The sequence below is a fragment of the Sphaeramia orbicularis genome, chromosome 10 (assembly GCF_902148855.1).
Source record: "Sphaeramia orbicularis chromosome 10, fSphaOr1.1, whole genome shotgun sequence".
Classification (NCBI taxonomy): Eukaryota; Metazoa; Chordata; class Actinopteri; order Kurtiformes; family Apogonidae; genus Sphaeramia; species Sphaeramia orbicularis.
The window spans coordinates 43702842-43774930 of record NC_043966.1 but is presented as its reverse complement, the minus strand read 5'-3'; the positions used below and the strand labels follow the sequence as shown (position 1 = coordinate 43774930).

The following is a 72089-nucleotide window of genomic DNA, read 5'->3' as shown; positions in this document are numbered from 1 at the left end:
AGACCATAAAAAAAGCAGATTACAGATAAATACTTAAAATAAAAGGATACCTAAAAAAAAAAAAAAAAAAAAAAAAAAAGTTTAAGGACTCTATCCCTAAAAATAAAAACAGTAGATGTGATTAGAAGACATAAAAAAATACCATATGTAAACATTTGCATGGATAGAGCCTGTTCTCTTCCATTTTCAACTATTATCGTGACAATGTTGAGTCAACAGACATTTTTGACCAGCACTGGTTTCAGATGAGCATATGAAGATAAGATAAGATAAGATAAGATAAGATAAGATACGACAAGATAAAACAAGATAAGATAAAACAAGATAAGATGTGACAAGATAAAATAAGATATAAGATCAAATAAAATAAGATAAGACATGATAAAATAAGATGAGATAAAATAAGATAAGATAAAATAAGATAATATATGATAAAATAAAATAAAATAAAAAATGATACGATAAAATAAAATAAGACATGATAAAATAAGATAAGATAAAATAAGGTCAAATAAAAAAAAAGATATGGTAAGATAAGGTAAAATAAAATAAGATAAGATAAGATAAAATAAAATAAGATAAGATAAAATAAGATATGGTAAGATAATATAAAACAAGATATGGTAAGATAAGATAAAATAAGATAAGAAATGATAAGATAAGATAAAATAAGATAAGATACGATACTATAAGCTAAAATAAGATAACATATGACAAGATAAGATAAAATAAGATAAGATAAAATAAGATATCAGATAAAATAAAATAAGATAAGACATGATAAGATAAGATAAAATAAAATATATGACAGAATAAAATAAGATAAGACCTGATAAAATAAGACAAGATAAAATAAGGTCAAATAAAAAAGATATGGTAAGATAAGATAAAATAAGACAAGATAAGGTAAGATAAAATAAAACAAGATAATGTAAGCAAGACTAAGATAACATACAATAAGATGAGATGTGGTAAGATAAGATAAAATAAAATAAGATAAAAATGTTATTGATCCCACTGCGGGTAAATTGCAGTGTTTACAGCTGTAAAATACTGAAAACCATTGCAGAAAACTGTTTTGTACATACAAACATATTATTTATTTACATATTTGCGATAATTTGGGGGTTACTGTGAGCTCTTATAGTCTGATGGCTGTGTGTGCTGTGACATCTACAGCTTGTTCAGAACTATGGGAAACAATGTGTTCCTCTGCTTGTTTGTGTGTGTAGTTAGGGTTTCCGTTGTGTGAGGTTTCCTGCAAGATGTTTTAGCCCATATCCAAGGACTGGTCAAGTGGATGCCACTCAGGCTTTTTTTTTTTTTTTTTTTGGGTGGGGGGGGGCTGTCTGAGAATCCTATCAGCCGTCTTCACAAGGAGCTGCAGGAATTCCTTGTCTGCCGTGCAGCTGGAGCACCACACCGCGCAGCAGTAGGAGGTGATCAGCAGCGCCTGGGGAGGCCTGTTGCATCTCAGCATCTTTAGGAAGAAGAGTCTCTGCTGGACTTTCCTGTTGATGCAGGAGGTGTTCAGGTCATCAGTGATGTGCACTTCCAGAAACTTAAAACTCAACACATTCTCCACCACAGACTATCATCCTGTTTTCTTTTTTCCTCTAGTAAAGCATGACTTCTCTCTCTTTCTTTGTGTTAAGGTTGAGGTTGTTGTTGCACCAGGAAGTCAGCGTGTGGACCTCCTCTTTGTAGGTAAGGTTAGCATGGCTGATTATGAGTCCTACTCTGGTTGTGTCATCTGAGAAGTTCAAAAGTGTGTTGGAGATGTGGGAGAGACTAAATTATTGGAGGGTTGAGTTAACCCTCCGGTATCCCGTCCAGCTAGGCCCTTTCTACGCACCAAGTGTGCCATTTTGACACACTTGTGGAATAATGTCAAAAAAAAAATTTCATACAGTTTGTTTTAAATTCTTTTACACTTTTTTTCTATTTCATCAACTTGAGCCGTAAATAAAAATACCAAATACTAAATAATTGTCACATTTTTTAACTCTTTAACTGCCGTGTTTGTAATGTAAACAAACCATTTTTTTGGATGCAAAAAACACAAAAAAAATATAATTTTTTTCAATATACTACATAAAAAGTGGATCATATATTATTTGATTTTTGCAGCCTGGCATATGTCAATGATTAACTCCAATATCGCTTAATTTGCATTATTATTTTTGGCGCTAGGTCAAATGTTCAAAAATACTAGCATCTATCACCAAGTGTGCGTAAAATGCACACCTATAAATCAAACTATTAAATATTATATATTAATTTATTTTTCTGCTCTAATTTGATTTTATTCATCATACATATCAAATAATCATTCTTTTTAGATTTTTTTAACCCTTTAAATTATCTCTTTTCATCATGATGTCACTACATTTTTTGATGCAAAAAACACAAAATATGTTTTGTTTTGTTTTTTTCAACATACTACATAAAAAACTGGACTAAATATTATTAGATTTTTGTAGTCTGGCATATGTCAATAATTAACTCCAACATTAACAATGTAAATAAATTAATTTAGACCATCACCTCTCAAATGAAGCCTAGATATCAGTAAAAGCAGGATTTATGCCTTAATGGCTTACGGATCAAAAACAGTGGTTATAATGGAAGAAATAGTGCGTTTTTGGCACATTTGAGAGACAGATGCTAGTCTTGTAATTTTCTTTTGTTTATAATGTGCAAATTTTAGTTGGTGGCCAGAATTTTAAAGATCATGCACAAATGAACATCTTTTGAATTCTAACCTTATTGAAATTGTGAAAAATAATATGATGTTTTTTAACACAAAGTGCAAAGTGTGCCTAAAAAGCGCACCCGGATAGGGTTAATGGAGTTAAGTACCAAGATATAATCAATCAATCAATCAAATTTTATTTATTTAACACCAAATCATAACAAAAGTTATCTCATGACACTTTACATTCAGACCCGGTCTAAACCAGACTCTTAACCTTTAGGGGTCCATGGTCATGGCTCCATGACTGAATCATATGACATTTTCAACACGTTGTAGCATCAGAAGTTGGTCACATAGACCAGTGGTTCTCAAATGGGGGTACGCGTACCCCTGGGGGTACGTGAAGGCACTCCAGGGGGTACGAGACATTTTAAAATATATTTAAAAAGTAGCATCCATGAAAAAATCCTTAAAAAATAATTATTAAATCATGAAGGAGCAGAGGGGAGGTCAGATAAGAGGAGGAGCAGAGAGGAGGCCAGAACCGGCCCACCAAAAGGTCCAATCCAGCTCATGGGATGAATTTGTAAATGCAAAAAATTTTACTTCAAATATTAACAATCATTTTCGTTCAGCAGCCAAATTTAGCCAAATTCAAAATACAACTCCCAATTTTTCTCTTTGTTTTAATGTAAAAAGGTAAAATGACATGAAAATGTTTACATTTACAAACTATCTTTTCACAAAAATGTGAATTACCTGAACAAATATGAACATTCTGAAATGTCTCAAGAGAAGTAAGTGCAATTTTACCAATATTTTTGGCTGTTATTAAATGTTTTGGGTATTCGTAGATCCACCGTGATCTGTAAGTTATGATGTACACGTGTAAATGATAAACTGAGGCAAAATTATGTTTAAAATGTACTTGTTTTTCCTTTTCTTTTTTCTTTTGTTGTTAGCTACATTTTTTTTTTTTTAGGATAGTCTGTAGATGTAAACATTCTCATAATATCATCCAACTTTTTTTCACTCTAAAACAAACAAGTTAGACATAAAAAGTTTGGAGTTAACATTATTTATATATTATTATGTTATTATTACACCAATCTGGCCTATTTCAGATCATATTGGGCTACGTCCCTGCTCTAGATAGAGTGTACAGAACTAAAAGCTCTTTCAGATAAGTAGATGCCTGACCATGAAGGGCTTTGTAAGTGAGGAGGAGTATTTTAAAGTCTATCCTTGTTTTTACAGGAAGCCAGTGTAGAGAAGCCAACAATCCACAAAGAACATTCTGACATAACTATTGGAGTTCACCAACTGTGTCAAAGCTTTGTGCAACATGATAGAGATACCATCATCTGTGGATGTGATGGTCCAGAATACAAACAGGTGTTAGTCAAAGTCAGGAGGAAGACGTGTTAAAGGTGGGGTAGGAGATGTTTTCCAAGACCTTTTTTTTTTTTTTTTTAACTATATTGCTTAAAATCCCCTTCACACCCCGATTGCAACACAAAAATACAAAAATTTAGTTACCTGTGGAACGGACAGGACTGAAAAACCACCATCCGATCATTTTAACCGGCCCATCAAAAATGATTGAATGGTGATATTGTCGTGTAAAATTTACGACCGTAAGTGGCAGAAATCTCTGGTCTCTTTGACGCTCCTCTCCAGTTGTATTTATGCCTGTACTCCCATCTATGTAGTGGAACTTTGTTGAGTAACAGTCACACAGAGACAAACACAAACTCAGAGATCGAGCAGAATACGAGCCGCATGAAGTGTTTATTCGTACACAAAATAAACACTGAGTTGACATCTGCAGAAACAACTGACTTTTTCACTCTGGGAGACCATTTTTATACCATCAAAAGTAGGTTGGGTTTAGCTACAAACCATACCCATTTTATCATATTTTGAACATTAATCTAGTCACGTCGGAAACCCCCCTCTCAGCTTGTCCCCGACAGGGTGAGGTTTCTTTGGTGTCAGTCAGGATTGGTCAAACATATATAAATATGTAACTTTTTCCCGGAAAATGTAAGGTACTTCCCAGAATGTTCAAAAATTTTCTACTCACGTGTACTTCTTTTGCGCACCACGCTTTCCGGAACTTTCCATGAGGTCACATGTTCATTCTGCCCGCCCCATTTTGTAACTTTGCATGAATTCATGTGTTCCTTCAATGGCTGCACGTTTTCGTTCTTTTTGTGGGTCTCCCAGGAAAAAAGTCAACCACTCTGTTACAACCGTCACATTGTACTGAAATTTAACTTATGGCATGCAAATGAATTTTTGATTATAAAATGAATACTTTTGAATATAAAATGAATACTTTGATTAAAATGCTGTTTTTTTGACACCACAATATGTTTATCAAACTCAACTGTCATTTGCCCCCCCTCCACCTCCGGGCATACCCCTCTTCGTGCACAAATCACGTGTTCTCAGAGGCTTGGAGAACTTGTACAGGAAACGAAGAAAGAGCCAGAGCTTAGCTAGCGATATTAGCTATATTAGGATGTAAAATTCACCGGCAAACTGTTTTGTCACTAACATAAATCCCTAGGGAATGTAACGTTAGCCAGATAGGTATGAATTGGGGCTGTTCTGCCGACAACCATAATTGTGACGTGCACGAATTATAGCATTCAAAGCAAACTTTAGTGGGCTGCTAGCCTGATATCAGCTGTTCTTACTAGCCTGAGATTATTTAGAAGACGTATCAAACCAACAAGGGAAAAATTCCAACTTCTTATCGAATATACTGATCAACGGACCTGAATTCAGAGGTACGCATGGATCCACGGACCAAAGGAGAGATATGAATCGTAAGGGGTGAACAAGGTACATATCTGCAGACGGGGGGGGGGGGAGCATTGCATGTTCTGGTACTCTGGAGCCGTGGCTTTGGGGCGAAGTCTGAAGAAAGGGGTTTGGACTTTTGAATTTTGTATTTTCAAAAGAACTAGTGACATGCCCAGGGTGTCATAAGTAGCTGGGATAGGCTAAAGATAGGATAAAGCGGGTTCAGAAAATGAATGAATGAAAATTTTTAAAATGTAGCTTACCCGAAATGTTTTTCCAGGATGTCCCACCCTACCTTTAATGTGGACAGTACTAGTCTCTCAAAGCATGTCATGATTACTGAAGTAAACACAATTTAATCATTCATACTAGTGATGGTGGAGGCTTTGGGTACGGAGATTATAGTTACACTTTTAAGACCAATAGGAACAGTGTGAGGGTGAAGATACATATGAATACTAGAACATGCCTTCTGTGCCCATCCTGACACACCATCGGGTCAAGTTCCTCTGCTGAATTCGATGGTGAGTGGTGCTTTATTTACCTGACAGGACTGGAAAATGAATGAGTCATCGTTCTGTGGAAAAGCTGTGTACCTCTGGGTCTAGTACCCAGATGGAGCTGGAGCTGTGTTGAATGGCAAGGTCAGATATGCTGAGGTAACATCCGTTTTGGTGTTCATGGCCGTCGGTGACATGTATCATTTGTGATGAGAGATGCAGTCCATTAAACCATTTCACACAATACTAAATGCTACTTGACTCCCTTTACTACAGACTGCAACTTTCTTGACTTTTCAAATTTTCACAACATTTTCAACATGTCGTAGAGTTGGAAGTCGGTCACGTAGACCACTGGGGACAATTGCTTTGAAAAGTGCGGACTTGAAACACTCTCCCACTTTGTATTTGATGTTGATAGAGTAAATACAACCAGAGATTTGATGCTTTGAAACCGGAGCAAACAAACATGAGTAAAAGTAAGAAAACGAGGTGTGCGGGGGTTATATTTCTGACCATATCTTTGTCATTTTTTGTCCTTTTTCAAAATGGAAAAAAAAACTGGCCAAATCTGCAGATTCTAATCCACAGATTGTGTTAGCATTACAGGTAAGGGTGAGAATGACCCCACCTAAACTGGATGCGGAAACCGGGAGGACCAGGGGGGGGGGGGGGGGGGTGAGAAAATGCCTATGTAAATATACGCTTTTATGTCAAATATTTGAGTATAGGTTTAATTTATTACAATATTGATTTTATATACCTAGTATTTGGAACCAATATTCACTTTTAAAGTCTTTGAAAAGGTTCGTTAAGCATCTTTGTGTTATTTATGCAATAAATTATATAAATTTTCCAAATTGGATTTTATATTTTTTGTGTGTTTTTTGGCCTTTTGTGTTGATATAGTGCAGGGGTGTCAAACTCATTTTAGTTCAGGGTCCCACATTAAGCCAAATTTGATCTGCAGTGGGCAAAACCAGTGAAAAAAAAAACAACATGATAACATATAAAGAATGTCAACTCCAAACTTTCCTCGATGTTTCAGAGCAAAAAAAGTAACGAAATGCAATGAAAATGTTTACATTTACCTACTATCCTTTAAAACAATGTGGATAACATGACCAAACGGAAATTTCTTAAGAAAACTAAGTGCAATTTTAACAATATTTTGTCTCAGTTTATCATTTACAAATATAAATTACAATGTACAGATCACAGTGGATCTGCAAATACACAAAACATCTAATAACAGGCAGAATATTGTTAAAATTACACTTCAGACATTTCAAAATGTTTATATTTATTGAAGTTTTTAGTGTTTTTGCGAAAAGTTAGTTTGTTTTAGTGTAAATACAGTAAAATGACCTGAAAATGTTTACATTTACAACGGCAAAAATTTGGAATTGTGAGTATTTATAGATTATTATGATAGTATTTGACTGATCCGACCTACTGGAGATTAAATTGGTCTTCTTGTGGAACCTGAACTAAAATGATTAATATCTTCAGTGTAATTTTTGTATTTCACAAATTCATCCGAGGGGCCAGACTGGACCCTTCGGCGGGCCGGATTTGGCCCCCGGGCCGCATGTTTGACGCCTGTGATATAGTAGGTCAGGGGTGTCAAACTCATTTTAGTCAGGGGCCACATTCAGCCCAATATGATCTCAAGAGAGCCGGACTAGTAAAATACAAACAGTGAAAAAACTAAAATTAAATTATGATAAGGTTTACATCTACAAAAATCTGAATATTATTAACAACTGGAAACATCTTAAGAAAAACAAGCACAATTTTAGCAATATTATGCCTCAGATTATTAGTTTATGCTTTACATATGCCTTACAACTTACATTACAATTAAAAATGCACAAAACATTTAATAACAGGCAGAATATTGGTAAAATTGCATTTACTTATCTTAAGACATTTCAGATTATTCACATTTTTTGTAAAAGAATAGTTCAATATAAACATTTTCATGTAAATGTACTTTTTTACACTAAAACAAAGAGAAAATTGGCTGTTTTCATTGTTTGTAGGTTTAATATGACAGTGTTTTACTGGTCTGACCCACTTGAGATCTAATTGGACTGTATGTGGAATCTGAATTAAAATCATTTAGACATCCTTGATTGTTAATTTCTTCAGTGTAATTTTTGCATTTCACAGATTCATCCAACGGGCCGGATCGGACCCTTTGGCGGGCCGGATTTGGCCGCCATGCCACATGTTTGATGCTTGTGATATAGTAGGTTAAAGTGACAAAATAATAGGCGGATGAGATAGATGTTGTGCTGAAAACAAAAGATACCAAACATGGGTATAGTAAACATTTCTTTATAAAGTATATAAAGGCAAAAATCAAAAGTACTCAAAAACGGCCAAAATAGGCTCAGACCCCTAAAGGGTTAAACATCATAGTTGGTAACACAGTTCAAAGAGCATCAAAAAACTACAGTCTACTCTCGTTAAACCGCCCGCCGTTATACCGCCATTTTCGCTCACCGCCGACCAAAACCATTGCACAAAAATCTCCAATGCATTATTCCATTAGCTACCGCCATTTCCGCCTATCGCCATCCGCCAGCCCAGTTCCATGCACAAACAACACTTATACCATTGATTTCCCGACCGTTATACCGCCAGCGTGATTGCCATCAAGTACACATAAATTTTAACAACGCACTGAAACAAAAGTGCCAGACGCTGATCGCGACGAGCTACGAGTAGGTCTACGGAATGGCCACCGTTCATTTATCGCAGAACACTCAGTAGGTCAGGATGTCGGGAAGAGGACGTGGGATTAAGCCAAAGCCTCAAGATGATGGGGTGTCATTTCCCGACACGGTATAATAATGCTTAAAATGTTTCCCCACTTTAAATGATCCCTTACAACATAACAGAATCAAGATTTATTTAGAAACGCAATTAGAACGGGTTAACGGAGGCAGCATAGACATCATATAGTAAAGACATGCACATTAGGGACGCAACCCGTTGTAACGCCATTTTCGCTATACTGCCAATTTGGCCGTGAACGGAAGTTGTCGGTATAACGAGAGTAGACTGTATCTGGTCTATTGCCATTGGACGCCTCTTGAGTCTTATAGGACAAACAGGAAAGGCCGGTGACATCGGCTGTTAGCTTCTAGCGTACTGTTTATACTGTTTATATAAAGTCTTCTAGGCCACTGAAATGAATATGTGAAGGTAATTTCAGCTACATGACAGACTAAGCATGTTTCCACACAATCGCAGCTATTTCCATTATTGTGTTTCGTTTCAGGGTATGTTAATAAGAACCCATAAAAGGCTCTTATTAACAAGTCAATTGCGATGTATTATGTGTGACACTGGAGCTGCTGCTGCTTTTCACCTTTCCTCTCCTACGCCTTCGCTTCCCTTCATGTCGTCTCTTATCTTCTTTTCGTTTCTTCTCCTCCTCTGACTCCCCCCCACAGCTCATCCTGGCTTATTACACAGCTGTGTTGCAGGCATGTAGGAGAACATGCCTCAGTGTATGAATAAACCATGAATCATGTGTCCTAGAATCCTCTGCCAGTCTTCCTGCCATTGTTTGCTTGTATTCTGTCCCTACTCATCCTCCTCCCCTTACCCATGATCCTCCCTAAAGTGTCTATCATCACTTTAGTCTCTCTCTCTCAGTCTGTCTATCCACTTTTTTTTTTTTCCTCTTATTCCTTATCTTTCTCCCCTATCTCCCCTTTCCTATCTCTTCCTCCTGACTTCAGATGAGTTCATTGCCTCCCCAAGAGATTTACCACCCACCCACCGCTCTCGCTGATTGAACTCGGGAAACTCAGAACTTTCGGCGTCAAGATTCAATTTGTTCTGACCCGAGCAAGGGGCGTGTACGCCATCATTATATCATTATATTATAGTTACGGGATGACGGCGTCACTACAGAGACAGACAGATCGGATACTCAACGTAATCATCCTAATGCCCCCCAGCAGAGAGTATCAAACAGGATACGGGGGGTTATGGTAATGGAGTGGAAGGCTGATTGAGATTTCAGTAAATTAATTAGGCCCCAGGAGAGGGATGGGCTAAGGAGGTGCACCGCATTGCAAACTGAGAAAGAGAGAGACAGCCGGGTGGGTCGGAAAATGAGGAGGTGAAGACTGGGTTGGCAGAAGACAAAAAGCACAAGAGCAAAAGACGAAGAGTATTGGGTGTAGATGAGGTGGAGAGCAGTCGAGGCGGTCAGGGACGGAGGTAGAAGAAGTTGTACGGTACAGTGATCCCTTGCCAATTCGCGCTTTAAGTTCCGCGGTTTTAGTTATTCGCGGATTTCTCAGAAATATTCATATTGCAGAGGCTCTGCAATATCGCCAGGGAATTGCAGAATAAGGCCAAGGAAATAGACGACAACATGGTGAGGGCTGTTGAATTCGGCAACAGGATAGAGGGTGTCATGGCCCTGTATAAAAGCATCTTTGCCGAAAAGAAGAAGCGATGGCAACAGCTCCCCATCACCATGTTCCTTGTCCCTCGGAAGCCATCAGCCGAACCCTCAGCTCCCCTGCCAGCCTCCCCGTCTGCAGCTGCTTCGCCAACTCCCTCCGAAGAAGCTGCATTACTAGACGATCCAGCGCCTCAAGTAACATCTGACGACGAGGCGCCCCTAGAAGAGCTATAAGGCTCCCTTGACACCTGTGCATTGTGTCATCTTCATCGTCTTCATCGAAGTGCACAGGTGTTTCATCATCATCATCATCATCATCATCATCATCATCATGGGCCTCATCGTCAGTCAAGGAAGGAGCCGCTGTAGTCTAATGTAAGTGTTATTTTATATAAAAATGTTAAAAGAGAGAGAGAGAGTTCTAGGATAGGCTCGGGGGGCTCCGGCTCCAGTTCACGGATTTTCGATTTTCGCAGGGGGCGCCGGTCCCCATTAACCGCGAAAAATAAGGGATCACTGTATATACAAAGAAGTGACTGACAGGAAGAGACGATGACGATCGCGCAAAGGATGCAACTATGACGCAAAACGGGATGACAGAGGAAGGGGAAAGCCGAGTTTGGTGGAAGCATTCGCCTCAAAAGCAAAGGCAGAAAAAAAAGAGACACATAGAAAGAATTTGAGATGACTGTAATTATAAAACTGCTTTCAGAATAAGTCCCCGTGTGTGTTCCAATTCCACAGTCCAAAGCACAACACTTCTCAGACTGCGACTTGAGAAAACGATGTAGAAATGGAAATGCGTCATGGTCGCCTAAGTGAAATGGAAGGGGAGGCAGATTCAGACAGACAAGGCAGCGTTACGGTCTAACCACAGTGTTTGGGAAGGAGAGACAGAGTAGCTGCTGGTCTCTGTGTAAATGTCAAGCTCACACTTCCCCATAATGACCCCTGAATCACCAACAAGTCAGACCAGAGTCGTGAGGAACATCCTGCTGACTCCATTATCCGCGGGCAGGTTAGCCCGGGGCAGTGGCACCGAAAAGACTCAAGAGTCAAAGGTGATGTGGTCAGAGGATTAAAATCCCATCATAATGTCATTCCAGAAAATATGGGATATGGGTCACTGCTGCATCCTGCAGATCTTTCACATTATACAGGGTGTCCCATAAGTCTCCATACATAGGAGACATAACATTCCATACATATATGGTTCTAACATGTATTTCTTTATATTTCAGATAACCCAAAGAATGCATTTGAATAAAGAACAACGAATTGAAATCATCCTGATGGCCGGTTCAGCAAGCAGTTGTATGGTTGCAAGCGCATTTAACAGAAAACATGGGACGAGTATCACACATGACACTGTGGCAAAACTTATTGTCAAGTTCAAAAAAACAGGAAGTGTTTTGGATCAATTTGTTCCCGAAAAAAATGGAAGTCATATAGAGCATATTATATAAACTAGAAAAGCACTCGGAGAGCGCAGACCTCCGCCAAGGCTGATCAGTGGCCCCCCCCCGTGGGCCCCCCCACGCCAAGGAGGTTATGTTTTTGCCAGGGTTTGTTTGTTTGTTTGTCTGTCTGTTTGTCTGTCCGTTAGTGTGCAACATAACTCAAAAAGTTATGGACAGATTTTGATGAAATTTTCTGGTCTGCGCCCCCCCCCCGTGAGCCCCCCCACCCCCGATCAGCACCAAAATTTAATCATTTCTTCCTTATCCCATTTCCAACAAACCCTGAAAATTTCATCATAATCTGTCCATAACTTTTTGAGTTATGTTGCACACTAACGGACAGACAAACAGACAGACAGACAAACAAACAAACAAACTAGAAGCACTCGGAGAGCGCAGACCTCCGCCAAGGCTGATCAGTGGGGCCCCCCCACCCCCGATCACCCCCAAAAGTTAATAATTTCTTCCTTATCCCATTTCCAACAAACCCTGAAAATTTCATCCAAAACTGTCCATAACTTTTTGAGTTATGTTGCACACTAACGGACAGACAAACAAACCCTGGCAAAAACATAACCTTCTTGGCGGAGGTAACTAGAAGCACTCGGCTGATCAGTGGCCCCCCCCGTGGGCCCCCCCACGCCAAGGAGGTTATGTTTTTGCCAGGGTTTGTTTGTCTGTCTATTTGTTTGTTTGTCTGTCCGTTAGTGTGCAACATAACTCAAAAAGTTATGGACAGATTTTGATGAAATTTTCTGCTCTGTGCCCCCCCCCCCCCCCCCCCCCCCGTGGGCCCCCCCACCCCCGATCACCACCAAAATTTAATCATTTCTTCCTTATCCCATTTCCAACAAACCCTGAAAATTTCATCAAAATCTGTCCATAACTTTTTGAGTTATGTTGCACACTAACGGACGGACAAACAAACAGACAAACAGACAAACCCTGGCAAAAACATAACCTCCTTGGCAGAGGTAATAAAAATGGTTTATGTCAAGAAACGTTTATTTTTCCTATGTATGGAGACTTATGGGACACCCTGTACAATGTATAGGACTGAACCTTACTCTCTTGGAACCTCTCAATTAGCAGAGTGTGGTAGTTTGATCCCTGGCAGATCTATATGTACTCTACTCACCAAAGAAAATAGGCTACATTTCTGCATTTTCCCAGACAGTAACCATGACAGGCAGTGGCAATGATGGCTGTTTTCTATGTAACAGAGAGGTCAAAGTACTGTGAGAAAATGTTAAATCACCAAAAACCATCTGGATGATCGGACAGATGGCCGACCAAGAGTCATCCTCCATGACCATGACTGCCCACTCTTAACCAGATACACATCCTGTCAATGTGTTACCAAAAAAAAAAAAAAAAAAAAAAAAACACTTCTTGAAGGATACTTTAGGGGACATATGTTGTTTTATGTTAATTAGAAATACTTATATTAACCCTTTCATGCACGAATTATGAGAACCTTAGTTAATATTTTTTTTCTTTTGTGTTTTTCTTCCTCTTTATGCATGAAAAAAACAATGCAATTGATTTTTTTTTTTTTTTTTTTTTTTTAAATGAACATATTTTTCATGGAGTTACAAAAATGTCCACTCAGCTGGACACCATGCATTTAAGTTTTGAAGCAAAGAAACATTTATTTAAAAATCATCATCAGAAAGTGATATACTGTGTGAAAACTATGGAATAAAAGTATTTTTAATGCCGCTAATTGCTAAATTGCTACTGTTTTCTCACTCTAATATTAGTTATTACTCATTTCAAGGAGAGAATATCCTCCTGAGACCCAGGAAATGGACAGTTTTAGCTTTTTTCATTAAAAAAAATTGTCTTGATTGGAAACTGCATAATGCAACAGTTTTTTCAGATACATTTTTAAAACTATTTTTATTGATTGATTGATTTTTTTTTTTTTATTTATTGGAATGTCCTTTGTAATGGACAGCATTTTTAAAGTAAAACTGTCAAACTTTTGTCCCCTACAGAAGACAAAATGCATTGCTGGGTCTCAGGATGATATGCAAAAAAAAAAAAAAAAAGGTAATTACAGTCTAATAACAATTAGCAATTGATTTACACTAAAACATGTTATTGCAGATCAGGTTTATCAAGAACAGCAAAGTTACAGTAATGGTATAAATTGCAGTGTTTTGGATGATGCACAAGAGTCCTGATACGGAAGTAAAACAACAAAACCCATGAATAAACAATAGAACAGCCGTAGAATAGCTGTCCACTGGAGTGACCAGTATGCATGAAAGGGTTAAACTATACTTGCTTACATCAATTAAATGTAATTATATCCAATCTGGATAGTAGTAAAAAAAAATGCAAGAAGACATCTAAAATGGATAAGAATATTTGCATGAAAACAGGTCTTCTTGGTCGATCATGTAGCTGAAATGACCTTAACAAATCCCTTTCAGTATAACACTTATATGCTGTTTTATGTACTGGTAAGCTTACGGCTAACGGCTTATTACCAACATACTAGGTGCTCCGTGTAAGTCAATCTTCACAGCTTGAAAACTGTGATAAACAGGAAAAAAATCACACCTAAAAGCAAATTAAACTGTTGTGTGATTGCCTGGAGATGTGTGCTTGGATTGTCTCGAGGCTGAAAAGACCTTCACATTTTCATTTCAACATAACACTTAACTGGATCTGTCATTTTAACATACTGGTACACTGACAGCTAATGGTTAAACACTTCCAAGTCAGAATCTACACACAAGTAACTGCTGTTGTGTCTTTGGTCTGTCATACAGGTTGTTATGTACCTGAAATTACCTTCACCGCTTCGTACAAATGTTGTTTTATGTACATGTCAGCCAGTTTCTAACAGTGTAGAAACTAATGTCAGTGTGTCCAGAGCCAAGCACTTTTTTTCTACAGTATATGGGTGCTTCTATGAAACCGGATAGATTTTGGTACCTGACACTTTGCCAGCTTTTTAGACCCAATAATAAAAGAGAAATTTAGACATATTTCCCCCCAGGATGTATCTAATGAGTACCTCAGATAAATGAAAAAAAAAAAACAAAAAATTATACTTTTACTCTGAGCCATCCCATAATTAATGAATTTTTAATAAAATATTTGGGCCAAAAATAGGACCAAAATTGGGACAGGAAAAACTACCTGAAAACATGGCTTGAAATGGTCTTATATACCGCTATAAAGACATTGTGTTAAATTTAATGATCCTAGTGGTTTTTCTAATCCAGACGTGGGTTTTTCATGAATCTCAGTCTCATTCCAGGTTTTGTATGGAACCCATCGTGTCCACTTGCGTTACATGCAGAACCTGCCCAGTTAAACGCAAATAATTGGGATTGATTTTGCAACAGCGGTCATTTTTGCCTTACATAATTAGTGCAATTCCCAAAATGTACCTGTGAGACAATAAAGAGATATATATATTTTTTAAATATTAGCGTATCATTTTTGTGTTCTTTTGACTGTGTTACATACAGATTTTTGTATTAACTATAATGTAAAATTACACACACACACACATACACACACACATATATATATATATATATATATATATATATATATATATATATATATATATATATATATATGTAAGGATAGAGACTGCAATCTGGTAGGATCGGCGATTCTACCAGTAGAGACTCCGATCGGAGTCTCTACTGGTAGAATTGCCGATCCTGCCAGATCGCAGTCTCTACCCTGACATATATATATATATATATACATACATATATATATATATATATATATATATATATATATATATATATATATATAATTGAAAAATATTTTCCCTTGCTTAATTCAAGCAAATAATGCCAATGGAACAAGTGAAAACTGTCTTAAATAAGATCTAAGATTTCTTGAAATAAGGTTTTCAAGATGTATTGTCTAAAAATAAGTTCTTATATTTCACTGAAAAGTTACTCTTTAGGTGATTATGTCTTATTTTATTTGTGATGAGATATTTTGACTAGAAATTAGGAAAAATACTATTGGCAAGATTTGGATTTTTGCAGTGCAGTTAATGATATCTTTACTGAAAAAGTCACTTTTTCTTCAGTTTTCTCTGCTTCTGATATAATAACCATCAACTGTAATCTGAGTTTTTATGAACATCTACATGATCAGTAAATTAAATACCGGAAAATACATGATTTTCACTGGAAAAAAATGCCAAATACAGAGGAAAATATTGTAATAAATGGTAATAAATCAATTAAGAAAGGTTAAATAGAGAGAAAAATTCATTTGGAAACTGCCATGAAAGTAGCACTGGGTCTTTATGGGTTAAATAATAATATAAAGCATTGTCTGTTGCTTTGCACTGCTAATTTCTCATTCCGTGGCATCCTAATGATCTATCTATAAATCTAAAACATACTCACTTGGTAGAAGCCACACAGAACTCATCACTGCTTTATGGACTTAAAATCAACATGAAACGTAGTAGACCTTGGTGAGTGTTTTTTGTAGCATTCACAGTTTGTTTAATGTGGAAACGAGTGCAATCCAGCGTCCAGGCTTCTGCATGCCTGACTATGCATAGCCTATAAATGTCAGGAAATCTAATCTCTGTCCAAATGTCAATGTCTGTGGACCACTGGTTGTTTGGTAAATTGTAAGGATTAGTGTCTTTAGGCTCATACTCATTTGTAACATTCTTGGTTTTGCAGTTTTCCTACTAAATATTGCCCCAACAGTGGAAGTATGCAGTGATGGGAAAGTGAAGTGGTCACATACCCTCTTAACCTCTATATGGGTAATTCTACACTCTAAAAAATGATTAATAGGCTCAGCGTAAAAAAATTGAGGTAACAATTTCCATTAATCTTTTTAAGTTATTTCAACTTGGCAAATTGCTTAAATGCCACAAGACTTCTCTAGTTAAGTAAACTCTATTACTTTAGTACAAACAACATGATTTGCTTTTTACTCTACGAGCTTAATTAAGTCGAACCAACTTAATTTTAATTGTGTAAAAACTACAACTACTACAAAACATTTAGTTATATTGACTTATTGTTTTACTTTTATTCTACTCAAAAATGTTCATACAAGTAGTTTCTTTAATTTTTTGAGTTGGTCTAACTTATTTCTGTACATCAGAAGAAATTTCACATGGAAATTCCAGTTATATGACTGACCTGATAATTCTCTGCGCAACTAACTTACTAAATTTGTCTGCATGTTAATATCTCAAATGTACACAGTACTATTGTTCTCATGTTTTTGCAGATATTAATTTATATTTGTTTAACAGTGAGGAGTTGCATTAAGCAATACAACTGCAATCAACAATAAACATGAAAGGCACTGTTTGGCCTATGGCTCTGACTCATGGTGCAGTTCTATAAAAATAAAAAAAATAAACACAAAAAGGCCAATAAACATTAGCATGCACACATTAACTCAAAATTAACACCAACATCACAACCCTGCTGAACCCCTGCACATAAAAGAACACGTTTTCAACAATATACCCAATACCCACAATGCAATGCAGTAAATACGCGACAGTATATACTTCAATTTTAAATTAGAAAGGAGCAAAATGTGTATTATTCAGTCCTTGAATAATAAAAACTACTGTTGCAGAAACAAAGCTAAATTCTATCAAGTCTTAAAGTTTGGTAAAGTTCTGTGCAAAATCATGTTTCTCCCTTTTTTTTCTGTGCTTCCCTCCTTTTCTTGTGGTGGGCGTGGTCTGTCAGCAAAACATGTCCAGGCTCGTCAGCTTTGTACTCAGCTTTTAGAGGAAGCTTACAAGATTTTTAAGCTGTACTAACTTAATATATTTCTTTGTTAAGTTAAAGGCAGAAATGTCTGTTCAAAATCAATATGTTATTAAGTTAAGAGTGTTTTCCTTATTTTTCATTTAGACCAACTTAATAAAATTACTTATCATCTAATTTAAATGTGTACATGTAACAAACTTTATTTTTTTTAAGCAGAGAAAGCTCTTGATTTTAAGCTTAACTTACTAACCCCATGAATCATTTTTTAGAGTGTATGAAACTGGTCCCTAAAAACAGGACGTGGGGGCTAAAAATTCAAACCAGATGTAGACTGATGTTATGAAGAAAGTTTGGAAGCCCTTTGGGTCTATTTTAAAAATAAATACTTACCGAGATTAAAGAGAAACATTTTTTCAGATTAAACACATTTTTATATTATTTTACATTATATTTAACACAAAAATCTGTATGTAATACGATCAAAAGGACCCGAAAATTACGCACTACTAGTTTTTTTAATATCTCCTTATTCTCTCACAGGTACATCTTGGGAATTGAACTAATTATTCAAGGCAGAGTGTTTCACAAAAATGACTGCTGTTGCAAAATCATTTGGGATTTATATGTGTTTAATTGGGCAGGTTCTGTATGTAACGTAAGTGGACACGGAGGGTTCCATACAAAACCTGGAATGAGACTGAGATTCATGAAAAACCCACATGTCTGGATTAGAAAAATCACTTGGATCATTGAATTTAACACAGTGTCTTTATTTATAGTGGTATATAAGACCATTTACAGCCATTTTTTAAAGATAAAATGCACTGACACCTAGGTAGCTTTTCATGTCCTAATTTGGGTCCTATTTTTGGCCCAAATGTGTGATAAAACATTCATTAATTTTAGTATGGCTCAGAGCAAGAGTATAATTTTTTTTTTTTTACATTTATCTGAGGTTGTCATTAGGTACATCCTGGGGGGAAATATGTCTAAATTTGTCTTTCATTATTGGGTCTAAAAAGCTGACAAAGTGCCAGGTACCAAAATATACCCAGTTTCATAAAAGCACACATATATATTTCAGGGGCATTTCTGATGTGAATTGAATCACATTGCCAGCATTTAATTATAATAATTTGGATCAAAATGTGTTGACAGTTTGTAGTTAAAACACTGTATGGCTGAATTACAATCAAAATTAAGCAAAAGCCAATTGACAAAATCTTCAAGTTGTCAAATTATAGTGAACACTGAGGCCAATCTTAAAGCGAGCCTAAAGCCTGTTCACTGCCAACCCAAGAGAACTGAATAGATTATTCCACATTCACTTTTAATTTAGCTTTTTTATTTTTTCTCCACCATATCTCATTGTGGGTCCTCATCCTTATACATTATTCACATTTCTAGGCATATGCTTAAACCAATGGACTTGGAATTATAGTATTAATGAGATTTGATACATGGATACGTTGCTATTTTTTAAAATGTTGCTAGAAAACACTCATTGGTTTGAAACTCGCATTGCCAGTGAATATATTCCATGTGGAGATTTCATGACTTTCAGCAGAAACACACAGTAGTGAATAGGGATGGGAATCGAGAAACGGTTCTTTTTTGAGAACTGGTTCCCAGTAGCTCGATTCCTTGGAATCGTTTGCCTGCCTGCTTAACGATTCTGCTTATCGATTCCGCCTTTGTTGTACATGCTCGATGACGTCACACATACACTGCATTGTTTTGGTCAGAACGTAGCCAACATGGCGTTGAGGCAGAAACAGTCTAAACAGACGACACCAGGTCCACTTACTTGGAACACTTGCAAAGCTTCCATGTCTTCAAAAGGGTGGAATCCCTCCAGTACCCTCAAACATTTGTCCACAGCATGTGAATCATTTATAGGAATGTCACATATTTGATACTCAGCAGCGCTTGTGAATGTAGCGGCAGAGTGAACGCCGGTTCCAGTGTGGGCAACAAACGTCGTAACTCCTCAAATACAACTTTCCGAAGGTAAGAAGGGAAAGGAAATGAGGTGCAAAACAACGTGAGACAAGCCGAGCCGAGTCAAACTGGTTCCACGAAGTAGAAATGTGGCAATAGAGGAATTAGTAAAGCGTCTTTAGTTTCACTTTCATTGTTCTATTTTCTGTGCAGAGATGGAAATATAAAAGACAGTTAATGCAAACACTCATTTTTACTCTTTTATTCCCTAACCCAATGAGAATCGATAAGCAATATCGATAATGGAATCGGAATTGTTAAACTCTTAACGATTCCCATCCCTACTAGTGATTAGTGTTGCTTTCATCAACGAAAATTATGAGGAAATATCTTCATCAACAAGCCTTTATCACGTGACGAAAATCAGGCGAGACGTAACGAAAATGGTGGTCATGTGACGATAACTATAATTAAATGTGCAATGCAATATTGTTGACTAATAAAAACGAGACTAAATGTAGTTTACAAAACAAAAACTGTGACAAAATGTCTCCATTTTCGTTAACGAGATGAGACAAATCAACGTGATAATCTTTTGTTGAATTACTGCAAGTGTGCTGTGAAACTGTGAGGTCTGCAGGTTACAAGACGTTTCGCACCTGTTTTCGCACCTGAAGTCTGGATGGTTCGACCAAAGACCTGCTCCTAGTCTGGGTCCGCACAGTAGAGCACTGCAACCCGAACTGAGCCAGACGGGACCTGACGGGTCGGGCTGGGTTCGGACGCAACTGTGTCAGGCACGGTTTGGGTTCGGATAGAAATATGCGGTCTGAACTGGGCTTTACCACACGGATCCCCCCCCCCCATTAAGGCATCTCAAGACGCAGGCTATTTGTACAGTACAGTGACCGACCAAAGACTCAGACTTGCTCTCCTGAATATTCATACAGATATGGTAATTGACAGCAAATAATATATTTCTGAGTCCATAAGAATAATAAGATAACCTTGTTTGAACTAAAATGAGCTTAACTAAAAAAAAATGTTGGTTTTGTCTGACTGAGTGGCAAAAACAAAAATGCTCAACATGACTGAGTATAGCAGTAAACGCAACGAGACCAGGAAAATGTGAAATATGAAATTAAATGAAGGACAACTGGACTGGACATGGATCTGTACGAGCTACCAAAGAACAAGTGGTCCATGAACACTGATGTGGACAGATATTGAATTGTACCCGTAAGGGAAGTTTTATATAAATTGCTTTTCCAAACAAACAAACAAACAAACAAACAAATAAATAAATAAAACAGGCTGACAAAAACAACACTAGTAGTGATGAGATGTTAACCGAGTGTTTTTCAACCTTGGGGTCCGGACCATCTGGAATTCAAATGGGGTCGCCTGAAATTTCTAATAATTGACAAAAAAAAAACCAAAAACAAATTAATAAAAAATATATGGTGAACTGACAGAGACAATCACAATAAATAAATGACATGACAAACTGTGAAGCTGAAAATGAAGCACTGTGGTTCTGTTTATCTGTCAAATGTTCATTGTGGTCGGTTTCAGATGCTGCAGCTCTTTTGTAATTCATAGTTTGAGTTCTTGTTTGTTCAGTATTAATTGTCAGCCTTGTAAATCCAAGCTGGATCCTGATCAAGTAAAATAAAATTGTCACTTTGTGCAGTAATCTACACCTGGCTTTTCTGCCTTCATCCATAATAATATACATTATATAGACTAAATGTTGTCTAAAATTAACATTTATTTGCAACATAGTATAGCAAACTATTACATGATCAAAAACAAATTAATTGTAGCAAAAAAAATGTTTCTGTTTTGATGAAGTTGTGATGTTAAAATGGGGTCACGAGCCAAAAAAGGTTGGGAACCACTGCATTAACCGTTTCTACCTCGGTGGGACTGTGTACACTGGTCCAGATTTTTGCTGCATAATAGTTGACATCACACACTGTGGCTGTTGCCTAAAAATTTGCATTATCATCTCTGGATGTTCTTCCCATAAGCTTTTCCACACTGACAGTGGAGCACATCCTTCCTGAGGCACTACACATTTAATGTAGTGATTCTATCCGTTTTGACTCTTACTTCGAGGTGTGCCAAAAACAATAAAAGCTATCTGACATCAAGTATAAGTCTTGTAATGTCATCTTTCACTTGTGCTTTAGTTATTTGTGCATTCGCTCTTAACCATCCCTGCCCTTGGATATTGAAGATTTGTTATTGTATTTCGTGCAGAATAAAACTAAGAAAAAGTACCCCGCAGTCTCAAGTAAAACTCCAGGTATACATTGATACTAAGCAAGTTTTCATATTCTTTTTTTGTCTTTTTTTTCCCCCCACTTTTCTCACACCTCAGAGCAAGGGGTGACGAGACTGCCTCTTGATCCTCTAGAGCAGGGGTGTCAAACTCATTTTAGTTCAGGGGCCATATTCAGCTAAATTTGATCGGAAGTGAGCCGAACCAGTAAAATAATAACATAATAATATATAAATGATGTCAACTCCAAACTTTTCTCCAGTGAAAAAAGTAAATTTACATTATGAAAAGGTTTACATCTCCAAACTATCCTTTCAGACCGGAAAAAGGTGGTCTGCCCTCTCCGGGTCGGTGGGGAGTCTTTGCCCCAAGTGGAGGAGTTTAAGTGTCTTGGGGTCTTGTTCACGAGTGAGGGAAGGATGGAGCGTGAGATTGACAGACGGATCGGTGTAGCGTCTGCAGTGATGCAGTCGCTGTACCGGTCGGTTGTGGTGAAGAAGGAGCTGAGCCAAGAGGCGAAGCTCTCAATTTACCGGTCAATCTACGTTCCTACCCTCACCTATGGTCACGAGCTTTGGGTCATGACCGAAAGGACAAGATCCCGGATACAAACGGTCGAAATGAGTTTCCTCCGCAGGGTGGCTGGGCGCACCCTTAGGGATAGGGTGAGGAGCTCAGTCACCAGGGAGGAGCTCGGAGTAGAGCCGCTGCTCCTCCGCGTCGAGAGGGGCCAGCTGAGGTGGCTCGGGCATCTGTTTCGGATGCCTCCTGGACGCCTCCCTGGGGAGGTGTTCCGGGCATGTCCCACTGGGAGGAGACCTCGGGGAAGACCCAGGACACTTTGGAGAGACTATGTCCCTCGGCTGGCCTGGGAACGCCTCGGGGTCCCCCCAGAAGAGCTGAAAGAGGTGTCTGGGGAGAGGGAAGTCTGGGCATCCCTGCTTAGACTGTTACCCCCGCGACCCGGCCCCGGAAGGAGCGGAAGATAATGGATGGGTGGATGGAACTGTCCTTTCAAAAGATGTGAATAACATGAACAAACTGAATAAAATAAGTGTAATTTTAACAATATTATGTCTCAGTTTATCATTTACACATGTACAGGGTGGGGAAGCAAAATTTACGATATTTTGAGGCAGGGATTGAAAGACAGTGTATGACCAATTAGTTTATTGAAAGTCATGAGAATTTATTTGCCACAAGAAAATTTACATCATAGAAAATGTTTTTATTCTGTGTGTCCTCCTTCTTTCTCAATAACTGCCTTCACACGCTTCCTGAAACTTGCACAAGTGTTCCTCAAATATTCGGGTGACAACTTCTCCCATTCGTCTTTAATAGTATCTTCCAGACTTTCTCGTAATAGTTTTGCTCATAGTCATTCTCTTCTTTCCATTATAAACAGTCTTTATGGACACTCCAACTATTTTTGAAATCTCCTTTGGTGTGACGAGTGCATTCAGCAAATCACACACTCTTTGACGTTTGCTTTCCTGATTACTCATATGGGCAAAAGTTTCTGAAAAGGTATGGATAATAGTGTTAGGTATGATTATGACATCAATATATGTTTGGTTTCAAAACAACTGACATAGCATTGCTGAGAAAAAACAACTAAATGTTCATTGTAAATTTTGCTTCCCCATCATTTACATTATCACTTACAGATCACAGTGGATCTACAAATGCACAAACTATTTAATAATAAGCAGAATATTGTTAAAATAAAAAAAAAAAAAAAACTCTTAAGGCATTTCAGGTTGTTCGTATTTGTTCAGGTTATTCACTTTTTTTTTTTTTTTTTAATTATACTTGTAGTGTAAATACATGCAAATATTTACATTTACAAAGAGAAAACATTGGAGTTGTCGTTATTTTTATGTTATTATGAAAGTATTTTACTGGTCCCGCCCACTTGAGATGGAACTGGTCTGAATGTTGAACCTGAACTAAAAGGTTTGTTAATTTTTTAGTGTAATTTTTGCATTTCAAAAATTCATCCCAAGGGCCAGACTGGACCCTCTGATGGGCCGGGTTTGGTCCCCGGGCCACATGTTTGACACCTGTGCTCAAGAGTTTTGACGGGATGAGGCCCCAGTAAATCTGACACCATCAAGAAATAGCATAAATGGTTGGGAACACATCAAATCGCACAGGAGCCATTGGTGATGTAGCACTTGGCCTTTTCGGGGGATCGTTTTTGCTGCCAGCAGAACTTCCTGACCCGTCCCAGAACAGTTTTTCTTTTATCTTTCAAACACTGTCTCTACTTTTGGGAAGCGTTTCAAGGGGATGGACATGATAAATGAAACTCGCAACTCTACAAAATCTAACGGTACAGAGGGAGAGATTTCTCGCTGAGTGTTGGAAAATCTCTGGAGTTTTACTTTAAGAACACAGAACAAGAATATTGTCACATCAAAAAAAAAAAAAAAATTCAGATGACAGAATGCATTATCTGGCTTTGCTCGACTGTTTTTTTTTTAATGTTTACATCAAATATTTGAGACATTATTTAGCGCTTTGTTATAGGTTGCGTACCTGCTCCTGGGATTACTTGCGGCACACTGTGATCTGTTTAAAATTTGATTTATCTTTTCTTTGCGAGTGCTATTCCCACTTGAGGGGGCTGCTGAAGTGTCTGGCGGTATAAATCAAGTGCACCTCCACTAAATCAAATACAGTACAGTACAGTGAGGGACTATATTTCTCCTGCTCCAGCACTTAACCCTTGCCTGATTAAGAGCAGCAACTCAATAATGGTGACTGACCGGCTGGGATCCGCTTCACAGTCGGAGTTACTTTTCTGGCCATAGATCATTTCAGTTCAAAGTTTAAGAATTACAGGTGGGACATGATGACCTGTACCATGCTTTAAGTTTCTTATCTCTGAAATTGCTGTCTACACACTGAAATAACTTCATCCAAGAGTCCAGTCAGATAACTCAAACACACATCAGTTTAATCTAACTTGTTACCTGTCCTTCGGGTGAGGCGTCTAATCCTAAAACTGGACACATAGACATTTGCAGTTTTGCTCGTTTTTTTTTTTTCTTTTTTTTTTTTTTTTTTTTTTGCTGCTTTCCTCGGTAAGGTGCAAGCTGTGGACCAGGGATATGTGGCTTCACTGGCAACTTCAGGTGTTTGGTCTGGAGTTTGACGGAAGATGGAATATTTATAAAGAAGATTGGAGTCGTATCAAACATTGAAGTCACCAAAATATAGATCTTTGTGTTATTTCTTCAGTGATGATAATGATGATGATTAGGGCTGCACTGTAACAAATTTTACCGTTAAATAACAGTAAAATACTGGCAGCTATTCTACAGCTATTGTTATTCTACAGCAGGGGTGTCAAACTCATTTTAGTTCAGGGGCCACATTCAGCTAAATTTGATCTGCAGTGGGCCAAACCAGTAAAATAATAATGTAATAATATATAAATAATGTCAACTCCAAACTTTTCTCTATGTTTTAGAGCAGTGGTTCTTAACCTCTTTGGAGGTACTGAACCCCACCAGTTTCGTATTCGCATTGACCGAACCCTTCTTTATTAAAAAATAAAATATGATTTTTTACAAATTCAAGACACAGGCATATGTTTCACCGGTGCACAAAATAAACCGTGCATTAACATCACTGTGTTCAAAGAACAAAACCAATACAGTGCATGAACTCACAAAAAATTCCATACCTTTTCACAAACACATGACCTTTTTTAATACCACCACACTGAAATGGTTTTAATTTTTAACCTTATGTATTCCAATAATGAACTTATTATATTTATGCTATCTATCCTTTTTAACATTTTAACACACACCCATCACCTAATTTCCATCAGGCTACAATAATAATGAATATTTACTGCAAATCAGTGTGACTTCTGCTGTTGCCTTTGAGAAATCAGTTCAGAAATGCGTGGCTTCACCTAATGAGTCGGGTGTGTGTCCTGACCTCCGCCGAACCCCTGAGACTGACTCACCAAACCCCTAGGGTTCGATCGAACCCAGGTTAAGAACCATTGTTTTAGAGTGAAAAAAGCAACTTTACATTATGTAAAGGTTTACATCTACAAACTATCCTTTCAAAATTTGTGCATAACATGAACAAACTGAAAAAAACAAGTGTAACTTTGACAATATTAAGCCTCAGTTTATCATTTACACATGTACATTATAATTTACAGGTCATATTGGATCTACAAATACACAAAACATTTAGAAACAGACAGAATATTGTTAAAATTGTGCGTACTTCTCTTACAACATTTCAGGTTGTTCATATTTGTTTAGGTTATTCACATTTTATGCGAAATTATACTTTGTTTTAGTGTAAATACATGAAAATGTTTACATTTACAAAGAGAAAAATTTAGAGTTGTCATTATTTCTATGTTATTATGATAGTATTTTACTGGTTTGACCCACTTGAGATTGAATTGGTCTGGATGTGGAACCTGAACTAAAAGGATTGTTAATATCTTAGTGTAATTTTTGCATTTCACAAATTCATCCCAAGGGCCGGACTAGACCCTTTGGCGGGCCGGATTTGGCCCCCAGGCCGCATGTTTGACACCTGTGTCCTACAGTATCTCTACTGTAATCTGCAACTACAGTTTCTTACTGTAAAAAGTATTGCGGAACTGGGCTGTACATAATGTACCTTTTACAGTAAAATACTGTTAGCCACAGTTGCTGCATTTTACAGTAACTACCATATTCCAAGAAACAATATATTACTGTAAAACATATTTAATGTAATATTTACAGTATAAGGGGTATCGAGGTTTCTGCTGTTAAAGGGAAGTTTTTCCTCGCCACTGTCACCAGTCACAAGTGTTTGCTCCTGGAAGATTGTGTTGGGTTTCTGTAAATTGGCTTACAGTCTGGTTTTTGACCAACTCTATATATAAAGTGTCATGAGATAACTTTTTTTTTTTTTTGTGATCTGGCGCTATGTAAATAAAATTTGATTGATTGAGTGATTTAATTGGTTTTCCCCTGTAAGTCGCTTTGGAAAAAAGTGTCTTCAAATGCATAAACATAAACATAACACAGCGAAAAGCTAGGATTTTAACATTTCAAGTTACATTTTAAAATACAAAATCATGAACATTGCTCGAAAAAGCTCAAACAAGAGATGACATTATTATATATAACCATGTAAATTGACACGCTGTTTAGTTTAACAGTGTCCATTTCGCAGCTAGCAAGTATGCGTCAACTTAAATTAGCTGCATGTTTGCTACATATGGTTAGCACCCCGAAATATGCAGTGTTATCATGCATGTTATACTGTACAAGTTGTGTCCGGTGTGAACGCAGTTTATGGAGGCAATTTAATGTTTAATGAACCCAAAATGCCACAGTTACGTTGATAAAATCACAATTATCTTGATAAATGAACAGCTGGAGCAGAATGGAGTTAAAGCAGTGTTGGTAGAAGCATCAGGTGACCGACGTTTCTGTTCTGTGTGGGGTTCAGTCCAGGTGAAAATAGTCATCCTCAGTTATTTTCTCTTTTTATTTTATCCTTCTGCTTCGAAAAAGAACCACTTACCTTTGATGCAGCAAGTCTATAGTTAATATTCATTAGATTGAATCTTTTCTAAATCAGCCGGTGGGATTTGATGCCAGATGACTTTGTAGAATACTGTCAAATTTTGCAGTAGCTTACTGTTTTAAATTTGCACCTTAAAGACCTCATTATTTAAAGCATTATACTGTATTTACAAATAACAGCATGATGCTGTACAAAATGTACTGTTTTATACAGTAATTTGTTACAGTGTGGGTAAAAATTTGATTTGATCGATTTTGGATCGATTTCTTTTTAATTTTGGGTAATCGATTAATGGTGGATAAGATTGATTTTTCAGAGCAGGACCGCAAATAAATGACCCAGAAACAGCAGATTCAGCTATTTACTACTGGGTCAAGTCACGCGGTTATGTAGGGAGTGCCCGACTACATTTTATACTGCAATTAAAAAAAGTATTTAAGCTAGAGACATGAATAACACTGGCGAACAATTTGAAAAAAAAAATTCTGTTGAGTTAGATTTTTATGCTGATATAAACTAAAATTGGCATGCTGATTCCAAAATTGCAGTCAGTTTTTTTCTAGCACAGCCAACAGCCAACTTTACTCCATGGGTGTTGCCAGAGAACAATGTTGAATGGTGTTTCCACGGTAACTACGGAGCCTCTGAACGTCCAAATGGGTCATATCTAATGACCATGAAAAGATGACAAACTGCATTTTGCACCAATTATTGACATGTATCGAATGGATTAGAGCACAGGTGTCAAACGTACGGTCCAGGGACCTAAATCGGTCCACCAAAAGTTCCACAGGATGCATTTCCAAAGTACAAGTTAGCCCATCAAACTCAAAAATAATATCATAATAACCTATAAATAATGACAACGCCAATTTTTTCTCTTTCATTTAGTGCAAAAAACATTAAATTACAAAAATGTTTACATTAACAAACTATCCTTTAACAATAAAATGCTAATAACCTGAACAAATATGAACAACCTGAAATGTCTAAAGAAAATTAAGTGCAGTTTTAACAATATTCTGCCTGTTACTAAATATTTGTGCCTTTGTAGATCTGATCTGTAATGCATATGTATAAATGATAAATCGAGGCATAATATTGATATAATTTTACTTAAATTTCTTAACAAATTAAATTTTTTTCAGGTTACTCACATCCTTTTTATTTGGATAGTTTGTAAATGTAAATATTGGCATAATTGAATGTTATTTTTTTGCACTAAAACAATTTGGAGTTGGCATTATTTATTGGCTATCATGCTATTATTTTACTGGTCCGGCCCACTTCAGATTAAATTGGGCTGAATGTGGCCCCCGGAAGAAAATGAGTTCGAAAATTATTGAACATTTTACATCAGTAGATCCTTTTGGTTGATGGTGAATGTTTGGGTCTTTAAAGGTTATAAAACATGGCAGTACACCATTTTTTTTCCTTTTTTTTTTTTTTTACATTAACACATCATTGTCAAGAAATCCTCAGTTTGGTGTGAAGATACTAAAGTAACATCTAGTTTTATGTGAAACAGTTCAGTGGACTGCATCTGCTGTCGCATGTGGTATGTGACCAACACCAGAGGGGCTGTCATTTTGACACATGACCTTGTTCTTATATGAGTGAAAACGCATAAGAAGAGGCGTATCTGCTACAAGCCTGGTCATTTTGAGCTGGAGACATCCTCAGACTGTGAACATAAAATGTCACCTATGAGACTTTTGGTGGTGTACTTTTTCTATATATGAATGCGTGTAATGTCCGATGGCTTTCTGAACTGCAATATAACTGTTGCCATGTTGGGTTTTTGGAGCAGAAGTGATCAAATTTAGACAAAAGGGGCTGAATTACAGGACACACAGGGGTCAGAGGTAAACTAATATTAAGCACTAGCTTACTGACTCAGTTAAACAGTAAATTTCATAAAGCATTGGTGTGAAACTGTCTGCCAGGAAATAAATAAATAAATAAAATAAATAAATAAAAATTTCAGGGAATTTTTTAAACCCTTGTGTGGTGTCCAGATTTTTGGTATTCAGCCGTTGTTCGTGGGTGTGGTGGACCCCCGCTGCATTTGTGGGTTTTTAATTCAACATAATGAAACAATTTAATGTGAAAATACTCAACAAATGTTTACTTCATTGCAATTACAAACAACATAAAAAGCATATATGTTTAATATCTACCTCCACCAGGAGGTATTGTGGTCACTTTGCTTTGTGTGTTTGCGTGCGTGCTTGTTTGTTTGTTTGTTTGTGAGCAAGATTACTCAAAAATTTCTGGATGGATTTTCATGAAATTTTCAGGAAATGTTGATACTGGCACAAGGAAGAAATTATTAAATGTTGGTGGTGTTCGGGGGGGGGGGGGGACAGATCTGTCTTGGTGGAGGTCTGTGCTCTCTGAATGTTTTTCTTGTTGCCTTTTGCCTTTGCTGCGAGGGCTGTTCAATAAGTTCATGGCCTCACCCAGAAATACTGGTTGTTATAATACAGGATGTTACATTCTTTCGTGATGGGATAGTGATGCTTGAACATCGATGGACCAAGTGCATTGTTGTAAATGGAGATTATGTTGAAAAATAAAATATAAATTATCAGTCTGTGTTGTTCTGTTCTGGGTGAGGCCATGAACTTATTGAATGGCCCTCGTAGATTACATTTATGAATTAAAGTGCTACTCATGTTTTTTTGTTTTTTTTTTTTTAATAAAATGTAATATAATCAAGATATGAGAGGAAAAAAATATTTTAAAAATAACTACTCATCATTTTTCTTTTAATAAAAAGTGAAAAGGGGTCCCAATGACCCAAACACCATACAAGGGTTAAAGATGGATCACCAGATAACACTGGTCTACAAGGAAAATACTTCTAGAATAAAAGTAATGAAATTTTACCACATGAGAGTCGCTATAAAGAAAAGTCAAATAAAAAATGCTGGTTGGCTGAACTTTCCAAGATACAGCCTTGGGTCAAAATGTGAAACTCAAGAATTAACAAGAGAATGGGTTTGACTCAAAAGGAATATTTGTCTCAGAGCTACAAGATCTACTTCAAAACACTGTCTGCACAGGTTCTATTTAGTGGAAGATTTCTAAAACTATTATATAAATGTGCATAAACCAATATATATGCGTATATATATACGAAATAACACTTTATCATATACCTTGAAAACATTAGCAAACCGGCACTTCTCTGGCGTCTGGCAGCGGCACTTTTTCAACACTTTTTCAACATTTATGGTAGTGTTTGCGACATCGCAGCATATCGTACTCAGAGTCAAGTCCGGTTGTGTGTGTGTGTGTGTGTGTGGGGGTGGGGGGGGGGGGGGGGGGGGGGCGCGGGGCGGCAAGAGGAGGCAATGTCCCCTTAAACAAACATCCTGACCCCTCCAATTAAAGTTACTGAAGGTACCCAGATAGGAACTATTTTGGCAGTATTATGGCATACATTTGGCATTTTTGGCTTTCTTTTGGCATTATGAAAACCTTTAAGGCAAGGCAAGTTTATTTTATTTATTTCAGCAACAAGGCAATTCAAGGTGCTTCACACAGGACATTGAAACACAACGACAGGGAAAAAGAAACACATTTAAAACATTATAAAAGAAACATGTAAAAGGTGATTAAAAAGTAAGAAAACAACACATAAAATCCAAAATAAATAAATAAATAAAATAAAAATAAAAACACACACATATTAAAGTAAGAATTGCAGTGCAGAGTTTCAAAAGAGAATATAAAATTTAAAAAGTCAAAAGCTTTTTAGTCAAAGGCAGCAGTGAACAGGTGAGTCTTTAACCTTGACTTAAAACAACTCAGACTCTCAGCAGACCTGATATTTTCTGGTAGTTTGTTCCAGATATACGGAGCATAGAAAATAAACGCTGATTCTCCATGTTTAGTTCTGACTTTGGGAACACAGAGCAGACATGTACCAGACCACCTGAGTGGTCTGGATGGTTCATACTGGACTAGAAGGTCTCTGATGTATTTTGGGCCTAAACCATTCAGTGCTTTATATGCTAGCAAGATAATTTTAAAGTCTATTCTCTGAGAGACAGGGAGCCAGTGTAGAGACCTCAGAACTGGACTGATGTGGTCCAGTGTGGAGACCTCAGAACTGGACTGATGTGGTCCAGTGTGGAGACCTCAGAACTTTAGGCTTAACTGCGGTATGATTAAGGTTATCCATAATAGATATGGAGGCACCAGCAATATATGGCTGAGTTATGGCATATGTCGGGTTAACCAAAAGACTGGGCAAAGAGCGGGATCAAGTATAGGGATGGTATGGCATGTTTTGGCTATTTTTTGGCTGGATTATGGGGATTTGGGGCTTTTCTGGGACAATTATGGTTATATTTTGGAAGTCCGCAATTAGTTTTGGGTGAATTTTAGCTTCCTTTTGGTTTGATTTTGGCTTGCCTATTTTGGGCCATTTAGGGCCCATACATCCGCCCCAAACTTTGCCAAATGGCATGCCAGTTTTGGGCCAGATTTAAGCCATAATCATTTTGCTATCTGGGTAGGGAAAAGGAAAATGAGCTGCATAACAGAGGGAGACTTTGAGGAATTAGTAAAGTGTCTTAAGTTTCACTTTCACTTTGTACAGTCATATGATCTGTGCGTACTCATTGTGAGGTACATACAGTACAGAATGCACCCCACCCCGTACAATCCCCCCAGTGGAATCTGCCCCCTTCACATTCCTGATTGCTAGCTCATATCTGGAGACCGCTCAGAGTGGTAGAGAAAACTGTAGTTATCTATTTCTATTACTGTGGTCATGTTCATACTGTAAACAAACCGCTCTGTCTAGCGATTGCAACTGAGCTGAGACCAGCTCTTCCAAGTGGTCTCAGGTCAGGTGTTTTGTTCCGGAATGGAGCACGATTGCTGCTTTCAACCAACAGCTCCGATCGGTCCAGGTGGGAAAACATCTTAAGTTTAGGTTGTATTTTTTTTTTTTTTTTTTGTTACAAAAGAAACATTTCAGTGCCTATCTAACATTCTTTAATCCTGTTTTATGTATGCTGCTTTTTTCCCACAAATAGTCATTTCTGTTATTTTTAAAAAAATTTAAATCACAGCAAATCATGTACTAGTTTTATGTTCTTTTCATTTTAGTCATTTGTGTCTATTGCCCTGTTTCCACTATGTGGTATCGGCTCGGCTCGACTCGACTCGGCTCGGCCTTTTTTGCGTTTCCATTACAAAAAAGTACTACTTTTTTGGTATCACCTCAGCCGAGGTTCCAGGACTGGGGACCAGATACTAAAACGTGACGTGTACACACTGCAGACCACTGATTGGTCAGAGAGTTATCACTGTGACCCGTCGTTTCACAAAAAACAGATGTGGAAGTGGACAGTAAATATAGCGGTACATTAATTCACATGATAACAACCCAAAACTACACCATGGTCGGTCGAGGAGAATCAGTCTTTGGTGGCCGACGTAAAAATTCAGGCGAGACAACACGCAACAAGAGAGTTTATCAGCGACTCTCTGAACAGACGACACGGAAGTAATGCGCCGCATCGCTATGACGACCAGGTACTGTAAAGTCAGTAGTATCTTGTAATGGAAACGGTCGCCAGGAATACTGAGTTGAGCTCAGCCGAGCCGAGTCGAGCTGGTTCCACATAGTGGAAACGCGGCATATGTTTCCTCAGCTGCATATCCATAGTTCATGTATTTTACCCTTAAAGCCCCAAAAAGCCACTGGTAACCAAAACCATTAACTGAAGTAATATGTTTAATGCCTGTTAATCCTCTAATCCTATCAATACATGTAAATAATTAGTGTAAAATGCTGTTTGTCATCTTTTGGTCATCAGATATGACACATTTGGATGTTCAGAGGCTCCATAGTTACTGTGGAAACACCGTCATCTTCTACAGCATTGATTCACCAGTAAAACTCATGGACTTTGATCAATGACAGTGGTTGGAGACACTTAGTGTATGTTTAGTTAATGATAGATTTTGTTAAAAAAAAAAAAAAAAAAAAAAATCAGTTTTCTCTGTTTCTGATATAATAACCATCAACTTTATTCTGAACTTTTATGAACATCTACATGATCACAACATTTAATAAAGGAAAATACACGATTTTCACTGAAAAAAACACAAAGTAAAGAGGATAATATTACAATCAATGGTGATGAATCACTTAAGAAAGGTTAAATATGGAGAAACATTTATTTGGAAACTGCCACAAAAGTAGCACTGGGTCTTTATGGGTTAAATAGTGAATTCTGTCCCAAATGTCAGCATGCAAGGATGTGACAATGCAGTAATTGAAGAAACTGTGGCCTGTCATTAGACAAATGAAAAAGATGATCTTAATGCATGGTGGGTTTGCTGTTCATTACAAAGAGAAATGAACTCCCAGAATGCTGAAACCACAAGGATGAGAAAAGAGAGAGGGACCAGATTATGTAGAGTAGAGATTGTTCATTGCGATGTTAAACCTGATTCCAGTGAGTTTCTGCTTGATAATCACATTTCTGCCCTCAAAACATCTTTCAAAAATGCACATATATCGATCTGGGAAATAAACCCTTTTCCACGTTAGCTCAGTTTGACTTCTGCATATCTAAAGCAGCACACGTGATAGAGATTTTTTTTCATAATTTGTCTGATGCAGCCTGACATATCTGTGTGAGACGGAAACATTTCATTAAATTCATTAAAGTTATTAATGCTGTCACTGTGGCTGATCATGCAAATTCCAAACAGTCAATTTATTATACATGCTCACCTGCTGTCTTGTTGAATCTTATTTTAATGAGGTAAGTGTAATGATCGTATTAGTGTTTATTTCATTCAGCCGCTGGTATGACTATGAGGACATTGAACATGTGCAGAGGTAATATTTAGTGTCTGCTCTGACCCTGTCACTCGCTATCAAAGAGGGGTTAAGGTGATAACGATAATTACTGAACTCCCCTGTGAACGTCATCTCAAAGACATCTGGTACGTTGGAGATGTTAAACTATGTTTGACTTCTCAGTCGTGATTAGAGACAGAACTGTTCACACCTGTCTCCTCTCCACTTGATGAATGAGGGAGAGAACGACGGCAATAAAAATTAAATAGAATAAAAGTTCACCTTATTTTAAATGGAAATGTAATCTTAATCTGTCATCTTTCAGATAAATGTCTGAATTACCATAGAAACAGCCAGATACTGCACACTTTTGATGAGGGATGGGCATCGTTAAGAATTTAACGATTCCGATTCTATTATCGATATTGCTTATCGATCCGATTCCTTATCGATTCTCATTGGGTGAGGGAATAAAAGAGTACAAACTGTCACTGTCTTTTATATTTCCATCTCTGCATAGAAAATATAACATATACAGTATGTACAAATAATAAGAACAGATGACACCGTGCCGGTTCGGGGGTGTGTGTGTGTGGCGTACAGTTAAAGTGAAACTAAAGACGCTTTACTAATTCTATTGCTGTATTTCTACTACGTGGAACCGGTTCGACTCGGCTCGGCTTGTCTCCCGTTGTTGTGCACCTCATTTCCTTTCCCTTCTTACCTTCAGAAACTTGTATTTGACGAGTTACGACATTTGTTGCCCACACTGGAACTGGAACCGGCCCGGCATTTACTCTGCCGCTACATTCACAAGCGTCGCTAAGTAGCGTATCAAATACGTGACATTCCTGTAAATGAGTCCCATGCTGTGGACAAATGTTTGAGGATATTGGAGGGATTCCACCCTTTTGAAGACATGGAAGCTTTGCAAGTGTTCCAAATAAGTGGACCTGATGTCGTCTTTTTAGACCGTTTCTGCCGCAACGCCATGTTAGCTACGTTCTGACCAAAACAATGCAGCGTACGTGTGACGTCATCGCACATGCACAACGAATTGATAAGCAGAACCGTTAAGCAGGCAGGCAAACAATTCCAAGGAGTCAAGCTACTGGGAACCGGTTCTCAAAAAGAACCGGTTCTTGATTCCCATCCCTACCTTTGATGCATGTCTACTGAACAACCTGAACAAAAATGTCTTAAGTGTGTAGAATTTTAACAATATTCTGCCTGTTATTCAATGTTGTGTGTATTTGTAGATCCACTGCGATCTGTAAGTTGTGATGCACATGTATAAATGATAAAACTAAAGCGTAATATTGTTAAAATTACAATTATTTTTCTTAAGAACTTTCAGGTTGTTCATATTTGTTCATGTTATGCTCAAGTACAGTACGTACATGTTAACGTTTTCATGAAGAATTTTTGCTTTTTTCACTCAAAAACATAGAGAAAACATTGGAGTTTATATTATTTATCAGTTCTTATTCTATACTGGTCCAGCCCACTCCAGATCATATTAGGCTGCATGTGGTCCCTGAACTAAAATGAGTTTGACACCCCTGTTGTAGTGTCACGTTCATTACATGATTTGCGTAAACTTTACTTTTTTTTTTCTTTTTTCCCATCCCTCTCAGTAAACACATAATCCATTATGAACAACCATTGATCGTTTCGTACCTCCTACATAGCACAGATTCACAGTGGATGACTCAGTGAGAAACTCCACATGGATTAAGTGGAATATAATGTTTTCCACTGTAGAGGAGCCAGATGGAGCGTAATGTGCTTTTTTATTTTTATTTATTTATTTATTTTTTTAAATGACAGAAGTTGCCCGTGATGTGATGTAAAAAAAAAAAAAAAAAAAAAAAAGTCTCTTGATCCCATCATATATTTAAGGCTTGTTTCTGTAGATTTTCTTGCTTTGGGTGATGGTTGCTCATATCCATGAATATTGATAGACTAAGATCAGAGAAGTGGCATGTGTGCATTCTGTTTAAAGGTGGATTTTCTCCCTCAGATCACAAAGCCTTGGCATGTCTGTCACAGAAATATTCCATACAGACACAGATTAGCATAATTAATATGGAGCTGTGCATCAGATGAGACTCCGAGCCAATGAAGGATGACTTATTCATATCATGACTGATTTATGTTATGATATAGACTCAAATATGCCTTTGACTTTAATGAGGATTCTTTAGAGGTATTAGTGTTATAGATGAAATAAAAACTTTGGGCGTTTCTAGTGTATTGTGCTTTAAGACATAGTTATCTGACGTTGGAAGAGTCGAGGCATCGGTTGAATATGTGCTGTTTTGTCAAGTAAAGGAGCGCTGCTGCTGAATAAGAACCCTATGAACTGTCTTTTTTTCTGGCACTGTGATTTAGAAGTAAATTAGAAAATTACAAAAAAAAAAAAAAAGATGTTTTCAGTACTAAATATACTTAATGCACCGCTTGCGTAATGTTAAATGTGTTTAATTTATGCAGTGTGATGTAATGCATAATATTATTTAATGACCATTCTGCAGACTCTGCAACTGGGTTTTGTCTTTTATCATAGTTTTACACTTTCCACATTATTAAACCCGTAAAAAAAATAAAAAATAAAAAAAAAAAAAAAACATCTTTAGAGCCTTAATGGAAGAAAGGTGATGAAACTCCCTGCCAGTTCTTAAAAGAGGGAAAGACAGCACAGTTTGTTGAGAATGCCTCTTTGGAAATCCAAAATGAACCATGAACCAGTGTATTACAGAGGCGAGAGAGATAACGCAGGGAGGAACAAGACTAAAATCTATCACCGCTCTGGTATTTCCATTGTGAATTCTTTGCTGTAGTGGTGTAATACTCACTGTCACTAGCTATAGCTCCCAACGAAATTGGCCACAAAGATAAGAATTACATCCCGTGCTACGGTTTGCTACAGATATTTTAGTGATCCCATTCCGAATTAAATATCCAGTGATACAATCTGCCATGGAGACTCTGTACCATATTGGTGCAGCTTAATCCTGCAATACAACCAACTCCCACAGCTTGTAATATGGATATATCCATGTTTTTGCAGGTTAACCCTTTAGCCCCTGACGTGTCTGTGGTGAGCGTTCTGAATGTAAGATTTATTTAAAGTTCATTGTTGTTTATGTACATATTTATTTCTTTGAGTTATTCATTATTTATTTATTCGCCAGCACAATTAAGAAACGTATAGGTAAAAGATTATATGTGTACTTGTTTGTGTGTATGCGTACTTGTATGTTGTGGGTATATGAATAAAAATATGTACATACGTATGTGTATATGGATGTGTGTGTGTGTGTGTGTGTGTGTGTGAATGGATATATAAATATAAAAGAGTAATATAAAAGGAAGAGAGACATATATGTTATTAATAATATTTTATATAGAAGGGATGGGATTAAATAAGTTACACTTCTTCCCACCCCTTTTCAGGCATGTAAATGGAACTATTGTGCTGTTCTTCTGGCTAATATTGTTATGATTGTTGATATTTGTGTTATTATTTATGTTTTGCTGTTCGCATATACGTTAAATTTCTTTGCATGTTTGGAATAAATCACACTAATCAATAACTTTTCATAAAATTCAACCATTTGCTCAATAGGAAAAAATTCAAAACGAGAATAGTCCTTGTGCTTTTCATAGACATCTGAGCATGCTCAGTGCACCCCCGTGGCCTGTGGAAAAGAGCAATGAATGTGACTCACTATAAAAATAGACAATTGGGGCTTCTTTTTTTTTACACTGTTGTTTGCAGTGTTGTCGTAACTTTCCTTTGTTTTATTTTTTTTTTGTGTATGATTTAGAAAAAAAGAGCACATACTGTACTTGCACATGGAATGTTTGCATTCACATTGAAGAAGAAAAAAGGTATCCTGCACACTGTCCATGCAACTTGCAAGAAACTTTAATACAGGATAGATAATGTAGGATAGCAACATGCTTGAAAAAGGTCCAGAGGAAACGAAACGAACGAACGAAACGTTGCCATCCTATGTTAAAGTTTTTTGCAAGTTGAATGGACCGTATGTGGGATACCTTTGTTCTTTTTTTTCCTTCTTCACTCCCACATGGAGTCGCCTGGAATTCAAATGGGGTCACCTGAAATTTCTAGTAACTGATTAAAAAAAACAAAAAAAAACAAAAAAAAACTTACTAATACAAAATCTATGGTGAGTTTACAGTAGGGATGGAAATCGTTAAGAATTTAACAATTCCGATTCCATTGTCGATATTGCTTATCGATCCGATTCCTTATCAATTCTCTTATCAATTCTCATTGGATGAGGGAATAAAAGAGTACAAACGGGTGTGTTTGCATTAACTGTCTTTTATATTTCCATCTCTGCACAGAAAATATAACATATATAGTATGTACAAATAATAATAACAGGTGACACCGGGCCGGTTCGGGGGGCACAGTGAAAGTGAAACTAAAGATGTTTTACTAATTCCTCTATTGCTGCATTTCTACTACGTGGAACCGGTTTGACTCAGCTCGGCTCCCGTTGTTCACCTCATTTCCTTTCCCTTCGTACCTTCAGAAACTAGTATTTGAGGAGTTACGACGTTTGTTGCCCACACCGGAACCGGCCTGGCGTTCACTCTCCCACTACATTCACAAGCGCCGCTAAGTAGCGCATCAAATACGTGACATTCCTGTAAATGATTCACATGCTGAGGACAAATGTTTGAGGATATTGGAGGGATTCCATCCTTTTGAAGACATGGAAGCTTTGACAGTGTTCCAAGTAAGTGGACCTGGTGTCGTCTTTTTAGACCGTTTCTGCCTCAACGCCATATTGGCTACATTCTGACCAAAACAATGCAAGGTACGTGTGACGTCATCACGCATGCACAACAAAGACGGAATCGATAAGCAGAATCGTTAAGCAGGCAGGCAAACAATTCCAAGGAATCGAGCTACTGGGAACCGGTGTGGCATAAAATACGGACCTTGTAAAATTTGGACCTATTTGGAATTTGCGCATGCGCGAGCGCAGCCTTACCGGATGTCAGGGTCAGCGAGGCTTATGAAATAAGTACCTTGCGAGTAGAATTGTGCGCTTTTGGGTTAGGGTTAGGATTAGGGGTTAGGGTTAGGGGTTAGGGTTAGGGTTAGGGGTCGCTGAACCTGACATCCGGTAAGGCTGCGCTCGCGCATGCGCAAATTCCAAATAGGTCCAAATTTTACAAGGTCCGTATTTTTTCCCACACCGGTTCTCAAAAAGAACTGGTTCTCGATTCCCATTCCTAGTTGACAGAGAAAACCCCAATCCACAAAAGACAAGACAAACTGTGAAGCTGAAACTGAAGCACTGTGGTACTGTTTATCTGTCAAATGTTCATTGTGGTCAGTTTCAGATGCTGCAGCTCTTTCATAATTCATAGTTTGAGTTCTTGTTTGTTCAGTATTAATTGTCAGCCTTGTAAATCCAAGCTGGACTGACTGTACATATCCTGACCAAGGAAAATCAAATTCTCACTTTGTGCAGTAATCTACACCTGGCTGTTAGAAAAATTAGGCTATTAGACTAAATCCTGTAAATACCAGGTGTCCAGAGCACGAGTCATGGATGGGTTATAATGACATTTTGCAAGAATACCCGGACATATCCACTCAGGATATGTCTACCGTTTCTTTGCTATCTGCTTGTTTTGTTCTAGTTTGGGACCAAGGCGTTCTTGTTGTCCATCCAGTTTGGGACCAGAGCGGGTTGCTGCCCTTGAGGAGATCAGGCCATGAGGCAGGTGGGGAAGAATACAAACGCGGTCACTGAACCCATGCATCACTGTGTTTTGAATACCTAAGCCAATGGTGAACCTGATCAACGTCATAATATTTGTACACTTGGTCCAATGATTGTAATACTCATGTTCTTTCATAAGATATTACAATTCCTGTTGATAGTCAGTCAACTGCTGCATCTCACTGTATGGACTTGACTCCTTGCAAGTATAATCTTCTGATTCCAGAATCCAGTGACTCTGTCCTTTTGTCTCAGAATGTATCACAGAATTTTTCTAATTATTCGAATTATGCTATCACTGGCTTTTCTGCCTCCAACCATAATAATATATATTATATAGCCTAAATGTCGTCTAAAATTAACATTTATTTGCAACATAGTATATCAAACTATTACATGATCAAAAACAAATTAATTTTAGCAAAAAAAATAAAAAATAAAAAGTAGAATGTGTGGGATCACCAGAAATGTGTGATGTTAAAATAGGATCACGAGCCAAAAAAGGTCGGAAACCACTGGGTTAAAGGGTTAAAAACATCTGCTGTTATGAATCCATCGGTGAACTGAAGCTTATCACTGTTCAAAATATCAAAATACTCACCCTGGATAAACAACTGTCATGAACCATCTGCTTGTTGATCTATACTGTAATTTGCACACAATAGCATTTTGAATTATCTCATGTCTTTTTTTTCTTTTTTTTTTTTTACACACATCCTACAGCAGACTGGTCCGACTCGGTTTACTGCAAACAGTCTGGAAACATATTCAAGTGTGGTTTAGTAGGTGTGAAAATCTCAAGGCAGTCAATGTAATTGTCATCCATTGTTGTAAAGCGTATCTGGCCTTGTCAAACTTCATTTAGGTATGTGTGAAAATCATTTCTACATGTTATGATGTAGTGGGAGTTGCTTTTGGCACAGCCACAGTGAGCGCCATTTAATGCTCATTGTCCACTGACTAAGAGGCTCAGCAGAAAAAGTGTCAGTCTATTAATTAGCAAATACAGTCCCTGATTAGAATGTGGAGAGAGTTGGGTAATGGGATATTCACCACAGTCTAACACCTCAAATCCAAATGCACTGATCAGGAGATGTTTGACTTCTGCTTTGCCGCTCCCTCATAATTGTTGTTGGCCCTTCGCAGCTTTCAGCATCTTTGCTTTTACCTTAGAAATTCATACAGTTGAAATGGAGTGACCAAAAAATATCTGGATTTAAGACGTATTTGTTTTGTTTTTTTTGACTTTTAAAATTGGAATAGGAATGGCTCGGATTCCATGAAGTAAAAGATTAGACGTAGGTTCAAGTGTTTGTAGCCCTGGATGCATTGGGTTGGCTTAGTTTTAGCCTGTAGGGGTCTGAGGCTATTTTGAGTACTTGAGATTTTGCCTTTATATACAGTATTAAAAAAATGTTTACTATATCCATGTTTGTTTGTTTGTGTTTTTTTCAGCATAACTTCATCTATCCCATCTGCATATTATGTTTTCACTAGGGGTGGGCAAGTTAACGCGTTATTACCGCGTTAACGCATTCATTAAATAACGCCGACAATTTTTTTAATCTCACGTTAACGCCGTTTTATTCTAACTCATATTATTCTGCCCCTGCTTGTGTGCGTGTAGCGATTAGCTCGGCGGATAGACAACAGGTTTCCCATAAAACACCCGGATGCCAAAAACTTCTGTCCAAATCTTTTACTTGAGACACACTGTAAAACTGCAATATACATACAAAATATGTCTCAGTTCTGTTCATTGCCTTAGTACATTTACATGGCATTATACATTTAAATGACTGGGAAAAAATCGCTAGCTCGATGCTCACTTGAATGGGAAAATCCATAGACACGCTAACGATTAGCATTTACAGATTAATTTAAGATTCACAACATCTTTTTATCCAGCAACAAAGGCTCACATCAGAGATATTTAATACAATTCATTCTTACAACAACTGAACATAAAATACTCACAGGCAAACGTTTTTCGGCCATACAAACAGAGTGAAAGCAACGTGTCTGTTAGTTCCTTCTTATGTCCGAACTGACTACGGGAACACCGCAAGGACAAAATTTATTCTGACCATTAGAGGGCCCCCTTTGCTTGCTTTTAACAACTGAACATCACATATTTTTGGGCTTATTAGTATTAGTACTTATTAGTGGGCTTAAGACTCCTGTCAATCACTCACAACCGGAGATAAACTGGTGGGGACATAAACATGGAGAAAAGTACCGGTCTTTTACACGGACATTTTCATTTTAAATGTCTTCAGATGGTGGGGTTGAGAAGGACACAGTTGTTTGGAAGCACTGCAATGTGGAATTATTATTATTATTATTTTTATCACTGGAGTACTTCGAGTCTGAAATGTCACTTAAAGGCAATACATGCTGTTGATGCCGATAAACCCCCCCCCCCCCCCATAACTATGCAATTAATCGTGATTAATCACAGAAATCCATGCAGTTAATTGTGATCAAAATTTTTAATCGCTGCCCAGCACTAGTTTTCACTTTAACCCATTACATCAACATAAAAGAACAAAAAGACACAAAAAATATAAGATTTGATTTTAAAAATGTATATAATTTACTGCATAAATAACACAAAAATACTTAACGAACCTTTTCAAACACTTTAAAAGTGAATATTAGTTCCAAATATTAGGTATATAAAATCAAAATTGTAATAAATTAAAACTATACTCAAATATTTGACATAAAAGCATATCTTTACATAGACATAGACATTGAATAGACTTCAAAATTCTCTTACTAACATATAAAGCACTGAATGGTTTAGGCCCAAAATCCATCAGAGACCTTCTAGTCCAGTATGAACCATCCAGACCACTCAGGTCATCTGGTGCAGGTCTGCTCTGTGTTCCCAAAGTCAGAACTAAACATGGAGAATCAGCGTTCAGTTTCTATGCTCCGTATATCTGGAACAAACTACCAGAAAATATCAGGTCTGCTGAGAGTCTGAGTTCTTTTAAGTCCAGGTTAAAGACTCACCTGTTCACTGCTGCCTTTAACTAAAAGGCTTTTGACTTTTTTAACTTTATATTCTCTTTGAAACTCTGCACTGCAACTCTTACTTTAATATGTGTGTGTTTTATTTTTATTTTATTCTATTTTTTTTTTTTTTATTTTATGTGTTGTTTTATTACTCGCTGTTTTTAATAACCTTTTACATGTTCCTTTTATAATGTTTTAAATGTGTTTCTTTTTGTTTATTTTATTTCAATGTCCTGTGTGAAGCACCTTGAATTGCCTTGTTGCTGAAATGTGCTATACAAATAAGCTTGCCTTGCCTAGGTGTTTTCTCTCTCTCTCTCTCTCTCTCTCTCTCTCTCTCTCACACACACACACACACACACACACACACACACACACACACACACACGGTTCTCCCGGGTTCTGCAGCTGATTCAGGTGGAGGTCATTCTTACCAGAATGCAGTCCATGGATTAGAATCCACAGATTCGGCCAGTTTTTCCGTTTCGAAAAGGACAAAAAATGACGAACATATGGTAAAAAATATAATGCCCCCCCAACACACACACACACACACACACACACACACACACACACACACACACACCTTATTTCCATATCATTATTCATGTTTATTTGCTCCAGTTTCAAACCATCATATCTCCAGTTGTATTTGCTCTATCAACATCAAATAAAAAGTGGGAGTGTTTCAAGTCCGCACTTTCAAATGCAACTGTCCCCAGTGGTCTACGTGAAGGACTTCCGACACTACGACATGTTGAATATGTCATGTGATTCCGTCACGGGGCCGTGACCGTGGACCCTTAAGGGCTAATTTAATGTTGGTAGCACATTTATACACACTGCCTTCATCTTCATCATCATCATCATCATGAGTACATGTTCTTAATATGTTACATTTTTAACTTCTATCTTCATCTAATACCCTGACGTCATGTGATTTGTCTGAAAGTTTGAATGACTTTAATAATTACAGTCTCTGGTCTCAGGATCTGTTCCCTTTACATGTTCCAAGAGTCAGAACAGAACTGGGAAAGAAAGCTTTTAAATGTTCTGCTCCCACTGCCCGGAACAACCTAAAGATGGAGCTGCAAGTGTCTCTGTATATACTTTCAAAATCCATTTATATAAATGGGAATGGGCAATTTTTTTTTTGTTTAATTCAAGATTTTTGTTTTTTGCTTAATTCAAGATTTATTTTCTTAATTTAAGATTTTTTCTTCCTTAATTTAAGATTTATTTATTTATTTATTTTATTATTTATTTTTTGTTGCTTAATTCAAACAAAAAGCTGCCAGTGGAACAAGTAAAAATTATCTTGGTAAGATTTCTTGAAAGACAATTTTCAAGATCTATTGTCAAAAAGTAAGTTCTTATATCTCACTAAAAGTTATTCTTTAGGTGGTTATGTCTTATTTTAAGTGTGATGATATATTTTGACTAGAAATGAGAAAAATACACTTGATAAGATTTAGATTTTTTCCAGTATGGACTTCCTCATCTTTCTTTTTTTTTTTCTATTTTATGGCACCGTTCACTATTAAGGTGGCTTACTGTCATGTTTTGTTTTTGTTTTTTTTTTAAAATCCCATCCACTGAATGATCCAAAATAGACCAAGCAAACACTGGGGTTGTATTTTCTCTACATCAGTGTAAGTGCTCACACTGAAAATCTCTCTGAACATATTTGTTTTATTGACATTTTCAGTAGATCTATTCAGAAAAGACTGATGCATCCTTGACATCTGCATCCTTGATGTTGCCTCTGATCAAGACAAAGCAGTAACCTTGAGCCTGAAAGAACAAGTATGTTGTCGCTACAGTGTAATCCACAGCTCCCTTTGATGCTCCGCAGTAAATATGACATCTTGGTTTGTTGTATTTGTTGTTGCCTTGGTATCTGGGAAGTATTTACAGAATGAAAGAAAATCAGTGAAAGAAACTGAAATCATACTGATTGCTGATTGTGCATGCACTTACATCCACAAACAATAACCAATCTGCTCCAACTTGGAGCAGATTCAAAAACTAATGGCGTCATGTTTTTAACCCTTAGAGGTCCACGATCACAGCCCCTTGACATGACACATGACATTTTCAACAAGTTGTAGTGTCGGAAGTCGGTCACGTAGACCACTGGGGATAATTGCATTTGAAAGTGCGGACTTGAAACACTCTCCCACTTTTTATTTGATATTAATAGAGTAAATACAACCGGAGATATGACGTTTTGAAAGCAGAGCAAAGAAACATTAATAAAAATATGAAATAGAGGTGGGGGGGGGGTGTTATATTTCTGATCCTATCTTTGTCATTTTTGGTCCTTTCTCAAAACAGAAAAAACTGGTCAAATCTGTGGATTCTAACCCACAGGGTACATTAGCATTACAGGTAAGGGTGAGGTTGACTCCCACCTGATGTGGAAACCGAGAGGACCCGGGTGGGAGAAAACGCCTATGTAAAGATATACTTTTATGTCAAATATTTGATTGTAGTTTTAATTTATTACAATTTGGATTTTATATACCTAATATTTGGAACCAATATTCACTTTTAAAGTCTCTGAAAAGGTGTTATTTAAGCAAAAAATACCATAATTTTTCAGATCAGATTTTATATTTTTTGTGTGTTTTCCTGCCTTTTGTGTTGCTATAGTAAGTTAAAGTGAAAAAATAATAGACAGATGAGACAGATGAAGTTGTGCGGAAAAAAAAGATACCAAACATGGGTATAGTAAACATTTATTTATATAGTATATAAAGGCAAAATCAAAAGTACTCAAAAACAGTCAAAACAGGCTCAGACCCCTAAGGGTTAAATCCCCTCTGTTGAAGGCAGCCGATTCTTGTACAGGCCACGATAAAAGCCAGGGTTCATGTTTTGTTGCTTTGTGTACATTTTATTAGCTTAGTTTTGGCTGCATCTCCCTGAACTGTGAGTTTGTTTGTAGCTTTGTTTAAATAGAGAAAAATCAAACTGCACATTATTTATGCTTTGGTGGCATTACCCTCCTATCATCTTCAATCCCCTCTCTCATCTTCTTAGGAAACATATTAAAGTTTCAGCACTTCTCAAGTGAGAACCATGAACAGGGATGAGGGATCTTACACCTTATCCCACACCTGGGATGCTGTCCTCTGTGGGATGCCAGGCAGTAGGGGGATAATCGCCCCAGTTGCATGGCAAACCAGACATGTCACAGGAACAACAAATGACCCTTCTGAGGAAGGATACAGGTTGTAGTCGAAACATGTCAAGGTAAAAGAATGAACTCTTTTTAAATCTGTCTGACAAATAAGAAAAGGAAATGTGTATAAGTTTTAGTAGACAGTATAAATCAAGGTCATAATTACGGATGGGAATCGTTAACAATTTAACGATTCTGATTCCATTATCGATATTGCTTATCGATCCGATTCCTTATCGATTCTCTTATCGATTCTCATTGGGTGAGGGAATAGAAGAGTACAAATGGGTGTGTTTGCATTAACTGTCTTTTATATTTCCATCTCTGCGCAGAAAATATAACATATACAGTGTGTACAAATAATAAGAACAGAATGCCCAGCCCGGTTCAGGGTGGGGGGGGTGGGGGGCGTACTGTGAAAATGAAACTAAAGACGCTTTACTAATTCCTCTATTGCCACATTTCTACTACGTGGAACCGGTTCGACTCGGCTCGGCTTGTCTCCCATTGTTGTGCACCTCATTTCCTTTCCCTTCTTACCTTCGGAAACTTGTATTTGGGGAGTTACGACGTTTGTTGCCCACACTGGAACCGGAACCGGCGTTCACTCTGCTGCTACATTCACAAGCGTCGCTAAGTAGAGTATCAAATACGTGACATTCCTGTAAATGATTCACATGCTGTGGACAAATGTTTGAGGATATTGGAGGGATTCCACCCTTTTGAAGACATGGAAGCTTTGCCAGTGTTCCAAGTAAGTGGACCTGGTGTCGTCTTTTTAGACCGTTTCTGCCTCAACACCATGTTGGCTACGTTCTGACCAAAACAATGCAGCGTACGTGTGACGTCATCGTGCATGCACAACGAAAGCGGAATCGATAAGCAGAATCATTAAGCAGGCAGGCAAACGGTTCCAAGGAATCAAGCCACTGGGAACCGGTTCTCAAAAAGAACCGGTTCTTCATTTCCATCCCTAGTTATAATAGTTTGGGATTTTTAATGATAGTTTAGTTACCTCCGCCAAGGAAGTTATGTTTTTGTTGGCGTTGGTTTGTCTGTCTGTTTGTCTGTGTGCAAGATAACTCAAAAAGTTATGGACGGATTTGGATGAAAATTTCAGGAAATGTTGATACTGGCACAAGGGACAAATGATTCAATTTTGGTGGTGATCAGGGGTGGGGTGAGGCACAGACCTGCCTTGGCGGAGGTCTGCACTCTCTTTTCTGGAAAAGCACTCGTAGAGTGCAGACCTCCACTAAGGCAGATCAGTGCCTCCCCCCACCCCCAATCACCACCAAAATTTAATCATTTGTTCCTTGTGCCAGTATCAACATTTCCTGAAATTTTCATCCAAATCTGTCCATAACTTTTTGAGTTATCTGGCACACAGACAGACAGAGAGACAAACATTGGGGAGGGGGGGCACTGATCTGCCTCAAGTGCTTCTAGTTTTATTTAGATTTGACTTTTTTTCCCCCTCTAATTCAGTTAGTTAGTTGAATTCTTATCAATTCCCATCCCTACTGTCCAATAACACACTACGGTTAAAATTTTGGATTTCACAGTATTTCAATCAGTGTCGGATAAAGGGTTAAAAACATCTCAAAGCAGAACCTGATTGGATCAGTTTGAAAGCATCTACATCTAGATTTATCCTTTCTCCCATTCATTTAAAATCACTTATGAAAACAGCACAACAAATGAGCTCTGAATGGATTATTTTTTCATCAGTTGAGGTGGAGAATAAATGACCAAGCTTTAAAATAAACAGATCAGAGTTGGGACAAGTTTTAGACAATAACATGGCAGATGAATGGCTTCCATTGCTGCTGTTTTCTCCTTCTTGTCTGACTGACTCTCCCCTCCCCTCTCATCTCCTGTCCTCCTTTGGTGATAGCATATTAGTTTGTAGGACATTAGTCAGTAAAAATGAAAGCATATGGCGCGTAATATTTACTTGTAATGAGCCTGAGTGCCGCCATGCGTGGAAACCAAATTATAAGTGGCTCGTTTTGTGGCAGCCCAATAAATATTTTACTTTGTAAAAAGTATGGATGATGGTAGGGGGATGAGGGAGCCACCTGTTTCTGTCTGCTAAATGAATTACCAGATGCCTTGTCTTTGGCCTTTTTTGTCTTTGCTCAGCCCCCCCTTTTTTTTTTCATATCCACATTTCCCTGAAGTCTACCGTCGAATATGACAAAAATAAGACGTACAGACAGAACAGTAAGAGAGTCTTAACATAATCAAAGAACAGCAAATGTTGATGTTTACCACCTCAAACTCCTGAACGATTCCAACTTCCTGCTGTCAGATATTTCATCCAACATCATCCTTATTGTGTATTCACATACTCGCTGTTTTTAACCCTTTGTAGGACACTCATGGAAATACTCTGAAATTCAAAATGTCAACGATAGTGTGATATCGGAGGACCTCACAAGACTTTATTATTTATTCATTATATTATTTTTTTGTGAATATTTTTCAACATGTTTTGTCATTTTATTCAGGTTTTATCTATGTTTCTGTATTTTTATTTATTCATTTATTTATTTATTTTTAATCTATTCTTGTATTTTACTCTGTTTTTTTTTTTTTCTGTTGTTTTCAAGTGCTTTACAAACAAGAAAAGCTCTCGGAGAGCGCAGACCTCCACCAAGGCAGATCAGCGGGCCCCCGTGGCCCCCCCGCCCCCGATCACCACCAAAATTTAATCACTTCTTCCTTGTGCCAGTATCAACATTTCCTGAAATTTTCATGAAAGTCCGTCCATAACTTTTTGAGTTATCTTGCTAACAAACAGACACGTATGCACACACACACATGCAAATACACAAAGCAAAGCGATCACAATACCTCTTGGCAGAGGTAATAAAGTTGGATTGGATATAGAAAATCAAGGTTAATGCAGTTACCATAATTGGTTCCTTGCCCTTAAATGCCAAAAAACAAAAACAAAATCCAAGACGTATATATAAAAATCCAAGAAAAAACACATGTAATAGGGCTGCACGACGTTGAAAAAAACTGACATTGTAATTTTTTTAAAAATCCTGCGATATGAAAAAATACTCAGGAGTATATAATAGCTGTGTGGTGCTGACGTAAATGGTCAAACAAATTAGTTGTGTTTCCTCTGGTTGTGGTAACAGGTGGAAGGCACTGTCGACACAGAACACGTGTTTCAATATCATCCTTCTTGTAGCTGAAATAATTCCAGATACTGACATTGCTTTTCTTTTTGGCACCAAGCCTTCATTTTTGGTGATTTTCTCTTGTTTGTCCCACATTTTTCAGTATTGTTACCAGCGACTCACTCCACGTGCAGGGGCGTGGTCTGCTTCGGCAAACTGATTAAGAATGATTTTGGTGGATCGCTGTGCGCAGAGTGTGTCAGGTGTCCAGGTTGAACTTAGATGAGAACATGTCGAGTTCATTTGCTTCCTACACTGAAGGACCTGTGATGTGACTAATGCGTGCACGTACACTGTGATGACGATATATTGTGCAGCTCTACCATGTAATGTGAAGGGAACATGTATTTTAGAACATTAGAACAACATTTATAGAACATTACAACATAAGTGCTGATCCAGACCCCTGTCCACATCCACATTCTCCCTTTGAACATCATTCCTCACATTAGTACCATTACTTCATGGTACCTAACAAAGCAGGTCCACTCACTGTTCATGCAGAGGTGGACCTTTACAGACCCTGGAGACCACATTTGACCTGAGACTGTGGACTCGCTGTCCTCACTGGAACTGTTGCTACCACTGTTTTATAATGGATGTGGAAATTACCAGAAATACTCACCTGCCTGATAAAGGGTTAATGTGATTATGAACTTGTCAAATTTTACACACAGACACAGAGTCTCTGCTTTAGTATAACAGGCGTACACGGTGTGAGGCAGGTTGTATAAGTTCCAGCAGGTGGTCCTTGATGTTAGGTGATGCTCATAAGGGTCTAATGCACTATAACAGCATCATGGGGATATCTAAATTGGGTGATAATTATTCATGATTGCCACAGCATTGTGATTTGCTCTACTTTATTCCACTCAATCACCATTTGAGACTGATGTCAGATCTAATTTCTTAATCAAATAGCAATGGCGGCATTTTGTCATGCAGAGGAGGTCACATTTAGACTGTGTTTAGAGGGTGAGTTACAGAAGTATGAGACTTTTATATTTTTAATATTAATCTACTAAGATCCACTCTTTCCACTGAATTTTGTGGCATGCTAATAAAACTATTGCCCATATATATGTATATATATTAGGCCTTCATCTTTAGTAGTTGAGTAAAGACCATACGAGTATCTACTGTGCATTTCAATCCGTGCGTTTACATGACAACTTTTATTTCTGGTTTAATCTGAATAAACGTTAGATCCTATTTCAGATGCCCATGTAAACACATTATTCCAGTTGAAAAAGAAAAGTTCGGATTAAATTTAAACCCGAATAAAGTCACTGGTTTAATCCCCTTTTAATTCTGAACTAAAGTCTTCCTCGGACATGTAAACCCTTTATTCCGTTTGGACTTTATTCCTGCCATTCTGCACATGCTCGTTGTCTTGTCCTGTCGTGATGACGCACACATTCTGCGCTGGCGGAAGAATATGCAATGCAGTCTAGTCTTACCAAACCGTTCCAGTGGGCTATTCTGATGGGATCTACCAGCCTGGAAAACCCTGAAGGAAGAGTTCACCACTTGTTTTTTCATTAATTCATTTCTCATGCACTAATGAGTTTGATAAGTGGGCAAATCAGTTTGCACTGCAGTGCACCGACTGCCTTGTTCTCGCAGCCCCTCCGTTAGCTTAGCCTAGCTTAGCATAATCACTTCATTCCTATGGTCAGACATAGCCAGGCTTTTATAGGTGATTCGTAGTATTTTATAAGAAGATAAGATAAGATATGCCTTTATTGATCCCACAATGGGGAAATTCACAGTGTTAACAGCAGCATAGAAACATACACATTCACGTAAAACAGTCATATAAATTTAACTAAAAGAAAAAAGTGTTTAAAAAGGAGAGTGCAAATATGAGTGGTATATCAGCTCATATTAAAGGTCCCATATTATGCTATTTTTCAGTCACGTCATATAGGTCTCAGAAGCCCAAAAACATAGTATTTAAGTTTGTTCGCCCCAAAATCATCCTTTGTTCGGAGTTTCAGCGGTCGAAAAAGTCTCTCTCACTGCCCTCCTCAAAACAGGCCGTTTCTGGGCCTGCTTCCGGGTACGCAAATGAATGCATCTGTCCACGCCCACTCCCCCTCCCCTCTCTGGGAGAGGACGCGGCTTCCGCTAGCGGTACTACGCGCTAATGTTGACTGTGAAGCCATGGCTCTCTCGTCTACAATACACATGTCTCAGACAGAACGTCTTTCCAAACACTGGCTTTCTTTGCCTTGAGGCGTGATTGAGCCCTGACGGAAAACGGCGGTGTTGTGTCGGATTCGTGGACCTGACACGGAAAGACGCCTGCCGCCACTAATGCAGGCAGCTACTAACAAGCTTGAGGCTAACTATACTGATGCCAACCACAAAAGGCCCGTGTTCAAAGTAGTTCTGTTGAATGTCTCTGGATATTATCAGCTCTTGCATGTTAACGGGGACGCAAACGTTAGCAGCAGTAACCGAGCTATGTTAGCTGCCATGCTACCGTTAAACATACACATCAACACCCACCAGCTTATCCGTAATGTAGGGTTATGCAGTAAAGATTCAAAAAAATGATCAGAACTTACATCTCCCACACTTGTACTTGGGTCACGAAGCGTTGGTACTGCGTCCTTCTTGATTCGGAGTCTTTGTGCTAACCCAGAGCTGTATGGGCCCATGTTCGAAAAACACTCGTCCGTGAAATGCCGGGCACACACATACAAGCGTTTGGGAATGTTGTTTGGTACATGACCATCACAGATAGAATCCAGACACTTTTTACCGAGAGGCTCGAAGTGGGGAGCAAAAATAAACTATCGTGTTGGTGTATGCAGCCAACAACACCACAACTTGCGTGTCTCGCCTTCGCCATGTTTGTTGTCCAAGAGGTACTTTGCCAGGGCGGGGCTCGCTTTGCCAGGGTGGGGGCACAGTCAGGGGGAGGAGTTAAATCCGCTTATGTCGTCATAAACGGAGCCAACTCAAACTGGGCCATTTGAGCAGGCATTTTCACTAAATGTGGTGGAGCAAGGCAGGGAGGAAACAGACAGTTTTCAAATTCCAACCTCATAATGAGGCTACTGCAACACACACTACTGTAAGAAAACTTTCACAAAGTGAGATTTGCATAATACGGGACCTTTAAATACTGCATTTAATACAAGCTGAGAATATGATGGCGCTAACAGTTTATTGGAATTATGAGTGGTTTTGTGAAATTCAGTTCTCCCTAATCATTACTTTAGTCCGGTGGGGTCAATATGATCACAAATTGAGACTCAAATCATGGTGATGTGACTTACTGCAGTAAGAAAATCTTGGGAAATAAAAACTAATGCAAAGCTAAAACAGTAAAGCAAAGCTAATTTAGCGCATGCATCCCTTCCAACAAAAAGATTTTCCAACTTCCGTCAACACAACAGTCCCAAGATTGTATGAGGCAGTAAGTTGCCTATCTAAAGAAATAATTAGGGAGAATCGGATTTCAGAAAATCACTTACAAAAGACAACAAATCACCTTTAAAAAAAACTGGCTACATGTGACCGTGGAAATGCAGTGACTATGCTAAGCTAAGCTAACAGAAGGGCTGCCAGAACAAGGCAATGTGAGCACTGCAGCGCAAACCCTTTTGCTCACTTATCGACCTTTTAATACCTCATGTAAACCTTTATTTGGGTTTAACATTTCCATGTAAACAGAAGAGAAAATACTTTAGTTCCGAATGAATTTCTTCTGGAAAAATAAATCTGATTTAAAAAACATCATGTAACTGTACCGTATATGTCAGCCCTGTGATGAACTGGCGACTCATCCAGGGTGTACCCCGCCTTCACTCATAAGTAGCTGGGATAGGCTCCAGCGACCCCCACAGACCCCCAAGAGAAGGAGCAGAGGGGAGGTCAGATAAGAGGAGGAGCAGAGATGAGGTCAGATAAGAGGAGGAGCAAAGAGGAGGCCAGAACCGGCCCACCAAAAGGTCCAATCCAGCCCATGGGATGAATTTGTAAATGCAAAAAATTTGACTTAACATTTAACATTTCCATGTAAACAGAAGAGAAAGTACTTTAGTTCCAAATTAATTTCTTCTGGAAAAATAAATCGGATTAAAAAAAAAAAAAAATCCTTTAACCATGCCTAATGTCTGCTGAAAAACCAAGCGGTGACTCAAACTGCTACAAAGCACCTCAGATATACAATATGCACATTATTACACATAAAAAGCAGACAACAACCACATGCCTCCGTAACTACATGGTGTGAAAACACAAAACAGTCAGGAACGATCTCTATCTCATCCACACACACACACACACACACACACACATGCAGATCATGCATCCAAACACACACAGAGATGGCATTTTGACATTAAAAGAAGTAGAGATCCCACCCACTGTACCTGGGATTTGGGCCAACACACACACACACACACACACACACACACACACAAACACACACTCCTTCCATCTTTCTAACTCTTGGGTGAGCAGGAACTTGATGCAGGGGGGTTCAGATGGTGTGTGTGTCCACCCACCTGTTCATGTCTTGAATAGCTGTTTTTTTTTTTTTTTTTTTTCTTCTTTTTCCTTCGTCTCCACGTCTCTGCTTCCTGACAACAGAAGTCGTCGTCCTCCTCCCCTGAAAATGGCAAATGAAAGAAAATACAGAGAAAACGCTGCAGTGATAACTGTCATTACCGGCACTCGGAGAGCCATAAATACTGCATTTAATACGAGCTGAGAATATGATGGCGCTAACAGTTTATTGGAATCTTCAGTACTGTTCATCAGCAGCTTTAGTCAGGGTTACGCTGCCCTTAATCGGATATTCTACATTACACTGAATGAGCTTTTCAAACCTCTTAACCACATTGTGTTCCTCTACAGCAGGGGTGTCAAACTCATTTTCTTTCAGGGGCCACATACACCCCAATATGATCTCCAGTGGGCCGGACCAGTAAAATAATAACATAATAACCTAGAAATGACAACTCCAAATTTTGTCTTTGTTTTAGTGCAAAAAACAAACAAACATTAAATTATGAAAATACTTACTTTTATAAACTATCCAAACAAAAAAGATGTGAATAACCTGAAAAGAAATACATTTCTTAAGAAAAATAGGTATAATTTTAGCCAGTGAAAAAAGTAAAATTACAGTATGGTAATATTTACGTCTACAACATTTCCTTAAAAATCTGAATAACGTGAACAACTTGATATGTCTTAAGAAAAACAAGTGCAATTTTAACAATATTCTGCCTCAGTTTATCAGTTTATCATTTACACATGTGCATTACAACTTACATTACAATAACGAATACACAAAACATTTAGTAACAGGCAGAATACTGATAAAATGGCATGTACTTTTCACAAGACATTTCACATTGTTCATATTTCGTCAGGCTATTCACATTTTTTGTAAAAGGATTATTTGTTAATGTAAACATTTTCATGTAATTTTACTTTTTTTACACTAAAACAAAGATAAAATCTGCAGTTGTTATTATTTATAGGTTATTATTACAGTATTTTTCTGGTCTGAGCCAATTGAGATCTAATTGGTTTATATGTGAACATATGGAACCTGAAATAAAATGATTTTTAAACCATTGATTAATATCTTCAGTGTCATTTTTGCATTTCACAAATTCATCCCACGGGCCAGATTGGACCCTTTGGCGGGCTGGATTTGGCCCCCGGGCCGCATGTTTGACACCTCTGCTCTACAGTAAACTTGTACCATTTGTTCTAGCTAATGGTTCAGCAAATGTGTACAAGTCTATTGTATTTTGAAGTAAATCTACACAAACCTTAGTGATAGGTGTACAGATCAAGATAACCCTCCCAAATACTAACAAAACATCATGCAGTCCCTGTCGGACAAGGTAATTGGTCCAGCTTTGATGATACTATTACGTTCTGTTATCACCTCCGTTTGACATGTTCATCTTCTAGGTCAGATATTGAATCTTATAATGAAGCTGCTGGAGATAGTGGCATTAACCTGCTGACTCAGCTCTAAAGCTCTCATTATGTCAGTGCAACCTATCAAGAAAATACATTAACAGCATGTAGACGATATGAGTAATACAGCGAAGCGTGTCGCTAGAGCTGCACAATATATCGTTTGAGCATCGTCATCGCAGGGTAATCTTTCTTTCCCCACTTCCAGTAGTGTCCATCAAACCCCCTCTTTTGTCAAGTTTTTTCCTGTCCCTAGTCTAAAAAGTTTCCATTTGAGTAGAAAACACTACCTGTAAAATATTAATTAATTTTGACCATGTTTAGGTGGGCCGCCGTGCGTTTGAAAATTTGAACTGCAAGGTTGCCAAATTTGGCAGGCTCAGAAAGTGAATATACTAGGCCTGTAACGGTACACGTACCGAGCCGAACCGAACCGTTTTGGTACGCACCTGTTCGGTTCGGTACACAGCTGTACCGACACAGCGCAGTATGATGAGAAAAAGAAAAAGGAATGAAAGACGTCGTTCGAAGCGGAACTTTAAATCCGCGCAACTTTCACACGGACTTAATAACGGAGCACACATTGACCTGAAATATGAAATAGCAGTTGGTATAAGGTTAAAAAAAAACAAAAAACAAATATGATGTGAACCTGGAAGGAAGAGACTGAAGACCCTCCACCATCAGTACAGTCCAGTTTGGATCAGTTCAGGTTCAGGTGAAAGACAACAACGAGGAAAGTGACGTTAATAAGACGGACGTTGTTTGGCCCCTAGGAACTACGGTAGTTCTAAAACACTTACACTATCTCTGTCTGTCTGTCTGTCTGTCTGTCTGTCTATCACACACGCTGGATAATAGAGGAATAAATAGAACGCTGAAAGTATGTAAAGTTTCACTTTCGTTTCACAAAAACGTTTGTTACGTTAGTTATGGACCGCACCCCAGGTACATAACTGTGCGCACCCCCTACCCCCCCGGCTCCGACAAAAAAAAAAAAAAAAAAAATCCCCCATGCACACAAGCACACACAAATACACACAGTGTCCTAAACAGTTAGTTCTCTGTCCTAAAATAAATAATTTGGTTCATTGTGTCGTCAAAGTTTCTCTTCAGTTTGTTTAAACAGAATACCAGTTTACCCTCTTGTCAATGTTGCACTTCGTGTGGAATTTTTATGTTATTTTTATGCAGAATGTGAACTGTCAGAACTGTGATTAGATTTTTCTTGTTTGTTCAAAACTACCTTTCAGGGAAAAGTGCAATACTAATGTTTAAAATACATTTAGTAATATTACTAATTTATTTTATTTTCTATTTGATTTGTAGCAGCAGAATTATATTATTCCTGTTTTTCTATATTCTATTGTCTCCAAAAATTGGGGGAAAAATGTTAAAAATTCATAAATGCATTAATAGACATTTTGAGAGGTTTTCTTTCTTCCCATACCAAACCGAAAAAAAAAAAAAAAAAAAACGAACCGTGGCTTTGAAAACCGAAAACGTACCGAACCGAAAATTTTGTGTACCATTACAATCCTAGAATATACCATTTAATACACTTAAGTCAAGTAAAACTTCTTAGGTTGCTCAAATATGCTTTATAAACCTCACTATCAATAGTTTAAGCCCTAATTAAAATATAAATAAAAAAAAAATACAATAAATTTGATCCTAGATTACCCATTTGGTACCCTCCCCGGTGTCTTCAGTTCAGCAGGTACCAGATTTCTTTTTCCACACAAGGGTGGGCGGCTGTGGCTCAGTTGGTAGAGCGGGTCACCCAATGACTAAAAGGTTGGTGGTTCGAATCCTGGCTCCGACTGTCCACATGTCAAAGTGTGAACCCTAAACTCTAAAGTTATTGGCCCTTCACTGAATGCTATTCCAACCACTCAGCTTCCTTTGGTCAGAACAGTCCTTCAAAGGTACAGATCACTGCCATTAGAAGACAGCAAAATCAGAGTAAAAGAACATTACAGCTACTTACAAATATACCTCGTAATAATCATTGTTGGTTAAATCACATTAATATCTAGTCTGTTCTTATGGAGGCAGATACTATGCATGGTTTTCCATTTACTTTGACGAGTTAGCCTAGATGTCTTTGAACACATCTGCCCCTTCTGTCGAAATATCTTTAAGTCTAATTAAAAAAACTGTATTACAAACAGCCAAAACTAAGCTTATTACAACTTAACGTAACATGGTTTCTCAAATTTGAAGTTGAGTTCTTATCGGCTGAAATGTCGACTCGTTTGGGCAGAATGGATGAATTTTTGGCGGAAGTCTTTCTAACAAAATAAAACAAATGGTTCGCGCATTAACAAATGACCAAAAATAAAAGTAATGAGCGGAATGTACGCCATTGAAATAGAGTAGAAGTAGCGTTTCTTCTTCATAAATATACTTGTGTGAAAGTAAAAAGTATGTCGTATTAAAAGTACTATTAAAAGTACAATTTATGTAAAAAGTACTTAAGTAAATGTAAAGGAGTAAATGTAACATGTTACTACCCACCTCTGCTCGTACGCTTGGCATCAATGAATCGATGGTGAGACGTTGGCGACGGCAGCGTGCAGCTTATATTCAAGTGCGCCCGATAGTCTGGAAATTATGCACTGTAAAAAATGACTGTAGAATTAACACCAAAAAGTTGTAAAATTGCAACATAAAGTTGTTTATTTGAAAAAAAATGTTTGTGTTAACAATTAAATCAAATATAGCTGTAGTTCTTACAGGAAGAGTATGAGAACAAAACCAGATTTGTATGTAGAAATGATGTATTTGTATTGTTTTATTGTTGAAATAACGGCGTATTTGCTTTTTTTTTTTTTTTTTTTTTTTTTTTTTAATAAAAAAGTTATAAAAAAGTAAACATTTAACAATGTAACATTTTAAATTTGTAAATTAATGGGTTGGTAGAGTTGGTAGAGCAGCTCGTCCAATAACCAAAGAGTTGGTGGTTCAAATCCTGGCTCTGACTGTCCATATGTCCAAGTGTCCATGGAAGACACTGAACCCTAAACTGGTCCCAGTTGGACCTGGTGGTTTTGGAAAGTGCTTTGGACACCATGAAGGTGTAGAAAATGTGTTAAATAAGTGCAGTCCATTTACCATTTAAATCCAGTGTTAAATCTACAGGGTGGGGAAGCAAAATTTACAATATTTTGAGGCAGGGATTGAAAGACAGTGTATGACCTATTAGTTTATTGGAAGTCATGAGAATTTATTTGCCACAAGAAAATGTACATAATAGAAAATGTTTTTATTCTATGTGTCCTCCTTCTTTCTCAATAACTGCCTTCACACGCTTCCTGAAACTTGCGCAAGTGTTCCTCAAATATTGGGATGACAACTTCTCCCATTCTTCTTTAATAGTATCTTCCAGACTTTCTCGTAATAGTTTTGCTCATAGTCATTGTCTTCTTTCCATTATAAACAGTCTTTATGGACACTCCAACTATTTTTGAAATCTCCTTTGGTGTGACGAGTGCATTCAGCAAATCACACACTCTTTGACGTTTGCTGTCCTTATTACTCATATGGGCAAAAGTTTCTGAAAAGGTATGGATAATAGTGTTAGGTATGATTATGACATCAATATATGTTTGGTTTCAAAACAATTGACGTAGTGCCTGCTGAGAAAAAACAACTAAATGTTCATTGTAAATTTTGCTTCCCCACCCTGTACACGTTTAAAATGTTAAATCTACATGTTGCTCCGTAAATATGTTTACAGTTGGATGTGTTTTTTACAGTGTTGTTCTGGAAACCACAGCTGCCAATTTCATTTCTATAAAAACAACAGGATTTTTTTTTTTTTTTACAGTGTGGTATGTCTGCTCAGATACAGCATTTGTAAATAGTATACTAAGGTGGCTGTGTTTCTGCTTTTCCAAATGCTCTGCAATGAAAAGCAACAACTTTTCTTTGGTAAATGTTCTTTAATGCAAGTTTTTTTTCATTCTACTGTTTTTTTTTTTTTTTTTTTTTTTATATCCCTTTCACAGTTTTATGAATTCCGCAGGATTTACTGTTATTACTTCACTTTTTACTTGACCGTTAATGTTATTTCTTCAGTTCATTTGAAGTTGGCTTCTGAAAGCTCCACTTCAAGGTCCAGGTCTTACTCTGCTTCTGCTTCTCCCGTCCTCTCTTGCCCTTTTTCTTTCTCTGATCTAAGAGTATTCTGTGTTCCTTTCGCCTCACCTTCTGACTTCTCTCATCCCATTTCCTTGCTCCAGTCTATCTTGGTCTCTCTCCCTCTCTCTCTCCCTCCCTCGCTTCTGAAAAGGTATCACCTCTTCTCAAGGATGTCCTGGATTTGCAGCTTCGCTATCACCATGGGGACTGTTACCGAGGAGATAATGAGCGAGGAAGAAGAGACAGACAGATGAAGTGGTGGTGGAGGTGGGACTGAAGCTTCATGTGGCCTTCTGCCGGTTCAGTAGGACAACAATGTGGGAAAATTACGACGACGCGGGCCAACAGATTTGATAGATTGATGGGATGATGTGGAGCAAGTGGTGGATGAAAGGGAATGAAAGAGGGAGAATGAGAGAAAACAAATACAGTGCGACGAGGAGGAAGAAAGGCAAGGGGGATGGGGGTGGTTTTGACTTTAAAAGAAAAAGAAGGTAATTGGGAGAGAGGTAAGTAATGAAGTCTGATCTATATTTTAAAGGCTCAACTGTAGAGGAGGACTGGTAAGTGGCTCCAAAGACATGAGGGGAGTAATGAGCGAAAGATGAGATCGACCGAGGGAAGCAGGAAGAGATAAGATGAAGGAAAGATGAATAAGAGGGAAGGAGAGAGGACGCTGTGATGAGAGAAGGAAAGGATGGGAGATGATGAAAAGGAAATGATAGCTAAGAAACAATAGCAGTAAAACAAAAGGAGAGGTAGGATCTGATGACGGTGAAAGAGCAACGGCTAGAGTCGACTAATATACGGCCTGGATCAGTAATTAAAATTCTGGTCGTCGGTGTGGTTTAAAGGCAGTACATTGTAACAGCTTTGATACGATGAAGGTAAAGATTTGACTTTTTTCTGCAAGAATTTTCCCATTTCTTGTTAATTCCTCTCAAATTCATTATCCCTTGAAGGCCTGGACCTTTTTAACTATTAGTTCATTCTTATTTAAATTACCTTACTGAACGTACAACCACAGAAAACACTATCAGAAAAGTTATTTGTATTATTTTTATGATGTTATAGTTGACTTATTGTCCATCCGCCATCTGGTAGTACTTCAAAGGTGCTGCTCGGTGATGTTGAATTGTTTTAACTTTTACTTTAACCCTTTGGGATCTGAGCCTATTTTGGCTGTTTTTGAGTACTTTTGATTTTGCCTTTATGATTTTTTAACACAGGCATCCCTGTGCTTATCACACTTTGTTTCTAAGGTACAAGTGGATTAAAAACCCCGTGGACCTAACCACGTCAAGTCTGACTTCAATACCAGACTTCTTTACCACAGGCCCCTACTGACAGTCAGCCACAGTAGATAGACATGACATACATAGTACACTTAACCCTTTCATGCATAGTGGTCACTACAGTGGACAGTTACTCTACAGCTTTACTCTTGTATATTCATGGGTTTTGTTGTTTTAGTTCCATATCAACCAACACAGTGGACACTTATGCATCATCTCATAAACTGCAATTCATACCATTATTGTAACTTTGCTGTTCTTGAGCGGAAATCAATTGTTAATATTTATTTTTTTGCATATTATCTCCATGAAGTGAGTAATAACTAGTATCAGAATATGTTAAAATGTGAGAAAACATCAGATTAGCTGCATTAAACATGGTTTCATTTCACTGTTTTCATATCACTTTATGATATTGGGTTTTAAATACATGTTTCTTGCTTCAAGAATAAAATTCATGGTGTAGCTGAGTGGACATTTTTGTAATTCCATGAAAAAAAGGTCGATTTAAAAAAAAAAAATTCAATCACATTGTTTTTTTTTCATGCCTAAAGAGGAATAAAAACACTCAGGAAAAAAAAAAAAAAAATCTTGATTAAGGTTCTCATAATTCATGCATGAAAGGGTTAATTTAATTGAATTTTTTTTAAGTTTTTTTTTTTTTTATTTAATAATTTTTTTATTTTTATTTCTTCCCCAATTCGATTAATAAGCAAATGCTTCAATTGAATAATTGGTAAAAATACATCTCACCCTTCAGACGAGGAAGTAGAGCATTGGGTTCGTTGGAATAGACGTGAAGTCAACTGTTTTCCACTCCGACAGTCGGAACCTCTCGTCTCTCAAAGCTAGAATCGAGGTAGAGGAGAACTTGCTTTCTTGCCGTTCTTGGGCGCGACCCTTCCGACGTCGTCGAGTGTCCCATGGCGGATCTTCAGCTATCCCACTTCTGACACCAATTGTTATGGAAAAATATTACTCAACTAATTCGTCTATAATAAAGAAGGATAAGTTCAAATGTTCAGTGTCAAAGTAATCACTTTATTTGGAGCTCCATAGAAAGAGATATCCCTCAGAGAAAAGACTGAGATGGTCTGAACCCGAAAATACAAATCCCCATGTAGTCCCCTGTCTCCCATGAGAAAATTATGTGTAGAAAATGTTTTGGCTAGTGTCAGGAACTTATAGATAATACCCCTGTGAGAAATCTTCTCTATCCTACTCAGGTGTTGGCCTGGCCTTCTACTCTGGACACAACACAGAAAAAGTCACACTATCTGAAATAAAGTTAGAAACCTATATGATATATGAAATACATGAATATATATATATATATATATATATATATATATATATATATATATATATATATATATATATATATATGAATATAGACATATGTACAACGAAATTGTAAGTGACAACTCTCTGGTGATGCGTAGTGCAAAAGTTTAAAGAAGAAAGGAAGTGTAAATATATGTACAGTATAAAAACAGACATGTCACCAACCGAGAAAAAAAAAAAAAAAAAAAACAGTAGAGCTAAGTATATATTGCACTTTTACCCTGGCTGAACACTATGACTTATGTTAAGTATATGTCCTTTGTGAGGTATTGTCATTGTAGTGTGTTCAGCACCCGTATTGCACTTGGATAAAATGTGCTGCTATATGAATATATATGGATAAAAGTAATTTTGCCATTACAATACTATATAAAGAAATGTTTATTATACCCATGTTTGGTGTGTTTTTTTTCAGCACAGTTTCATCTATCTCATCTGACTATTATTTTTTCGCTTTAACCTACTATATCGACACAAAAGGCCAAAAAACACACAAAAAATATAAAATCCGATTTGAAAAATTTATATAATTTATTGCATAAATAACTCAAAGATGCTTAACAGACCTTTTCAAAGACTTTAAAGTGATTATTGGTTCCAAATATCGGGTATATAAAATTAAAATTATAATAAATTAAAACTATGCTCAAATATTTGACGTAAAGCATATCTTTACATAGGTGTTTTCTGTAGTTTTCTTACAAATGACAAAAATATGGTCAGAAATATAACGTCTGTCTCACCTCATTTTCATACTTTTATTCACGTTTGTTTGCTTTGAGTTCAAACTGTCATATCTTTGGTTGTATTTGTTCTATCATCATCAAATCTAAAGTGGGAGAGTGTTTAAAGTGTGCACTTTCGAATGCAATTGTCCCCAGTGGTCTACGTGACCGACTTCTGACGCTACGACGTGTTGAAAATGTCATGTGATTCAGTCATGGGGCCGTGACCTTGGACCCCTAACGGTTAAATGACACAATGTGGGACTTGAAGTTCTTTATCAAACCTTTTCAAATACTTTAAAAGTGAATTTTGGTTCCAAATATTAGGTATATATAATTAAAATAGTAAGAAATTCAAACTATACTCAAATATTTGACATAGAAGCGTTTCTTTGCATAGGCGTGTTCTCTGGTTTTCTCACCCCCTGCCCCCGGTTCTCCCGGGTTCCGCATCTGGTTCAGGTGGGGGTCATTCTCACCCTTACCTGAAATGCTAATGCAGTCTGTGGATTAGAATCCACAGATCCGGCCATTTGTTTTTTTGTTTTTTTCCATTTTGAAAAAGGACAAAAAATGACAAAGATATGGTCAGAAATATAACGCCCCCACCTCATTTTCATACTTTTATTCACGTTATATCTCTGGTTGTATTTGCTCTAGCAACATAAAATAAAAAGAGGGAGTGTTTCCAGTCTGCACTTTCGAATGCAATTGTCCCCGGTGGTCTACGTGACCCACTTCTGATGCTACGACGTGTTGAAAATGTCATGTGATTCAGTCATGGGGCCATGACCATGGACCCCTAAGGGTTAAATGAATAAATAAATCTTTAATTTCGTCCGCATCATTTTAGTGGAAGTAGTTCAATAGCGAGTGGTGTCCAGTATTAAAATGCACTATTGTTACCTACTATGTTTGAGTGTGGATGAGAGTTAATATCCCTTAAACTAAAAAAAAAAAAGCTCAGAAAGGACAGAACATGCAAGGAGCTTAGACATTATTATTATTATTATTATTATTATTATTATTATTATTATTTATGGAATGCGATCTTCAGCTTTATTGCTAAATATCACTAAATACCACACACTAAACCTTTTGTTCTAATATTTTTGGCATATCTCACAAGTGCTTTATTCAGTCTTTCCAAATTTCTAACAGTGTGTTCCTAAATGTTATTGGAGTCAGAAGTCTAAAAACAGTTCAAAGTACCAGATTCCTCCTGAGCAGGTTTAGTAAAGGACTGGGCTGAAGTCATAGGTCTGCAGGTTATAAAAAGCGTACATCTTTATTTCTCAGTCTCTTTTTTAAGATACAATAAGACACAGGAAATATATGCACGGTATTTAAACAGGGAACTCTGAAGTAAGTGGTTTCTACTGGTTAAAGTCAATATTTATGTTAGAAACAGCAAAACAGGCAAGAGTAGGGATTTAAGGAACTTTGATGAGAGAAATTGTGATGGTCAGATCCAGAGATGGGAATCAAGAACCAGTTCTTTTTTGAGAACCGGTTCCCAGTAGCTCGATTCCTTGGAATCGTTTGTCTGCCTGCTTAACAATTCTGCTTATCGATTCCGCCTTCGTTGTGCATGCGCGATGACGTCACATGTACGCTGCATTGTTTGGGTCAGAACGTAGCCAACATGGTGTTGAGGCAGAAACGGTCTAAAAAGACGACACCAGGTCCACTTACTTGGAACACTGGCAAAGCTTCCATGTCTTCAAAAGGGTGGAATCCCTCCAATATTCTCAAACATTTGTCCACAGCATGGGAATCATTTACAGGAATGTCACTTATTTGATACTCAGTGGTGCTTGTGAATGTAGCGGCAGAGTGAATGCTGGGCCGGTTCTGGTTCCGGTGTGGGCAACAAACGTCGTAACTCCTAAAATACAAGTTTCCAAAGGTAAGAAGGGAAAGGAAATGAGGTGCACAACAATGGGAGACAAGCCGAGGCGAGTCGAACCGGTTCCACGCAGTAGAAATGCGGCAACAGAGGAATTAGTAAAGCGTCTTTAGTTTCACTTTCACTGTACCTTAAAGGTCCCGTATTATGCTATTTTTCAGTCACGTCATATAGGTCTCAGAAGTCCAAAAACATAGTATTTAAGTTTGTTCGCCCCAAAATCATCCTTTTTTCGGAGTTTCAGCGGTCGAAAAAGTCACTCTCACCGGCCCTCCTCAGAACAGGCTGTTTCTGGGCCTGCTTCCAGGTATGCAAATGAACGCATCTGTCCACGCCCACTCCCCCTCCCCTCTCTGGGAGAGGACACGGCTTACGCTAGCGGTACTACGCGCTAATGTTGACTGTGAAGCCATCATACACATGTCTCAGACAGAACATCTTTCCAAACACTGGCTTTCTTTGCCTTGAGGCGTGATTGAGCCCCGACGGAAAACGGCGGTGTTGTGTCAGGTTCGTGGACCTGACACGGAAAGACGCCTGCCACCACTAATCCAGGCAGCTACTAACAAGCTTGATGCTAATTATACTGATGCCAACCACAAAAGGCCCATGTTCAAAGTAGTTCTGTTGAATGTCTCTCGATATTTTCAGCTCTTGCATGTTAACGGGGATGCAAATGTTAGCAGCAGTAACCGAGCTATGTTAGCTGCCATGCTAACGTTAGACGTACACATCAACAACCACCAGCTTATCCGTAATGTAGGGTTATGTAGTGAAGATTCAAAAAAATGATCAGAACTTACATCTCCCACACTTATACTTGGGTCACAAAGCGTTGGTACTGCGTCCTTCTTGATTCGGAGTCTTTGTACTAAGCCGCAGCTGTATGGGCCCATGTTCGAAAAACACTCGTCCGTGAAATGCCAGGCACACACATACAAGCGTTTGGGAATGTTGTTTGGTACATGACCATCACAGATATAATCCAGCCACTTTTTACAGAGAGGCTCGGAAGTGGGGAGCAAAAATAAACTATCGTGTTGGTGTGTGCAGCCAACAACACCACAACTTGCGTGTCTCGCCTTCGCCATGTTTGTTGTCCAAGAGGTACTTTGCCAGGGCGGGGCTTACCTTTTCATGCAGGGTGGGGGCACAGTCAGGGGGAGGAGTTAAATCCGCTTATGTCGTCATAAGCGGACCCAACTCAAACTCGACCGTTTGAGCAGGCATTTTCACATACTGTGGTGTAGCAAGGCAGGGAGGAAACAGACAGTTTTCAAATTCGAACCTCATAATGAGGCTACTGCAACACACACTACTATAAGAAAACTTTCACAAAGTGAGATTTGCATAATACGGGACCTTTAACTGTATGTACATCCTGCCCCCCTGGGCCAGGATGTAACAAGTGGCACACCATTATTTTTTCCTAGTGTCTTTTTGTTACAATTAAGGCTGAAAATCAATACAAAATGGTACTTAAATGAGGGAACTAGTACAAGATAATTTGAATCTGGTGATTGGTAAGTTCCAATTTGTCAATTTCTTTCCACAAAACTCATCAGAAGTCACAATTTAAAGGATTATTTTTGCTAAATTTGTGCTGGGATTAAGTCGTCTGTTTAATATTTATTTCTAAGGGTACGTTTACACGGCAACACTCCGCAAAGATTTCTCCTTTGCGTTATAAAATCATTCCGCGTTAAGACGAAGCCGCTATGATAACGATCTGCATTAACATGAGTCCGCGAGGACGGCTGAATACACTGTAGTGGCCATTCCAGACCAGTAGCTGGCGATGTAGAGCTGTAGTGAAACAGTGGCGGTAAAACACGCGCCTGCGCACAAACGATTTCCGGTTTAGACAGCCTTTAAATGAGGAGAAGAAGAAGAAGAAGAAGAGGCGGACAACACTATTTACAAACAACAATGGCGAGTGGTCGTACAAAGACGCAGGACTTCTTTGTCTGGACAGACGAGCTGAGCACAGTTAGCAGCACGTATGTTGTTCTGAAACCGGCCATTGTTGTTGTGGTTGTTCCTTCTTTTTCTGCAGGTTTGTGTCATAGAGGCTGGCAAACCATCTTGGAGGCGCATTACCGCCACCAACTGGCCTGGAGTGGGTTAACTGGCGGTTCTTGGCTGCGCGCGCATGCGGTGACGTCATATTTAACCCCGGAACGCTCCGATTCGCGTTAACACGGAGCTGAAATGCGGAGCGTATCGATAACGTTCCACCCTGGACCCTGGTATCAAAAGTTTCTGGATTCAGGCACTCTAGGCACCGTTTCCATGTTAACAGAAGGCTAATCCGCGATGAAATCTTCCCGGAGTCGACTGAATCCTACGCTGTGTAAACGGCCCCTAAGCGAACAGTAGTAGTGTTTCACACTTTTGCTGAGGAGCAAAGAAGAGGCATTGAAGAACACTGGAATGAGCATCAAGAAGAAACCACACCCGAGTCATCTATATTTTCACGGATGTAGGCCATGTTGGTTATCTTAGAAATGCAGCTGATATTTAACCACAACAAAACACAACTCAACAGAAACAGCTCATAAGCACATGAACAGGATCTGATCAAACATACATCACCCTTTAAACTACTAGAAATTACCTAAAACAAACTGATACATGAAACAAGATGGTAAATAAGCATTAATTACTATTAATGCTTTGGGATTGACTTTTACATGATTGTCTATTACAGTTTATTATTCGCCTCAGGGACCTCCGCATGTCATCGCTGCATGTTATATTCATTGGCAGAATGAGGGTTAATTTGAGAAGATGATAGGTAATTTATGAAGGTGGTGGTTTCACTTCTCAAAACAAAAGCAACCGTTGGCAGATAAATAGGTAATTCTGCTTCTTGTATCGCACATTACTCTCCCGAGAAATGATGAACCACGGGCCTTACGCATCTGATGTGAAATTTATATATGCACAGAGATGCTTCAAGTCACTGTTTTCCCCTGAAATTAAAGCAACTGGATGTCGATCTGCCTGCAGACGCTGTATGGAAAGAAATGAAATGCAATTTGTTGAACTGCAGGTATTGCCTGTAACAAATCAACACTTCATATCTTGGGATATATTCATCCATAATGATATGACAATGTGTAAAAATAATAATAACAATAATAATTTCACATCTGATGTCGGCTGGATTGAACTTAAAAGAATTTAGAAAGTGATACATAATAGATAATTGTAAACACAGTCACGGCAGTAACAAAAAAGAACTGTTATATTTTCCAAGAGGAGATGATAATACATATTGGAAGCTTAGTGTATGAATGAAGAAAATGAATTTAGAACTGTGATAGGAGGCTCCAGTAGGATAAGAGATGGAGATCTGTGAGAGTGAGTAGAAAGTGCTACAGTGAACATATACATACATACAATATATACGATTAATTTAACAGTAGCAGCGATGGTAATGTCAGCACCACAGATAAGGAACCAGGCCAATGATGATGTGAATTGGACTGATTATATGTTAAAGGGGGATGAAAGAAATGTATAGTGCTGAGATCGAAGAGGAACTTACAGAAGAGAAGGAAACAGGAGGAAAATATATAGCTTTTGATGGTAGAAGTTCAAAAGCACGATAAGAACATGTTCAATGAGAAGGATATTAGAGGGAGGGTACCTGGTATAGATATCTTCATCAACCTGAAGGACTGTTCCCCAACAAGGAACCTACTACTCTTAAAAAAAAAAAAAAATAGGACCAATGGCCCTGGAGCTTACCGGCCAAATTAAAAGCTTTGGGAAATGTATCCGGATGAAATTTATTACACTGGTCAACAACAAATTTATTGTTTAAGTTTTTTGAGCTGATTTAGGATCATTTTGGTGTGCTGAATCCAAAAATCACATTAATTTTGCTCGATCAGGTCAACTTTCTGAACTATGCTACATATTGGCTTTTTAACATTTTTGCTTACATTTATGGGCATTTTCACATCATATGATACAAAATTCTTTCATATTTCTTGCAATAAACGAGTTTTGAAGATTTTACTTTTGCCAATTTATGATTAATGTTTTTTTTTTAATATTACAGGTGAATGAAATGGCTTCGACTAGAAGATCTTGCAAAAATAAGCCTGACGTATTCTGCTACATCTGCGGTGAATACACCATTGTACCTAACAGGAATCAAGTCACAAGTTTCATAAAGTGTGCTTACCAATCTTATTTTGATATTAAACTTTGTGACCAAGATAAAAGTTTGGGTGCAGATTGTGGGAAGATCAAATTTTTCAAAATCAAATTAGCAAAAAAACCCGACCTGATTGAGAAAAACAGATGTCATTTTTGGATTTAGCGGAAAACTTGCAAAAAAAATTTTTTTTTGTAACCCAGTGTTATTATTATTATTATTATTATTATTATTATTATTATTATTAATATTATTATTATTATTATTATTATTATTATTATTATTATCATAAAGTGTTACTAGTACTTTGTCCACCTCAGGAACTTTTACTTTACCCGGAACTAGACTTATTTCCACCAAAATTAAATGGGTAAAAAACATTCCCTCAACAACAAACCTTCCCTGAAAAAAGTTCCTGGTTGGGGGGGTGGGACTTTTCCAATTCCCCAGAATTCTTGGGGGCAGGGCTGTGTGCTGATGAAAGCTGATTGGTGGAACACATTTGCAGCATTCCACACATAAGTTCACCCTCTATAGTCAGTGTGCAGCTCTAAACTTGTTTATTCCATTTCCACAAACTTCACTTTGTGTTTTACTCAACAGAGCAAAAGAAGAGAAGGTGCAAGAGGTGGACGGATTAGACGTCCATTTGCTGAATTCACTATACAGCTCAAACTGAACCGAGTGTATTGAAGTCTTGAAGGCCAAGAATTTCATTCAAATTGCAGAGTTTGAAGGCAAAGCAACCATGTATCAAATTTTCACCCCATGAGAATGTTAAACTATTATTGTGAAAACAGAAAAATAGAGTTAGACTGTATTCATTCAAAATGTGTCTCAGCAAACAGAGATGGTTTTCTCAAGTCATGCAAACATAACCGGCTGTATTTTTCAAGGTTTTATTCTCTAACTTTCTTATTTTCTATTCACTTCCTGGCATTGAGTCAAGTTTTCCAGACCTGGACTTTTTATTTTCATTTCTATGCAGATGACACACCCTAGTACAGGGTGGGGAAGCAAAATTTACAATATTTTGAGGCAGGGATTGAAAGACAGTGTATGACCAATTAATTTATTGAAAGTCATGAGAATTTATTTGCCACAAGAAAATTTACATCATAGAAAATGTTTTTATTCTATGTGTCCTCCTTCTTTCTCAATAACTTCCTTCACGCGCTTCCTGAAACTTGTGCAAGTGTTCCTCAAATATTCAGGTGACAACTTCTCCCATTCTTCTTTAATAGTATCTTCCAGACTTTCTCGTAATAGTTTTTCTCATAGTCATTCTCTTCTTTACATTATAAACAGTCTTTATGGACACTCCAACTATTTTTGAAATCTCCTTTGGTGTGACGAGTGCATTCAGCAAATCACACACTCTTTGACGTTTGCTTTCCTGATTACTCATATGGACAAAAGTTTCTGAAAAGGTATGGATAATAGTGTTAGGTATGATTATGACATCAATATATGTTTGGTTTCAAAACAATTGACGTAGTGCCTGCTGAGAAAAAACAACTAAATGTTCATTGTAAATTTTGCTTCCCCACCCTGTATAGTTCCATCACTTCATCTGTATCTCACATTGTTGCCAACACAGAACCTGGATGACGGTCCTGGATTGAGGTGATGGTGTATGGACTCAAGCATGTAGGGATTTTGTAAAGATCATCAGTAGACCCTGTATTTACATTTACATTTATGCATTTGGCAGACGCTTTTTTCCCAAAGCGACTTGTAGGGGAAAACCAATCAAATCAATCAATCAATCAATCAAATTTTATTTATATAGCACCAGATCTCAACAAAAGTTATCTCATGACACTTTATATATAGAGTTGGTCAAAACCAGACTCTAAGCCAATTAACAGAAACCCAACAGAATCCTCCAGGAGCAAACACTTGTGACTGGTGACAGTGGTGAGGGAAAACTTCCCTTTAACAGCAGAAACCTCGAGCAGACCCAGACTCCTGGAGGATGGACGTCTGCCTGGACCAGTTGGGGTTAAAGAGAGAGGGTAAAGAAAGAGAAAAAGAGAGAGCGATAGAGATAGAGACTGGGGGAGAGGGGGAGAAGGAGGGAAGTAGGGGGAGATACATGGATGCAGTTGAGGATAAGTGAGTGATGACGAAGAAGGCAGGAGAGAGGCAGGACCACCGCAGCAGGTCCAGAGATGATCCTGGGAAAATCTGTGATAATCCTGGAAAAAACCTTATTAATATTATTTAAAATGGAATGTCTGAAAGTGCTAGGACAGGAGGTGCTCTTGGAAGAGCTGAGTCTTCAGAAGCTTCTTGAAGATAGGCAGGGACGCCTCTGTTCTGGTAGTGCTTGTGTAATGTAGCAAGTCCATTACAGAATAAGAAGACACGCAAATTATGTTTTAAAGCATTTATTGTTTGTTGTGTCGCTCTTGGTGGCAGTATGTTCTGTAAATGGAGGAAAAAGAGTTGGTAAATTTGTAGATGGATGGGGTAATTGTGTAAATTGACTTAACTGTGTCTCTTGTGTCTGGTCCAAGGTGTTCCGGCCAAAAGAGTCCCCGGGGACCCAGAGCACCTTTAAGGTTCCGGGAGGGACCATGGGTTCTGGATTTACAGGGTGGAGAAGCAAAATGTACAATATTTTGAGGCAGGGATTGAAAGACAGTGTATGACCAATTAGTTTATTGAAAGTCATGAGAATTTATTTGCCACAAAAAAATTTACATTATAGAAAATGTTTTTATTCTATGTGTCCTCCTTCTTTCTCAATAACTGCCTTCACACGCTTCCTGAAACTTGCGCAAGTGTTCCTCAAATATTCAGGTGACAACTTCTCCCATTCTTCTTTAATAGTATCTTCCAGACTTTCTCGTAATAGTTTTGCTCATAGTCATTCTCTTATTTCCATTATAAACAGTCTTTATGGACACTCCAACTATTTTTGAAATCTCCTTTGGTGTGACGAGTGCATTCAGCAAATCACACACTCTTTGACGTTTGCTTTCCTGATTACTCATATGGGCAAAAGTTTCTGAAAAGGTATGGATAATAGTGTTAGGTATGATTATGACATCAATATATGT

The 72089-nt window shown here is 37.8% G+C and overlaps 1 long non-coding RNA gene across 1 annotated transcript; it reads right to left on the bottom strand.

Moving 5' to 3' along the window:
- Positions 1-20426: 20426 nt before the first annotated feature.
- LOC115427438 (uncharacterized) lies at positions 20427-46593 on the bottom strand. The gene is made up of 3 exons (XR_003936492.1): positions 46443-46593; positions 34029-34033; positions 20427-20440 (listed from the first exon to the last, which is right to left on the bottom strand). It is a non-coding gene; the product is annotated as an uncharacterized LOC115427438 (long non-coding RNA).
- Between the last annotated feature and the right edge of the window lie 25496 nt (positions 46594-72089).